The 55,440-nt window shown below is 39.8% G+C and overlaps 3 protein-coding genes across 3 annotated transcripts; 1 reads left to right on the forward strand and 2 right to left on the reverse strand.

Annotated features, from left to right (window-relative positions):
* Positions 1 to 5,327: 5,327 nt before the first annotated feature.
* Positions 5,328 to 6,961, reverse strand: LOC114351471 (trihydrophobin-like). The gene is made up of 2 exons (XM_028302713.1): positions 6,862 to 6,961; positions 5,328 to 6,142 (listed from the first exon to the last, which is right to left on the reverse strand). The coding sequence occupies exons 1-2, from the start codon at positions 6,902 to 6,904 to the stop codon at positions 5,340 to 5,342; spliced, it is 846 nt and encodes a 281-aa protein (XP_028158514.1). The 5' UTR covers positions 6,905 to 6,961; the 3' UTR covers positions 5,328 to 5,339.
* A 6,041-nt stretch (positions 6,962 to 13,002) lies between these two features.
* LOC114351461 (homeobox protein prophet of Pit-1) lies at positions 13,003 to 29,774 on the forward strand. Its single transcript, XM_028302700.1, has 7 exons — positions 13,003 to 13,009; positions 14,481 to 14,653; positions 15,748 to 15,819; positions 17,633 to 17,740; positions 22,604 to 22,771; positions 24,549 to 24,690; positions 29,665 to 29,774. Exons 1-7 carry the CDS (start codon positions 13,003 to 13,005, stop codon positions 29,772 to 29,774), a joined length of 780 nt encoding a protein of 259 aa, XP_028158501.1.
* A 3,857-nt stretch (positions 29,775 to 33,631) lies between these two features.
* LOC114351464 (cilia- and flagella-associated protein 61) lies at positions 33,632 to 49,677 on the reverse strand. Its single transcript, XM_028302703.1, has 26 exons — positions 49,607 to 49,677; positions 49,037 to 49,248; positions 48,656 to 48,747; positions 48,216 to 48,324; positions 47,973 to 48,084; positions 47,757 to 47,833; positions 47,242 to 47,418; positions 46,851 to 46,929; positions 46,653 to 46,778; positions 46,220 to 46,332; positions 45,703 to 45,834; positions 45,352 to 45,546; positions 44,385 to 44,513; positions 44,117 to 44,277; positions 43,620 to 43,804; positions 43,069 to 43,264; positions 42,533 to 42,702; positions 41,230 to 41,336; positions 40,662 to 40,727; positions 40,284 to 40,416; positions 37,643 to 37,816; positions 35,880 to 35,993; positions 35,496 to 35,609; positions 34,920 to 34,991; positions 34,786 to 34,818; positions 33,632 to 34,182 (listed from the first exon to the last, which is right to left on the reverse strand). Exons 1-26 carry the CDS (start codon positions 49,667 to 49,669, stop codon positions 34,027 to 34,029), a joined length of 3,297 nt encoding a protein of 1,098 aa, XP_028158504.1. The 5' UTR covers positions 49,670 to 49,677; the 3' UTR covers positions 33,632 to 34,026.
* Positions 49,678 to 55,440: the final 5,763 nt, after the last annotated feature.

Below are 55,440 nucleotides of genomic sequence, written 5' to 3' on the forward strand. Positions count from 1 at the left end.
ATTGAATAATTGAAATAAAATCGATTAAATTTACCGATTATTGTCTATGACTTACAGCCCCCCTAGACAAAACGCACTTTTTGATCGAATCGAAAATCGAATCCGTCAAAACTCCATACAAAAAAGGGGCTTTTCGACCACTTTTCGACTGGTTTGCGATTATAATTTGCACTTTGTCTAGACCCACAGGTTACAACACTGATGTGTCAGAGACAACATGGAGATAACACATAATTTTAAACTTCAAGTCAATTTGACAAGTCTCACAAATTTTCAACGTCCACATATTTTGCTAAAATAATTTGTTTAAAGATTGATTCCAAACTTGTATAATCGTGAGAATAAAGTTGGTTTCATGGGCTTGTGAAATAATGTGTATGATATTATGAACATGTAAGTGATTATGGTGTTATTGTGTGCACAAGTGTTTGTTTACATTTGAGGAAATTTCTAAAGAATTTAGGTATTATGTACACAGACTGTCAATACAATTAGCTTTCAAAGTCCAATTCAATCTATACTATCTATACTTCTATACTAATATTATAAATGCGAAAGTAACTCTGTCTGTCTGTCTGTCTGTCTTGCTTTCACGCCTAAACCACTGAACTGATTTTGATGAAGTTTCGCATAGAGATCCCCGGGAAAGGACTTATGATAGTTTTTATTTCGGTTTTTGAAACAGGGATGCGCGCGATAAAGTTTTTCTGTGACAGACAAAATTACACGCGGGCGAAGCCGCAGGCGGAAAGCTAGTATTTAATAAACCTTTTTAACTTAGTTTAGATTATTTAGGTAAGCAGTCAAAGAACATTCGCAAAAACTTGTCAGGGCGTAATAAACAAAAGTAATAAAAGATATATACATTTATTTATTTATTTATACTTCAGCACACAAAGTAACAAATGCACTGTGGCGGACTTAATGCCGGATGGCATTCTCTGCCAGTCAACCACGGCATACATAGCAATAGTGCAATTGTTACTAACAAACTAAGTTCTGTGGCCCACTGTACTACATTTTGTTTGCCGCCGTAACGATGATTGATTCGCTTTACACGACAGACAAATTAACAATCCCAAAAATTTTTTCTTTTGTCTATGCCGAGAATAGATTCTGCCCACAGCGCCCAATCAACCAATATTGTAAACCAGAACATATCGCGCGATATTCTACATCAAAATCAACTCTAACACGCACTATCTGGGATATGTGCACGTAATTACAGTCCCAATTAGAGTAATATTGCAAAACAATCGGCCCGGGGCTGACGTCATGAATACGAAATGTCACTAACGACCCGCCCGCCCCGCGCCGCCCGCCCCGGGTCTGAATTTTCAAGCGGTTTCAGAACTAGCTATATCTGTGTGCAAATGGAACAAAGGCTGGCTTGGGTGAATGGATTTGAGGATGTATGGATTCATTTCATGATTGATACTTTTTTAATATGTGAACGTGAAGCTTTTACGTTTGTAAGTTACGTTGAAAATTGATCATGTTACAGCTTTATTTGTTTCTTGAAAACTTATCTTATGTCGACTGATCAGATCTGATCTTTATTTACCTCTTATTGTCGATGTAATTCAACAAAATGTTTTTTTTTACCTAATCTATAGAAGAAACCTACCCAAAACCTACCTAAGTTTCATGATTTCAACCTAGGTACATCGATAACTCTTTGTCTTTTTATATTTACCTATTTGTGTTCTTTTTGCAATAAGATACCCTCATAAGAGATGTAGAGAAATATCTAGTTACATTCCTTGATACATTAGCACCAGCTAATGTAATGGATTCGAAAAGTAGCCATGCGTTATTTAGAGAGTTAATAACTTTAAAACATAAATAAATAAAATGTTTATTGCCAACATAAAACAAAAGCTATAGATATCTATCTATTCCCCCTTTATCTAGATACCTACAGCCAGTGGCGGATTTACAAATTTGCCGCTAGTAGGCCATTCAATTTTTGCCGCCCCTACCTACTGACTTTTGAAATTCAATACGTTAGTTTAATCCCGTTATTAGTATGATTGTGAACTTAATGATATTTCTGTCAGTTACTAGATTATTATTGCAATCCGCTATGTAATGAAGAGTTTAATGTTGACCTAAAAACAAACCAGCTCGTAAGCCTTGATAGGGTTACACTGGTTGAGGCGCTCCTTTTCAAGACTTGGAAGCCTGCGGGTAACGAGCCATTGGACGTGGAGAGGGTCATTAATTATACACATATTTTCTACTTTGCCGAACATTTACACGAGAACGGTTTGTTCAAAACATATGAATTTGAATCTTATTTAATGCAGGATTAAATGCCCTTCAACCGTCAGGAAGACCACTTTTCGATAGGGTAAGTCCTTTACGCGGTATAACCGGAAAACCGAAAAAGCGCTCCTTTCGGGGGCCCCCACCACTTAAGCACAACTCCGTCGAAGTCGAAAACCTAGGAGTCTTTATGGGCAACTAATGAAGCCATTAAAGCACTAAAATCTCTAGTAGGAATTATTTCCGATTTAATTCATTTTTGTGTTTAATTCTACTGGCCTATAAGCTTTTCTTGACTTAAAGTAGATCGTAGATAGTTTTTAAACCGTTTTAAGCAAGAAAAGTTTCTCACCTGAATGTACACAGAGCCATGAGGAGTCTATATCCAGTATAATTAGCTAAGAACTACTGAAAGGTAAACAGTAAGACCAAGGCTTGGTAATACAGGGTGGCCCAGAAGAAAATTAACTTTTGAAAATTCAAGGAAACGAAAACTGTACCTACATTTTTATAGAACTTTAACTATTGCAATTTAAAGAAAATTTAATGCAATTTATTTTTAAATTTACCTTTATTAAATTACATCGCCCAGGAGATGCTGCATGGTTGTTGGATTATAAAAGTATACTCTATTCTTAATGTAACACCACAAAAAATAATTTTCTGGAGTGAGATCAGGGCTTCCTGGTGACCAGGAGATGTCACCCCTGCCTGAAATATTTTTTTGTGGGAACATTTATCTCTTACTTATCTGTGCTCTTACCATCTAAATGCTCTCAGTTGAAGTGTGACACGTAGCCCCATCTTGATGAAACCAAGTGCTCCGATCATAACCTTGCAAATCTTGCAGCTTTGAAATCAAAAAGCTTTTCAGCCTACAAGTATAGCGCTCTCAAAAATTAATCATCCTTTCAATGCAACAAACCAATTAAGCAGGGGTGAAATCTCACTGCCTCTAAAAAGCGCTAATCTCATTCCAGCAGACTTCTTTTTGTGAGGTTACCTTATGAGCAGAGTATACTCTAATAATCCAAAAACTCTGCAGCATTCATCCATCCTGAATCCATTTTGAGGTAACTCTAAGGGCTCCTGCACACGACGCTGCCACCGCGCCGCCGCCGCGCGCCGTCGCCGCGCCGCCGCCGCGCCGCTACACTGTTCATACGCACCGAGTAAAACCGCCGCCGCGCCGCCACCGCGCCAACAAAGCGGCGGCGCTCGGCGGCGCGGCGGCTGCGCGGCAGCGGTGTTCACGCGGCGTCGTGTGCATCAGCGCTTACGAAAGTTTTCCAAAATGTTGATGTATGTTGACCGAATGTTGTAAACGTCAAGGGAATCACATGTACGAAAAAATTTATAAAAGAGTAAATTTTAAAATAAATTGCACTAAATTTCCTTTAAATTGCAATAGCTTAAGTTCTACAAAAATGTACAGTTTTCGTTTCCTTGAATTTTCAAAAGTAAATTTTCTTCTGGGCTACCCTGTAAAACAATATGTACACGAAGTTGTGGAGAGATGGTGCTCGTGCTAGGCTCCGAAGATCCTGTGTTACTTAAGAGTTATTTTTTATTTTCATTGAAACGCTATTGGAATATTTTAAAATTCATGATCACATAAGTACCTAAGTATATGTATATTACAGTGCGTTTATTAATCGTTCATTTATATATGGATTGTGTAGGTATAAGTACGTATAATTTTATTTCTTTTTCCTGTAAAAAAAATTGCTAAATTTGCCGCCCCTCTAAATCTGCCGCCCTAGGCACTGGCCTACTTGGCCTATTGGTAAATCCGCCACTGCCTACAGCAAATATTTCTATGCCGCCTATATGCGCCATTTTCCATGAATATTGCGCAGCTCGGCCGCACGTAGCGTAAAGGTGCGTGCACACTAAGCACGTGCGTGCTAACAACGATGGGACGTGCTCGCTAATGCCCTTGCTGCTGTCTCTTTGTTCAGTGAATATACATGCTGAAATAATAGTAAATCATGTTTAAGCAGCAACAAAAACTAACTTGTCGTAGTTCTGTCTTCTTCAATTGTATGGGTTTCAAGAACTGGGGTCACAAACTTTTTAAATAGATCTTCTATCATGTTATTTAAAGCATTGAGATATATTTCTGGTTGCAATCATTAATTTATATTCAAGCGATCAATATCCAGAAAACAGAAAGCGATAAACCTTAATAAATGTTTTTTCTTTCTTTCTTTCCTTCAAAAGGTAATTTTTTAAAAGTGTGTCTCTCGTGGAAATCAGCCCCGAAACATTGGATCGAATTTTATTAAACTATTCTATCTACATCGCCCTAACTTATGTTGCGACTTTGAATCTGAATAAATTGCATCATAAGAATTTTTGTGCAGTAAGTCCTCCACAAAACGCTAAACTACTTGCTGTCTCAAACTCTTGCTTTAAAAAATCACGTAATATGCAACCACAGGAAGATAGTTCGACGTCATAGACAGAAAACACGTTCATGTTTCCACTATTTTTGCCAAATCCAGTTATTTAAATGCACCGTTCGTCACACGAAGCATAAAGGTGCGTGCACGCTAGCGCCGAACGTGCTCTGCCTTTGTGCTCGCTGCGGTGGACGTGGGCGCTTTGTTCGAACAAACACAGCATTTGCAGCATTTTGAATATTCAGGTTTTCTAGTGACTATTTCCTTAATTACTACTTATTAATTAAGTTAAATGTTGCTGTTGACACTTAGCGTTAATGTCTATCTCCAAATAGCTCAATACTCAATACTCAATCGTTTATTGCATAACCACATTAGCATTCACATTAGGTCTTACAATTTAGGCAGTTATACAATGTGGACCCAGTTAGGGCACAGCCACTTTAGGAAGGAGACAGAACGACTCTTTTTTTAGAATGAGACTGCTCATTCACACGATTTTAATGACAAAATGTGGGCGTGAACTAATTCCGCAAAATGAAATACTAACTAATAATAAAAATACCATAGTTTTTTTTTTATAATTTACATTGTAAAAAAAATATTAAAAATAAGAAGCAAATTGAATAAAGAGAAAATACCAATAAACAGAAATATTAAAATTCTTTAATTCAAAAAATACACCACCTCTGGCTCCTCAACTATCTCATTCTCCGGCCTGACTGGCTTCGCTTGAAAGAAGAATTTCCTCTTCTTCAGCTTGCTCCACTTGCTATTGACAGGAACCTTTGTCTTATCACCATCAGTGTCCTCATCCTTGAAGCTTGTATTACCATTGTCTTTACCGTTGACATTCGGGAAACCACCATTATGATTATTAGCCCCATTATTAAATCCATTATTAATAATGCCATTGCCACCATTATTAAAACCGTTATTATTGGCCCCATTATTAAAACCGTTATTATTGCCACCATTATTAAAACCGTTGTTATTGCCACCATGGTTAAAACCGTTATTATTGGCCCCATTATTAAAACCGTTATTAATACCACCATTATTAAACCCGTTATTAATTCCACCATTATTAAAACCGTTATTAATTCCACCGTTATTAAAGCCGTTATTTCCTTGTTCTCTCATCTTATCCAACTCTTTCTGGCGATTCATCTCCTTGAGTCTATCCAACAACTGCTTAAGAACCGGAAACTTCTCGGCGGCTAACATTTCATCCGGGGACAATTCCGTGCCAAGTCTGAGTTTTCTCTGGATGGTGTCAAAATCGCCTATGCTAGTAGGATCCAAAAACTGAAATTGATTTCCTCCGATATTGTTTCCCCGTCCGTTTCCACCCATGTTATTAAACCCAATATTAGGTCGAAGGCTACGGCCACCATTGTTGATGGGCTCGATCCCAATCGCAGATCCTACAGCGTCAAGTAAGCCAGCATCAGTGCGCCGATAGTTTGCTGGAATTGTTCATTAAATAGATTAATAAATTGTTGAAGTATTATTCTCTGAGGATATTAAATGCTATGCTGACTTAACATTAATTTTGATATTTTTCTTATGTTACAAACATTCAAAATATCTAATTATTACACAGGGTGGCCAGGGTGTTAACGTTCAAAGCTAAAATTTAGATTCCTTACATCAAGGTGTATCTAAATCTCCACCATGTATGTTCTACGATTTTGCTTAGTTTAGGAGATATAGTTAATTTTGTGATTTATCCTTAACTATCACCTATCGTTGGTTTTAATTTTTTTTTCTCACTCTGGAAAACAAACTACAAGAGTGCTCGCCAGAGTGAGAAAATAATTAAAAACCAACCATAGGTGATACTTAAGGTTAAATCACATAATTACCTCTATCTCCTAAACTAAGTAAAATCGTAGAACATACATGGGGGTGATTTAGATACACCTTGATGTAAAAAATCTAAATTTTAGTTTTAAATCTAAATTTTCTGGCCATCCTGTATATTCGAACGTTTTATTAAGCCATACTAAAGGTATTATTCATAAACTACTCTAAAGAACAACAAACAAAACAAACAAATTATTTACTGAAACTTTTTAAAGTATCAAATTAGGTTATGCTAAAGGGTATTACTAGTACCTATATTATTATGTAGCGCATTATGTATTTTTAGAAAACAATATCAGAAAAAGTATATTACACTTACCAAATATAAAGAATAAAAACAGCTCAAAATTGAAACACTTCATTGTTAAACACTGCACACGATCACTGCTTTAGATAATAGACATAATACTACTGAGAAATACAATTCGGATAAACGATTTTGTAATTAAATCACGATAGAAAATCAATTAGTTAATATGTAGCTCTATAGGTAACTGATATTTTTAACTTGCATCAGCGGCTTTATGGTTATTATTTAACTTCTGTGATTAGTTAAATGATTACTTTTTAATAGGGACTTATGTCATTAATGCTGAGCGTTAGATTAAAAAAATAGTTTCAACATTGAGTGCATGGGAGTTTTAAGAAGCAATAAGTGTTTTTATTATCGCTAATCCACCTTGGTTTTCTTCTGAACATTATAACTGGCTGACTTATTGGCACTGCTCAGTTCGACCTGTGTTCTTTCTTCATTTTGTGGTATTAATATAAGTACCTGACCTCGCACATACATTAAAATTTGCTTTGTGATTTCACATTCTAATAACTCTCTCTTCTATATTTCTTCTATTCTTAAAATACTTATGTAAACTTCCTCCAATATGCTACTGTGCGTTCCTTGGATTTGATTACTATTTATCTATTTGGCGTATGACACTACACTAGCCAAGATAAAGTCTCTAGATCCTGACCCTAAATACCAGCAGCTCTATGGCAGATATAACCAGGCTACTGCCACTTCAGCTTACCCTCTTTTAACTAAGATCAACATCAGAGCAAAATGGACGTAACAAATCGCACATTTGATTGACACATTGTAAAATTATAGAGTCAAGGCAAAGGGTTTCATATTAAGTATACATTACATATTCATACCTACACTGCTTACACTACTTGCCTATACGAAGTTCATCTACTAGCACTGCTTATTTTTAAGCCTTAAACCCTATAGCAATCAAAGTTATACAGTTAAACCTGGTGCAACGAATGACTTGACCCACTAAACACCCGTTTAGTACTCGAAGTCCATTCATATCAAATTCAAGCTTCGACAGCTGTTAACTAAACTATTACTTAATAACACTTAACATAGAAATAAGTAACAATAAACCTTTTTCAATTAAAATAAGGTACATCACTGCTTAACTAATAAAACAACCCCGGAAACACCGATACAGTGAAGTAAACCTTTTTATTAAGATTTTAAGGTTTATTTTTAATCATTTAACTAAAGTTGTAGGACTAATGCCCGACGCGTGGCGGTCGCGTGTTCTCACCTGTCCGACAATGTGCCCACCCCTTTAGAATGAAACTGGTGTGTGTAATCCTTTAGATGAATTGTATGGGCATGCAAGTCTAATATGACAGATGGAGTTGAAATATTTTTACGGTTGTCGAATTTTGAGTTTAAAATCAGTTTGTGGGTATTTACCCACGTCGGTAACGGGTCGTAATGTGCTTCAATCATAATACTTACTGAGATAGTTCTACGACTTTAACCTTGCCTATTTTGATTATCGAATCTATTTATTTATTTTAAGGACAACCAACAAAGCATACACTTTATCTAATACATGTATAATGACCTTAATAAATTAAACATTATGGTGTTGCCTTACTTAAAGGCTGCCACGACATGCAAATAAGTGTAATACTAATAGAAGGCATTTTTTTTACACAAATCATGGTTAGAGTCTACAGTTCGTCTGTAAAAGGTAGATAAATATCTGTATGACTTTAGATCTGACACCAGAGTTAGTGACCACAATAATATTATTGTTATCGACACGTACTCGTACGTACACGAGAGAAAACTATAATAACAATTAAAGGTTGAGACTAAGTAATAATAATCCTATTTTCGACTCTACCTGGTCGTTAAGTGCTTTTTACCTCTTCCCATTGATACCAGAACACTGATATTTATGCATAATGTTAAATGGTAAAACTCAGTGCAAAAAAAAAGACGATCAATTAACAGACTCATAAAATTGCATTTCAAAATGTATCATTGTTTTATCTGTCCAATCTAAATCGAATATCTCTACCGAGACCTCATCAAACGATTCAATTCAAAAACTACATGTGTAAATAAAACTCTCCGGCCCATTGTGCGGGGCAATATGCGCATAATCTGTGGAGAGCACTCGACATAATGGAGATGCACGGGTGGCTGCGCTGGTTGCGCGTGCGCAAGGGCTGGCACATCGTTATTTTTGTTTTATTCTTATTTAAAAAATTAATAAAAAAATAAAAAATACTATGTATTAAGATATGAGTCATGACTGTGGGTGTACTAAATGTATGGAATCTAGAAACATCGAAATTTCGTATAGATCCAGTTTATTCTTAATACCGTTCGTGGAGCACTTTCGGGATTAGTAGCCAGTTTTTCGATATCTTGTAGTTTAGAAATAATCGAATGAGATCACTAATTATTGTTTCCACCCTATAAACGTTTATGACCCTTGTAATTTGTTTGGGCTGCATTTTTCAAGACCGTGATATTACACAACTTTTTAATTAAGAGCGTTTACGCGAAGCGCGGCGTTTCAAGAGGCACCATTGGAAATGATTCGCGCGCGGCGTTTTTTAATAGTTTTCAAATGTTCATAGAAAAACAATAACAATGAATTATATATCGTATCAAAGTAAATATTTTAAAGAAGATGTTATTTTATTATATTAACCTATTTTTATGTTGAATTATAGTCCATTCAGCGTAAGATGGTGATTATGACAGTTCTATTTAGTGAGGCGCTCCTTATAAACCTAATCGATATTTTTTAGAATCGAGAATATTTTCTATAGAAATTTAATCGCCTTTATTTGTTTGATTTTTAATCTTGATCAAAATTATATCTATGAATTTGAACTATCTGGAAATGGAATAAACGTGAATATTCTTAGTGGTACAAAATAAATCACAAAGAATTAAATATATGCATTTTATTCAATAAAACATCAAAATAACAATAACAAACAATACGTGGAGAAATCGCATAAAACAAAACCGCCATCAAAGGCAAACGCACACGTACTGACTTAGCTTTGACCTGCCTGAGATAATAATCGTGATTCGATGGTAAGATGACCACCATGCCGATTACTGACTTATTGCGATTGTTTATGTCCCATCCCTATGAGCAAAAGTTCCGACTAACGCAGAAGCAATTCATTTAATATTTTTTCACAATTTTTTCTAAATAATAAACTAATAAATAAATAGAAATTCTTGTTTAGGTTAATTGAGAAAGATTAATAGTGATTGATATTTTGGAAGGATGAAAACACACAAAAGTAATTGATTTTTACAACTCAATATTTTTATTCGTAGAAAGTTAGAATCATAAAACGAAACGTTTTATCTGTCTAAATCACCATCATAAGTTGAATGAACTATAAAGAAGAATAATGGTGTAAAAATCATTTAGATTTTTGGGTATTTCACGTTCTTTGAATTTGTGATTTCTTATTGTAAAATGCTTAAATCTAAGAATTTTCTCAACTAACTATTTGCCTAAGGACCTATGCTATCTATATATATAAAAGAAAGTCGTGTTAGTAGTGGAGTACCACTTATAACTCAAGAACGGCTGAACTGATTTAGCTGAAAATTGTCAGGGAGGTAGTTTAGAGCCAGGAGAAGGACATAGGATACTTTTTATCCCGTTCGAAATAAAAAAAAAGTCTGCTTATTTATTGCCATTAAGGCGGAACAAAGTTCGCCGGGTCAGCTAGTAGGATATAAATGTTTGTTATATCCTTTTCACAGTATATTTATAAAAATTTCAGCTTGTAAACTGACGCTAAAGTGGAAATTTGAAAACCTGTGTGGACTTATCTTGATAGAATTCTTAAATACTATATTAATTGAAATATTTTCTCAACTAACTATTTAGAGGACGAAATTGCCTAATTATGCCTATAACATAACATATTTGTAATGTAACTGGTTAATGATTGTAACGGGTTGAAAAAGTACTGTTTTTGCGCCAAACGGCGTAAACGCTCTTAAATGTAACTTACAATTGCTTCATATTTAGGATTCAGATTGTTATTGCCTACCTACCCCAAAATTAAATACTCATTTTTTTATTGCATTTTTACTTCAATTTTATAAACTTTTCATCTTCCACTGTTCATTTCAATTGGCAACCCTAAGTACGCGGCGCCCGCGCAAGCCGTTAAGCCCATTGCGATTATTCGCGCCACCCCTGCGCGCTCGCACTTGAACAGTGACGAAATGGATTCAAGGGCTTACGGTAAAAATGGTCAAGCTTTAAATAAAAACGAAAATTTACAAGTTTTCTACTAACTACATACGCGCCTTTGGCTCAAATTACTCTTAATTTTGTTTTATTGTTTATATTGCTTTATAATTTTATTGTTTCAGAGTATAATTAAAACATTAGGTAAGGTAACAACAAAAATAAATGCATTTAAAGATATACTTTCGAAATAAAACACAATAAAAGATATTTTTTAACTGACAAACTCTGAGGACACGGTGCATGCTTAAATCATCGTTCTTATTCTTGAAATACTATACAACATTCTGGCGCATTTGTAAAACTATTATGTTTTTTTTAACAAAAAGCGAGTCCTTCCCACTTACTTAAACATCGTACAAAAATACAGTCTATGTAAATACATTTTTAATAAAATATCGCACCTCTAGGTACATAAGAAATCACTCGAGATACCGTCGTGTGGTTATAGAATATTATTTCCGAACCAGTAATCAAAGAGAGATAACAATCAAATGCGGATTTGCGGCATTTGCGCCAGTCCGATTAAGAGCTATAACATATGGACTGGGGTTTGATAGACCCCGGGTGAATAGAAGTGGGGTTCCGAAGACCCCGGGTGCCCAGACGCAGGGTACCTACAGAAGACAGCGGGTGCCGCCGGAGGTGGTCCCATAGTTGAAGGGTCAAAGAATAGTGGGTTTTTGGAAACATTTCGATGACCTTAATTGACTTTAAAATATTTTTTTGATTGGTACTTTGATAGAAGAGCATAGTGGAGCATTTTGCAAAATTAGACAGCAGACTAGAAGATCGGCTGTAGCTTCATTATAAATATTCAGCTTCTTACCATTGGAAAATAAACCAATAGTAGAGTAAACTGAAAACAATAGCATAAGCTAAATCGTGTCCGTTCTTTACTTTTGTCCATCATTCGTGTCGTTTTTGCACAAAAACACTGAACTTGATTCACACCCTCAAATTACAGATATTATTTTGCTATCAAAGATTAAACAAATACTACGTCTTGCTACTTGCATCCCCATTGTAAGTACCCTAGAATCAATTTTCAGGCGTGTTGACAGCTCACCCGACACCTCTCTTCGGCCACAGATGGCGCTTTCATGTCAATCGTCATAATTAGGGGATTACGCCCCTAATGCCTGACTCGCTACACCGCCCCTAGCAAATGTCGCAGTGACTTGTCGCCCCTAGATGGACCGTGGAGATTACGTTTTACTTGAAATCAATTACTGTTGTTGTAATTTGAGATGGCGGGCTAGATAATTTATAGTGGTTGTACAAATAAGTGCAATTTGCACTTACATTCAGAGGCATATCTGATTAATCTTTACAGTTTACGGGGCAGCACTCCTAAAAGTTAAATAGACCAATCCAAATAATATAAAATAAAAAAAACATGGTAATACAACATGATTTAAGTATTCATACTTGACCTCAGAATAAAATCAGAAATAGGTAGGCCTAAGATCTACATAATTCTTCTATCACGAAATGCCTATTGATTCGTTCTTGTATCATAAGGAAAAAATGTTGAATTTGTGTGTAAAAACATGCACAGCTTACCAAAATCAGGGAAATAAACAGGAATCAAATAAAGTTTATAAAAGTTTTCAAGTAGCGCTGAATTCAACGCTACTTTATTTCACAGTAACTACAAACAAACATCAAAATGCACAAGTTATAACGCTCTCCACCTAACATAACATCACAACCGACCAAAAGAGTAAAAGCATCAAAAATCCACTTCTCATAAACGCTACCATTCCCTGCAAACATGAGCTAACCCGCCATCACATATTCTATCTGCGCCGCCATCAACCGTAAAAGCGTGCAAGTCTAAAACACGGCAAACTATGCAAAGCGCTTGAAATCTCCTATCTCTAATGGCTTAATCTCATTTCGGAAAAATGTCAGGTAAAAAGCGTGACCAATATATTCGGTATCAAAGCCTCTAACGTGGGAGAGAGAAAAAAATGCCTTTTAAGCGTTAAAAGGTCCGTTTAACGCGGACGCAAACACTTAGCTCGATGTTAATTAGTAAGTAGCTTGAGCGTTGTCAAAGTCAAAGGGAATACTCGAATGGGACATCCGGCTTTTAAAACCTCCGTAATTCTGGCGGGAGGAGCCAAGTAAAGTGATTATGGCCCGATATGCGAGTTTTTCAGCAAACGACGTCATTTGGCGGTTACACCGAGCGATTGTGATGAACAATTTAACGGTTATTAAATTTTTAACGAGGTCTCGTAAGAATATTTTGCTACTTTTTATATCTTTTCGTAAAATTTTAATACTTTATGCTTCAACGGTATAGGAAAGTGTGATGAGTTGAGTAGGAAACATTATTATTTGTTGTTAACCTGCTGGTTATTACTAATTATATTGATTGTTTGATGCCAAAATGAGAGATAGAGCCATTAAATATTTTTTTAAATAATTATTATTCGCAGAAAAGTCCCAAGAAATACCAAAATAACTTATTTATCAATCTTTCTTTGTAAAATACAATAACTTAAGATAATAAATCTTTCAAACAATAATTCTCTTTCTCTTACTTTTTTACGAATATTTTTTTCTAACCGTTTTCAATAAAATCTTTATTTTCAAGTATAATTCAAAATTTTTTATTACTTACTATCAATTAATAGTCCTTCTAAGAAAATTATACTTCTTTGCCTCTTTTTACGCGCATAACGCATCAAAATCATGAAAACTTCGTCAATAGACGTCTGTTTACACCCCAGATACGGGCACGTGACAAAACAATCGTCCGCCAGCGGCTCCGAGCGGCGCCACCGACAGATGATTAGCTCGTTAACAGCGTTAGTTAGCGCAATTAGAATTAAGCGGGTGAACTTGACCTACGGCAAGGGTCGCTCACACCCGCTATGCAAATAAGAAGCCGGCTTTCTTTGAACGCGAGTGGACCGGGTCCCGCGGCCGTGGCGATCGCAATCGCGCGGTGTAAACGGGCCTTTTAGTTTTGTGGGGCAAGGGTAGTAGAGTTAGTATGTTAGTTTTACGCTTCCACGACTTTTCAGGCAATAATACGCGTGCTCTAGTTTTGAACTTTAATATAACAATATGCTCTTACCAGTTCAGCTTTTTACATTAACTTCAGCAATAAAACCTACACCGATATCGCAGCATAGCAAACGAGATGCAACAATTAAAGAAAACTTGATGTTTTTAATGTAACTTTGAGATATTTAACTTGGCATGTTTTAGTTGATTCTTTTAAATCTCGTTTTGTGATTCATTGGAGATGGAATTAGAGACTAAAGAAACAGATACACTGGTAAATTAGAGAGGATTGTTCTCCTACTGTGGAGAAAATTACCTATGAAGCATATTAGGTTCATTATTATAAGAATATTTTTCTCAACAGCGGAAGGCGCGTTCAAAAAATTAAAACCGGAGCCAGGCGGGAGCAGCACGGGTGCATCAGGAGGTTCTTCCGCGCTGTCACCGTCCCTGGGCCCCCAGCACGCGGGGCACACGCCAACAACAGCCTCGTGCCCCACGCCTGCTCGCCGGAGGCATAGGACGACCTTCACGCAGGTAACTGGAAACCATGAATCAGGGCTAGGATAGATCAGCGCGAGCGCGTCATAAGTTTCGCCCCTGATGCCGTCCTTGGGCCCCTAGCACGCGGGGAACACTCCAACAACAGCCTCGTGCCCCACGCCCGCTCGCCATAGTAACTGGAGACCACCACCAGAGCTAGACGAGAGCTGGCTGGAATAGAGCGGCGCGGGTGCGTCACGAATCTCGTCCCTGGCGCTGGACCTGGCCCCCTAGCATGTAGGGCACACTTCAACAACCGCCTCGTGCCTCACGCCCGCTCGCCGGAGGCATAGGACGACCTTCACGCAGGTAACTATAGACCACGAGACCACGAATGAGGGCTAAGATAGAGCAGCGCGAGCGCGTCATAAGTTTCGTCCCTGATGCCGTCCCTGGGCCTCCAGACCGCGGGGCACACGCCACCAACCGCCAGGCATAGGATGACCTTCACGCAGGTAACTATAGACCACGAGACCACGAATGAGGGCTAAGATAGAGCAGCGCGAGCGCGTCATAAGTTTCGTCCCTGATGCCGTCCCTGGGCCTCCAGACCGCGGGGCACACGCCACCAACCGCCAGGCATAGGATGACCTTCACGCAGGTAACTGGAGCTCACTAACTACGACCACAATTCATGTTCCCTGGCGCCGGCTCTGCCCTCAGCTCGTGGGGCACGCCCGCAATGGCCTCGAACCCCAAACGCGCACGCTAGAAGCACCTTCACGCAGGTAACTGTTGTCACATCACCCTATAGCTGACTCGAATGTCACGAGGAACATGAGTCTTGCAACATGAACCTATAACATACGATTGCGGAGAGCGATCAAGATGTTCTACTAAACAGCACATAAGTTATTACATGGACTCCTATTTTCTTCTGGTTGATTTGGATCGAAAAGGTACACTAAAGGAGACAAATATTTAACATTTAACGAAACCATCGAAAACAAGCTTGCAACTCCAGCATCGCCAGCTAAAACAGGTAAAATCTAACAAATTATATCAATCAACTAGAGTTTTATGAGTGATCCACTTCTGGAGAGAAGACAATGGCTATTTTCTCTATGATCTCATTTTTGGGCCCGCAGTATGGCGAATCTATGCCCAACAGTGGGCAGTCAACTGTGGGGCGCAGACGGCGTAGGATCACAATATCGCAGGTAGTACGTGGGACACTATTTAAGTTGTGAGCCTAACTATGAAAACAAAGTAGTTTATTATTAAAATGGTATTGATTGCGTTTATTGGTATTGTCTTTCATGATTTATGTACTTTTTAATGTGTCCGAAACACTTTTCATAGCATTTTTTCCACTCAGCTTGAGGCACCTCCAAAGCATGGTATTTGACCGCACCGACAGTTGCTTCTGGCTACATAAATGGCTGTTCACGCATTTAATTTTAATATATGGGTACCAAAAGAAGTGCCTAGATTCCAATCAAGAATTTTGTAGCGTTGGACCTGTTTATTTCATATTTTGAGTGTTCAAATAGTCAGTTGTCTGACGAGACGTGTAAAAGCTCACATTTTCGTTACGAATGGCGATTCGACTATGCTGGTCAGTTTCCCTTATTAAACTGAAGACTTTTGGAAAAAAAGTGGCTGTTTACTATTAAGAATTAACCATTCTAAATTTCTCTAGTAACGTTTCTGTCATATAATCGGATATTTCGGAAAAATAGGCGACCGTAAGTTTCAAAGTGTTCCGAGCGCATGGGACTTTTGTTGGAAATGGTTCATCTTAAAACACCTCCATAGTCGATAGCTGTTTATTTTCAGGATCATTATGCATAGATCCTTAATTCGTCAACTGTCACAATTTTAAAAACGGCTTTTAAAGCTTTTTAAACGTATTTATCAAACATTTTCAAGGACTAAACGACTCAAGCGTCCTATTGAGCGTTTGAAAAATTTTGGGACATCCAGCGAGAAAAAAACGTATTAACCATAATATGGTCATACAATATTTTATTACTGCTAGTGGAATTAATGCCTAGGATTATCTCAATCCTACGATACATCACATGACGAGGTTTCTCTTCCATTTTTCTGACAACATCAATGTTTTCCGCCACTATTAGTCATTTTGGACGACTTTCGCAAAGTTCACTGGTGAGCCAATGACATACAATATTATACTTCTTAAACTAGCGTTTTACAATGGTAAAGGACAGATCTTTATCACCAAAAGAGAAATTTAGCTGACCGCTTCAGTTTTGTATTGATTAACCACGTCGAAAGTCATAATAAATCTTCGCGCGAAAATTTCCGCAAGTCAATTCCATGTTTTTGTAGTAAAGATAATTTTCAATTCAATGTTAATAATACAAAACGTGCTCAAATGATAAAAAGTTTTGAATAAGGTTGTAGTCAAAAATGTCAAACTTTTCATTAAAAGTATCAGATGTCGTCTAACAACACGTTATGTTGTCGAGGCTCACAACTTAAATAGTGCCCTAGGTATAAATGAGGTCATTTTCAAGATGAAAAAATACATAGTTACCCAAGAAAATATGTCACTTTGAATGACTTAAGCATCTAGATATGCTAGATATAGAACGTCTGAAGTTACACACATAACTCAATAAGAGTATCGTTTCATATTACATATTACAATATCTAAATATATAAAAGGAGAAACTGACTGACTGACTGACAGATCAACGCACAGCCTAAACGGCTAAACGTAGGCACTTGAAATTTGGAAGGGACGTAGCTTAGGTACCGTAGAGGTGCACTAAGAAAGGAATTCCCGAAATTCCCACGGGAACGGGAATTAGCGGAAAAAACGGGATTCACGCGTACGAAGTCGCGGGCGGTCGCTAGTTGGTAATAAACGGCAGAGTCAAAGCTCTCGCCAATATAAAACACAACCTAAATTATTTAATAGGCCATTGTAGAGCGGTCTTAAAATATAAGCTCTCCATATTTTATTAAGATTTGTTATTAATCGGTAACTTTGTATTGTCGTAGGAACAACTAGCAGAATTAGAGGCGGCGTTCGCGAAGTCCCACTACCCCGACATCTACTGCCGCGAGGAGCTGGCCAGGACCACCAAGCTGAATGAAGCGAGGATACAGGTCAGTGTAGCACCAATGTATACGATTGTCCGATATTCAATGTTGTGTGACGACTTTAAGGCAACCGCCTCTGTGGTCTAGTGGTAAGACCACCTGCTTCAGATGCAGAGGTCCCGGGTTCGATTCCCAGTGAGGGCAGATTTTTCTGTTCGGTTTGGTTGGTGGTAGGGCTTGTTCTAAGTCCGCCTTGCTAGCTACCACCATCTTACCTAAGTCTGTCGCCATAACAACAATGTTAACAGCATTGTTGTGTTCCGACAGTTAGAGTTAAGATAGCCAGTTCCTCCGTGGTTGAGGATTCCGGGTGAAGCTCGCTTCCACCTTCGGCCTGATCATCACTTACCATCTGGTGAGATACAGGCCAAGAGCCGTTGTGGATAAAAAAAGGCCTTTTGAGTAAACACAGCCTCAGGATCGATTATGGTTGCATTTCTAATAGCTCTACATTGAAATTTTCATTTGTTAACACTTTAAACTTGTACATGCAGATGTTAAAAGGATCCAAATGACCACTTTATATACCCACTAAAAATATAATTTACTTGTTTCCCTGACCGAAATACGTTTTCCATAAGAACTGCTAAAAATCAAGATTACGTTATTGTAATTCTTTCGTACCTATCTACATAGTAATACAGACGTAAAGAAAGTCCTTACGCGAACATTACGCTCCCGGCAATAAAATGCCTGTATTATAAGATATTGAAGATGATAGGAAAAATTATAAAAATACAAGCTCAATAACCCATAATCTGATATATTTCTACCGTCATGCATTCGGAGGAATTTGGGGTACAACGGACCACCCGCCGCTACGCTATTACGAATCGAACGAATCACACCCGCGAGCGTGCGTCAGCGAGCGACACGACACAATGCGCGTCGCGGCCTTCGGAATTGTCCAAATATCAGTGATGCGCGAATACTCGCGTAACACAATTTGCAGCGTAGGCCCGAGGCGATTGAATTAAACTGCCATCTGTCGTCCACGGCCGTATGAATACGAAATGCTCGCTGGAACTCGCGAGAGATCTTTATCTCGGTTTTAAAACGCTCAATCCCTCGAGGCTGGCTATTGATTTGTCCCCGGAGCACCTAATTTTGCCTCTAAAATATTCCTTAACATTACTCTACTAAAATTAAACATACACAATTTACCTTCAATGTTAAGCATTCCATTAGAATCTCTGAACCATACCTTTCAGAAAGGTCGCCATTAAAATCCATTTTAAGGAAAATGTCACGTTTTAACAATAAAGATTCTCGCTATTTTATTTTTCGCGCGCACATGCTGGCGATGTTTTATTCATCATCGCTCCATCGTAGACAATTACTCTTTTCTTTCAAGAGCAATGAGTGACAAAGTTCTGCTAAGAAAATGAAAGGTTCCACGAAACGACATTACGGGGACATACATACGTAGCACGGTTAAAAGCTTGTGAAATGCGCGTGGGTGGCGTGTGAGTGTGTGCACGCGCTCCGTGGGAGGCTATTAACGTTTAGGCGACGCTACATAAGAATGTAAACGTTAAAGACGACAGCGTCGGTCCCTCCTTCTAGAGGAAATTTCGATATAAAAATACGAGAGTTGCCGGGCGAGGAGTGGGGCGCGGCCGGGGGTGGGTGGCCCCTGAGGCATTGCAATCCCATCAAATGGATCCGTAACGAAGTTAGCCGCTCATCCTCCCCGCGCGCCCCGACATTGTCTCTGCCCTCAAATGAATTCTACAATTGGAAATAAGAAAATGTTTTGTCGGATCCCCGTGCTTTTTCAGTTTAAAGGCGACCGTTTTCTTCGGATAACTCGACGCGCTCGTTGCAAAATGGTACCTATCGCTTTTGTTGAACAAAACCTTGGAGAGGGATCTTTACTGAATTAAGTTTTATCTCTCTTTAAATTGTTGCTTATGCCGTAAACGGCTTTCATTTAAATATCCACTTTCAGGTTACGTTTGAATATTTTGCAGTAATTGATTTTAGATTAACGTAACAGTAACTGAGTTAGAGCTATTAATTCTTGATCTGCATTAAGACTAAGACTTACGACAGAAATTGCAAAAGTTGTAGTTGGTATTAAATGAAAAGCTGCACATTTTCCCGATCCATCAAATTATTCTCGACAGATTTGGAAAAACTGTTACTGTGTACTCACAAACAACTAAATACTCGTAGATGTAGAAAACAAAGTTTTGTTTTATAAATATTAGTTAATCCCGACACTTTTGAGAGGATGTCTTCGTAGATTTGCCTTTATAAAGTTGAAGTTTTAGACCCAGTTAAGATTTACCCATATATTGTACTATCTAAAATTAATTGATATTCTGAAAAATTAACTATAACATAATACGGCAGATGTTTTATTGGCCTATGTTATTATTGATTTAGACTGATAAATGATTGGTTAATATAGCCCCAGCCTCCTTGCGCAAACGATAACATTGTTTAAAATAATATAACAACTACTCTGTGTAAACATGATGTAAAACATCTCAAGTATGTTTTCAATAAAAAAAAGGAAAATAAACTGCCCGAGCTAAGCACATCTCACTTCCACTGCCTGCGCCCCTCTTGGTGTGGATTCGTATTTAAATGTAGAGTAACGGCATTTTCACGAATCCTTATTCATTTCCACGCTGGCAAGTATACATCGAATCACATTCCTGGACCAGCGCCGATGGGAAATTACTTTTTTCGTAACAACGCCCGCAGCCGGGGCACAGCAAAAAACTAATATCCTCCGAGCGCCGTATGTATGCGTATATTTATAAGTTTAGGGAGGGCTGTTCCTTGCAAACCTCCGACATGCGGTAGTCAGACTTAACAGCCTTTCTTTTAGGGAGGTATGTATCTGTGAAGATAAAATATACGCTTGTGGAACAGCAACCGTATTATATGCTTTAGCATTTTGTTATATACAGGGTGGAAACGTTAAGTGATCTCACTCGATTATTTCTAAACTATACAAGATATTGAAAAACTGGTTACTGATCCTGAAAGTGCTTCATGAGCTCTTTCAAACAGTATCAATAAAAGGTTACAGAATAAACTGGATTTATCTGAAAATTCAATGTTTCCAGCTTCCATACTAAATGTATGCCAGACACACAATATTAGAAGTGTATTTTTTTTATTGAATAATAAACTCTTAAAATAAACTCGTAAATTTTATTCTTCTTTAAAAATATTCATAAAAACATTAGTTTTAGGCTTTACTTGTTATAATATTGTCAAGAGATGAGTATCATGACTGTGGTAGTACTAAATGTATGGAAGAAGGAAACATTTAATTTTTAGATAGATCCCGTTTATTCTGTAACCTAATATTGATACCATTGGATAGAGCTTATGAAGCACTTTTAGAATCAGTAATCAGTTTTACGATATCATGTGTAGTTTTTTTTTTTAAAATAATGTGACTTTACCAAATGTATGGAAGCTGGAAACATTGAATTTTCGGATAGATCCAGTTTATTCTGTAACCTATTATTAATACCATTTGATAGAGCTAATGAAGCACTTTCAGGATCAGTCACTAGTTTTTTGATATCATGTATAGTTTAGAAATAATCGAGTGAGATCACTTATCGTTTCCACCCTGTATAGCAATATAAATCTATGGAATTAATGGTTGACAAACTCTACATAAGTTTGAAATAATAGTAGTACTTAAAAATAGTAACCAATGTCTTTACCAACACTTTAGGGTTATAGCTAAGAGCATAATATCGTTTAAAAGTATCTGATCAATATTTTAATAGATTCTGCAATTTTATAAAATACTTTAGAAAAGTTAAATCGAACATCTTACATCATATTAGACGCAGCAGCTACTAATTTATTTATCTTTACTCGAAAATTAGCTTTCCTCTGTGTAATCCCTTGATTATTTTTGTAAATTCTTAATCAAATTCCTCGTCACACTCTAAGCTTCGGTCATTCTGTATTCAACATCATCCTCAAACCTGTTATTATCTCTGCCAAAAAAAAAACTAGCGCGTTCCCTCCCATATGTGCCTACATTGGCACGCGGTGGGTGTATCGGCTTATTTATACGCAGGGCGGCCCGCCCTCTAATCAGCTGTAATCAGCATATCAAACGGCTCCCTCTGGCGGGGTGATTAGGCACCACCCTATTGTTTTCCGTGATTTTAAAAGCGTGGTGTATTGGGAACGTAATTGGGTTAGTTCTAATCAGATATTGTTGGATTGTGCCTACTTTAGGTTTCAATTTTAATCCTTTAACGAAAGTATTGATAGGTTTTTCAGCAATTTATTCATAAAAGTTCCTGTTGTAGGTATGTACTTAAAAATGTGAAAAATACACACATCTGAAAAAACAACTTTTGTAAATCACACGCTACGTCATATTCACTTGATTTATAAAGCTCGATTTCCTCCTACTTTAACGTTGAACGAGGATATGCGGTACGTCATACATCAATGTATGTAGGTTCAACAATATACGTTCAACAGGAAAAAAAAACAGACGTGTGCGTAAAAAGAGTTCAGGCACAATAAATTAAAGCTTCTAGCAAGTTTTCAATAAAATCCTTCGCTTTATGATAAAGCATTAAAACCTCTAAGTAGAGATTACAACGCTACGTCATATTCACTTGATTTATAAAGCTCGATTTCCTCCTACTTTAACGTTGAACGAGGATATGCGGTACGTCATAAATCAATGTATGTAGGTTCAACAATATACGTTCAACAGGAAAAAAAAACAGACGTGTGCGTAAAAAGAGTTCAGGCACAATAAATTAAAGCTTCTAGCAAGTTTTCAATAAAACCCTTCGCTTTATGATAAAGCATTAAAACCTCTAAGTAGAGATTACAAAGTTAACAATATCAATCTGCAAACAGGTGTGGTTTCAAAACCGGCGAGCCAAATACCGCAAGCAGGAGAAGCAACTACAAAAGGCACTGGCGCCCGCGGTTCTACCGGGCTGTAATGGCATGATGCGAAACATCCAGGGTTACAGGGGTTACCAGCCCTATCCGCATCCCAACACCATCAACCGATACCCACAGGTAAGCTTGGGAAATAATTCTCTTACTTAGGAAAACAAAAAGAATCAAGCGAAATTCGGGTTGTGCAGCCGGGCTGCGGCGACTTGATGCGACATTTAGGGTTACCGGGACTACAACTACTAGAAGTCCTACCCGCTCCCAACACCATGACCAGTATCTACGTAAGTAAGATTCTTAGGAAAAACAATAAATGAAACTTGAAAAAAAAGAACAAACTGTGGTAAAGATTTGAACCTTATTTTAAGGTTTTATTGTCGCAATACAGGACAGGACTTCTAGGAATCATGAATGAAAGATAACTTATTAGTCCTATTACAAACGGAGTATAGAATGCTTCTATGCGCCCAAAAAGCGTAGGTAGAATCGATCATTCCCGTTGCTGGCGGCGCATTCGACCGCAATTCGTCCGCCATTACCGAGCGCTAATCAGCAGCGCTGATTACGCCGTAATGAGATTCGCGGCCGCGCGCTAAATGTTGTAAATACCAGCCGAAACATTATCGACAGGTTTTAATAGTGGATCATTCAAAATACCGCAGTATTTATCTTTGATGAAGATATAATATCATGGACAAAAGATATGGTTGGTTTTAACTTAGCAAATTATGATAGGGAATTAAATGGGTTATTCAGACTTGAAGAGCTACATACAAACTGGAACTGATAGTAAACCCTTACAGTTTTTGGTTGTGTAATGCTAACATCTCCATGAAACAATATAATGGTAAGAGTTTATGAGACTTTCCGAAAGAAAATATAAGTAATTTTATTTTCGGCACCATTTTGCCTATTCCATGCCATTCCAGTCACATACTGACTTTAGCTCATAGGTAGGTACCCCATACCCCATTGGCTGTAACTTCCACCAAATCTTATCGAACGCGTCTTATGATCACACTTTAATTTCTGCCTGGATTCCGTCGCAACAAAATTTAAAATTTGGTTTTTCGCTGTTTTATGGCGTTAACTGCATTCTCGGTACCAAAGGCGAAGGGCGAGCGCGAATAAAACATGACCACCAGCTGCCGGCGAGCATAACGTGATTGCACACCGCGCTATTACGGAGTGTTAATGTGCAACCTCGTTAAGCGATTAAATATATTAATAATGATTACCGATTCAGCCGGTAAAGTACCACAGACCAGCGGAAAGATGTGTGAGTAAAAAGCGACATTTTAATGTGACGCGGCTGTGATACACAGCACCTAATATCTACTGGTACCTCTATCATGGGAGGTGACTTTTCGATGGTAGGTGATATTAATTACCATAATCGCTTTTTGCATATTATTTTGTTCACCGGCAATACCCACATAAGAAGGCTTTACTAACCAAAACCTTTGCTATGAAACTTCGATTATGTATATCCTGAAAACAGTACCTACCTACAAAAGTAGTGTAATCTAGCTCTGTAACAATAATTAAATTATTTTAGCCAGTCCCGCCTCAGTTATCAGCTTTGTCACAGTCCTAACTCAAGGTCCAGTTATCGTCTAGATCACCTAGTTGTAAGAAGTAACCACAGATCACAGAAAGTAAAGGGAGATGTGACAAGGGGGCGGGGCCGGTGTCACAGCAACATGCCCAAAAACAGAACACATTGCTCGTAACAGCAATGATGATAGCAGCGACGTCATAATATAAACAGTTTACATTGCTTGCGTAGTACCTACTAAAGATTATTCGAACGTTGAGTACTGACACCGCAGTGGGTAATGAGCACATCAGCATTTGTTACAACAAGCTGTATGGCTAAACTTGTGATTTTGTCCTACAGCACCACGGCAGCTACGAGGAACTGCAGAAGGACATCTTCTCGCTGTCGCAGATGGGCGGCGGCTCGTACCCCATGCCACAGGGCTTTTCCATGGGCCACGGCGCCAACATGAGCGCCGTCGGCATGCGGCAGGACACCATGAGTGAGTACTGATTAATTACTTACTATAGACTTAGAGTTCAATAACTAGGGACTGAAATTCCTGCCTGCTGATGTCATCCCCGCACTATATTACATGAACATTTTCCAGAAAAGTAGGTAGGTAAGGTATCCGAACAAAACAGGTATGAATAATAGGTACGAATGATCCGGGCCTTTTTATTTGTTTACTTTTTAAGTACACAAATGTACTCTTGACTGTATCAGGTGAGAAAATAAATAACCTACAAGATTATACGAGTTTTTCGGTGCAAATACATAAGTTATGTGACTATCTTTGTTAAATTATGTAACTTGTTGAAATTATGATGATAACAATAATCTAAAATGTAACTAGATCAAACAAGCAAGCAAGTAATTTGAAGGAGTATTCGCGTTCATTTTATGAAACATATTTTACACATTTACGTGAAACTCTATTTGACTTGCAAAATAAATATTTACTTTAATATTCGCAATTTGTTTTACATTAGCGTATAAAAACAAAAACATAATTTTGTTCGTGTACAAGTAAATCCCAACTAGTCCCAACTATATAATATTATAAATGCGAAAGTAACTCTGTCTGTCTGTCTGTCTGTCTGTCTGTTACGCTTTCCCGCTTAAACCTCGCAACCGATTTTGATGAAATTTGGCATAGAGATAGTTTGAGTCCCGGGAAAGAACATAGGATAGTTTTTATCCCGGTTTTTGAAACAGGGACGCGCGCGATAAAGTTTTTCTGTGACAGACAAAATTCCACGCGGGCGAAGCCGCGGGCGGAAAGCTAGTAATTAATAAAAACTTCCAAAAGCGCTCATAAAGGACTGCCGATGCTTAAAATTTGTATTACTAAAATAAATTAACGCGACATGAATATTTTATAAACTGCACGTTGACAAGAACTAAAATGTAAGTTTGATACAAAAAGCAGTAGCGGCAAGCTCGGCCGGCGAGGCAGCTTTCATCAAGTTTCTATTAGGTGCGTCAAGACAATTATAAAGTTGCCGGGAGCGGATGATCGTTTTTATACAAATACCCCATAGGATAATGAGAAAACTTGCTCTGTCGCGGCTAAGGCCCGCAAGATGATATTGAAAAGAGAAAAAGTTAATAAGGACTGTTTCACGCTGGTCTTTAGTTTAAATAAGAAAGAAGGAAAAATTTTCATTGATAACATCTAGATATTTTATTTAAGGATATTTTATCCATTTATAAAGGGGTTTTGCGATGTTTCTATGGTATTTGTTCCCTTTGGTTAGAACATTGCAGTGGCTATGCCAGTTTGAGCCATTTATGGCCTATGGTAGCTCATGAGTCAGCCACTAGGTTATTAGTAATTTCAGTTACACTCACGCAAAAGAAAAAGTGTTTTAGAAACGTTAACTTAGATAAAATAGAATAACTTATTATTACATAGACCAAAAACCATTAGTTATGGACCACTATGTAAACCTAATCAATCCTGAATTTCTGAATGCGGCTGGTGTCTGGCTCCAGTGATCGATTGTGGACAGAACCAAAGCTAGTTAGGTACGTTCGCGCAACTATCGATTACACGAATACAAACAGCGACATAGTCGACGCTCCACTAGTCACGTTGTACGTAATATCGATAGAGCTGACGACAATGCTGTAAGTTTTGTGGACGCTCTACATTTAGGCGTATATTTAAAAGATGCATAATAGTTTACAGTACATGGATTGCTCTCTTTTCAGTAAGAAAATGTTTTATTTAATTCATCAATCTCCAAGCGGTCGCGTAATATAACCGCATAACATTTGATTATCTATTGTGTCTCGATTAGCGGGGATAGAAGAGTTAAATGAACTAAATGAATTACAATTTCAAATTAGAATTAAAATAATTAGTTATAGACATTACTTTCTTGTGTTTTAAACAAACAGTTTGAAATAAATAACCCTTGAGTAATAAATAACCCTGAATATAGTCATGATGACAACTTTATTGATCAAATCGACCTAATTACCTGCACGTAATCAGTATGTAAGCGACGCTACTAAATAATTACCAAGTCGGTAAGTTCCTAACTCCACGCACGCCGGAGATAACCAATCTGAGACATGTTAATATTAACCGCCTGTCAGGAACTTGGCTATGTGAATATTATTATGAAGTCTTAAGGTACGAACTCGCAAACTAGTCATAACATAGTTTAGAATGTAAAATGCTTATTATTTTCTATAAGCGAGACAGATAAATATGTATAAGATTACATAAAAATACTTATTGTATTTGTAAATACTTCAAAGAAACTTGATAGAAGCTATACAGATGTTATAAATGTATCCTAAAAGCTTTCGGCATCACACATAACAAATGAAATATGAAATCAGAAAGCCACAAAATCTATTAACCACGAGAGTAACAAACCCAATCGAATAAACGTCACTTTTACTCACATTACCGAACGCGTATTTCGCTAAAAATCCAAGGCGACGAACCGTGTAAGGCCGCCGGCGCAAGATTCCTGCGTCGCAAAAAACGAGCGAGCCCGAGGCATCGTACCGTAGATATTCTAATAAGAAAATTTCCACTACATTTACTTTGGCAGCGGCCTCGCGGCGTCTCGGCAAATATCTTATTTCCTCTGGCGAGATTGCATCTTGAGAAAACGCAGGGTCGATTCGGTACCTCACTATTCGCTTCCCTACCCCCTGGCTATACTATGTACCGCTACATAGGCGGGCGGGGACACACGCTACGGGGCTACGGAGCTACGCGGCTACGGGGGCGTCGCTGCTACAAGCGTTACGAATTTTCGTAGCTTTATTAGCGGGTTGTAACTCAATTATCTTCTGAGCTATGAATAAATAAATATTCTTGATTACTTTTAATGGTTCTGGTTGTCTTGAATGTAAACATTTATTATTCAACTACATATTCCTATTTACCCGAAAGCCTTTCTTGACAAAATAATAAGTAACGATGGGCGAGGTAAATAAAATTATCTAAAAGAAGCCGACTTTTTTTACCTTTGACTTTCATTAAGTTGTAATATACATTCTTTACTTCAGGCTATAAGAGCCTAGAGTTTCTACACGAGATTTTCAAAAAGGCTTACCTATTGTTGAGAGTTACAGATTATTATTTTTTATCTTAACTTTAAGGCGATTAGAGTCCTCAATGACCTTGAGCGTTTGACCTTCACGCTTCGCACAACACCCGCGCACCCCGCACGAAAACTCCGATTTGACACCGATCAAAAATACACGGGCATAGGTAGGTACAGAATAGAAGCTCTTTCTTCATACATTACTGCCTATTATTTTAAACTTGAATTGATGAACCTTGATTTCGATGTCATTCAACCCAGGCGCAAGTGATCGCCCGAAATGTTCTAAACTAGCGCACCGTATAGTAAGGTATTTATATTTAACAAAAATTACAAATCCATGAACATTTTGTATGGGATAATATTTTTTATTTTATTTTATTTAGCTTACAATGTATGTTGTGTGTAAAGTATGTTTGTTCGGGTGGAATTTTGCAAGCTGAATTAGTTAGACCCATTTCCTGACGACAACCGATTGAGTTAAAATTTCGGATTAGATAATAGCGTCCAAGCATGCCTTAATTCAATCGTATCGTCTGACTGAACGTACTCTATGAACAACTCTGACATAAAATATATTGTCAAACAAAGGCTGGGTTGCACCATCTTATTTTAAATTTGACAAAAGTCAAATATCTGTCAAACTCCATACAAAAAAACACCGGTTATCGCCAAAGCTACGGTCAAAGTTAGGTCACGTCAGGTGGTGCAACTCAGCCAAAGAAAAAAATCATTTTGATCGCTAATGTCAGTTTGCAGCGAGTAACACAACCTCCCCGTCTGAAGGCCAGCGGCCGACTGCCGCCCGCACCCCGCGAAGGCCCCCTCAACAGCAAAACGTTCGGAATTTATCAAAAGTAAAATTTATGAATGAAAGTAATGTTCGATTGAAAAACGCAACGTGTCATTTAAAGATTAAAGAATTCTTAATCTATTCGTGCAAAAATCTTTAAAATTAACATAGCCGTTTGGGAGGAGTAGGGAATTGAAGTAAAAAATCGATGTCCCGTATTTATTTTTTTAATCCACAACAAAGAGACGTAGGAAAAATTCAAACGTGTCAAATGTAGTCCTTGAACTGTTGTATAACATATATTTTTTTCAACTATTTCTGTCCAGCAGTAAAAGAGGAGTAGGCTTTACAAAATGACCATTTTACGCGGATTGAGGACACTAATCGCCTTAATATCCTTTTTTCATCGCCATTGACAGTCAGAACTTATTTTTTTTATTATTATTATTTTAGCGTACTTGTGTGACCAATAAAGAAGCGACACAAAACTTTCTGTGATCTGTGATCAGAAGGCAAGACGAATTTGCGTGAAACGTTCAGGAACACCTTCCCGAATTTTGCTGAGCTAGCTCCTTCCCCGTTCCCAAAATTCACGGCAATTGCACACGACCCTGCACAACCTAGCACGGGTTCTACATAAACCAATCTCCTTCACAATCAACAACGTGCAGATATGGGACAAATGTGAGCTTAGTGGCTATAGCAATAACAACTAAACTACGTTTGACTGGTTAATATACTCGTACATATTTTCCATTGTTAATACTGCTGTTTTTCATGAAATTGTTTATTCAGGGCACTTATGATCGTGCTTCTGTTACGAATGGGTTCACCACAATAATCAAGTGGCGACGGGGTTCGAACCCGCGTTACTCGGATCTCGAGCCAGCCAGTCCGACACCTTCACCGTTCGGTTATTGTAACCAAATTATACTTAGGCCCAGAACACACGGTGAAACGCAATTGCTAGGAAACTGCAACTTCTAGTTTTCAGATGCAACTCAAAAGTAACTAGGAGTTGCAGTTTCGTTGCAATTGCGTTTCACCTAGTGTTCTGTGCCTTAGGGTTATAATTAGAACTCGGTTCAATGCAACTTTTTTCCCGCAGGCATGAGCGCAGAGGACGAGTGGTACAACAAGTCGCTATCCGCACTACGGATGAACAGCGGGCACCACGCCAACCTGGCGGCCGCGCCCATGCTGCAGTACCAGACCTAATCGCTGCTGCACGGCGCCGACTACTCGCCGGCGCCGGCGCACGACTACGCGCCGCCGTAGTCGTCTGCGGAACACTTTACGGCGCCCTAGTTGGTTGCGGAACACTTTACGGCGCCCTGGTTGGTTGCAGAACAATGTATGGCGCCCTAGTCGTCTGCGGAACAATGTATGGCGCCCTAGTTGGTTGCGGAACACTTTACGGCGCCCTAGTTGGTTGCGGAACACTTTACGGCGCCCTAGTTGGTTGCGGAACACTTTACGGCGCCTTAGTTGGTTGCGGAACATTTTACGGCGCCCTAGTTGGTTGCGGAACACTTTACGGCGCCCTAGTTGGTTGCAGAACTATGTATGGCGCCCTAGTCGTCTGCGGAACACTTTACGGCGCCCTAGTTGGATGCAGAACAATGTATGGCACCCTAGTCGTTTGCGGAACAATGTATGACGCCCTAGTCGTCTGCGGAACACTTTACGGCGCCCTAGTTGGTTGCAGAACAATGTATGGCGCCCTAGTCGTTTGCGGAACAAATTATGGCGCCCTAGTTGGTTGCAGAACAATGTATGGCGCCCTAGTCGTCTGCGGAATACTTTAAGGCGCCTTAGTTGGTTGCAGAACAATATATGGCGCCCAAGTCATCTGCGGAACAATGTATGGCGCCCTAGTTGGTTGCAGAACAATGTATGGCGCCCTAGTTGGTTGCAGAACAATGTATGGCGCCCTAGTCGTTTGCGGAACAATGTATGACGCCCTAGTTGGTTGCAGAACAATGTATGGCGCGCTAGTCGTATGCGGAACACTTTACGGCGCCCTAGCTGGTTGCAGAACACTTTATGTGGCCCTAGTCACATGCAGAACAATGGATGGCGCCCTTGTTATCTGCGGAACAGTTTATGGCGCCCTTGTCGTCTGCAGAACACTTTACGGCGCCCTGGTCGTCTGCATAACAATGTATGGTACCCTAGTCATCTGCGGGACACTTTACGGCACCCTAGTTGTTTGCAGAATACTTTACAGCACTCTAGCCGTCATAAAAAATTACATCGTCTGCAAAATATTTGCGCTGCCCTACACATTTGAAGATGACTCATCCCAACTATCGATCGTTAAATGTAAATCACATCGGGATTAAATTAGTAAATTCAGTCATCCGTTGCTGAACGCGCTCTAGAACATTGCACGTTTGATATTTTCTAACATGATACACATATCGAAGTATACATACAGTCATAAAAGTCAGTTTGTATATCTCAATAATGAACAGACAACTTATGACAACATTTTACTTTTATGTCTATTCAACAAAGAATACATAACCTTCACGGACAACAAATCGCATAAGATTGGCACACGATTTTGCCCTAGTATTCAGTTTACGACTATGCGCCGCCCTAGTGGTCTACAGACGACTACGTACCGCCCTAGTGATCATAAGCCGACTAGACTTTGCCCTATTGATCTGCAGACAACTACACGTCATGTTAGTCTCTTGCGAATCTATTTTGGGACGCAGCACGAATCCTACAGACTAGTCAGTGTGTGTTACTATAGTGAATTTTTTATCAAATACAAATACAAATAATTTATTGAATTTAAAACATACATTAACATTTACACTTGTATACCTTAACTAATACAGAAACAAAAAAACAAACGGTGAACATTTTTGCTGACTACCGTCAACACCGACAATATCACTCTATCAATAGTCCGGATATAAAGGACAATGACCAAAAGTGGTCCAAATGTCCACCACTAATGAGACCTATATTGGCTTATAGTCCATTAAATAGAGATTAAATTTCAGTATGGGACGAAAAAAAAATAAGCTGTCAGTAAAAAGTTATGACCGTATGAAAAATTGTAGTAGTTTACACGCTAATCTCAGGAACTACTGCTCTGATTTGAAAAATTATGTTTCTTATGAATAGCCCATTTATCAAGGATGGTTTTAAGTTATATAACATCACCCTACAACCAACAGAGGCGGAGCAGCGACCACCCGACCATAATTCCAATATTGTTGTCTTTCTTCTGAGCTTATTTTTTTCCTTTAGCGAGAATCTAACACGGCACACTAAGCGACATGACATAACATGCATAGATTAATCCAAAATGTGCGATAGATAGAATGATATGAAAAACATTTTTCGGATGAAAAGGTGAAAAACATGACTTTTCATTCAGTCATAACTTTTTACTGACAGCATATTTTTGATTGCGGTTTGGTTATAATGAATCAGTATTTAGTAGACTATTTTATTACATAGGTCTCGTTAGTGGTGGACATTTGGACCACACTCCATACATTTTTGGTCATTGTCCTTTGGGCAGCCTACTCATCACTTATAATAACTATATTTCCAATCCAAATACAGCGTGACTGTTTATGAAATTTTCGATAGTTTCGATGATTCAGATAATAAAATTAATTTACATCAATGCTTTACAGCTTCAATGAGCAAATTATAATATTTTCTTCTATGCAGAGAATCTAATACTTGTCTAATATACAGTGTTTACTGTCATTTAGAGAAATTGAAGAGACATAGATATTATAACTTCTTTAACCCTGAATTTCAAGATCCAAACATCGTGTATTGCAAAACTTTTATACCATTTAAAAAAAACTACCGTACCCGTTAAATATTTCAGCAAAATGGAGCAATTTGTAATATAAATGAAACGACAAACTAAATAATAATATTATTACATTCCAGTACATTACCTTAGTTATCTACCTACATCATAAATTCAATTTTGTACGTAAACTTTTCTTAAGTGTTGTGAAGATTGGTGTGATTTACATTAATTAAATATGAAGAGTCAGGACTACATTCCAATACGCATTTGACCGCATGTGGGTCATGATTTTTACCTTCATTTGTTCAGATGTGAAAAGGTTATATGCCAAAATTGACTCTACATACTTAATTATAAAATCAGAAATGACTTGGATCTCTTATTATGTAAAGCGTTTCAGCGAATTTTCATTTGTTCAAGAAACATTTGTTTCGATATACGTAAATTGTGTATGCTAGTCATATTGTACAGCCACTTTAAAATTTATTAAGTAAACTCGATAAGTAATGTATTTTCTTGATTGTTGTATTGATTGAAATTAATGTAAGTGGGCTCAAAAATTGAATAGCAATAATTTTGGACTATACCTATTTCTTTTATTCTATACTAGTTTTGAATAAACACTTTTGGGTGATGCAATTTTTATGTAAATATTTAAAATAAGTTCCAACTAAAGAAAACAATGAACCTAGTTGTATTTTTTCAATTTGAACTTTGCGAAATTCTCTTTTGAGCCCATATAATTCTTCGCAAAACTGACTAATGTAAATATAAAACGTTTTGCATGATAACATATTTTTAAGGTGTTAACAGCTCAACGATATCGTAAAGTTAATTCTATCGAATAGTCAAATTTAACATAAGAGGCCGTTTTTAAACATTTTAACAGATACCTAAGCCAAAGACGCTAGTCATTCTAATCTCATACATTTATGCAGTTAAATTCATAGTAGTTACATATTTATAACCAAATTGTTTCGGTATTTGTAAAATAAAACCGTATTTATTATCTAACTCCCGTATGTTATAACGTTTTCTCAGAGATTTGGGGTAGAGTCGGGGAAATTTTACATGTACGCAATATTTAAACGATATTTTTTCCTCGGCCCCACCTCCCCTCGAGTAAGGAATCGTGATAGCGTACGGATTAAGACTGTTTTGGTAAATCCATTTTGTCAATGGCCGCATTGTGCATTCCGTGTAAATATAATGTAAGGAACTTGTCTAAATAATGAACATGTGTAAAATGAAATAAATTGTCTAAAATGTATATCGGTGTTTATTTTACTAACTTCAAAATAATTCATTACATCTAAATAAACAAAATAAAGTTATAAAATGTTTGTACGTTAATACAGTTAAGAATATTTACTCTTTTGACCAAATACTGCAGACAAATCTACCTTCAATTGGTCTATTTTATTCACCCCTAATCAGATCTCGTTTCGATTATGACTTTATTTACTACTCTTTATGCAATTACAAGTGCACACTTGGTATCAAGGTGAAGTAGTGAATGACTCTATTAAAAAAACTAAAATCTAAAAAGACCTATAGGTCTTTACCATCTCTATTGTAAGATTGACTGGTTTTAAGCCCTGAGATCTATCGGTATCGGATCTTTTGGTATTACCCCAACACTACTCTCATTAGAATATCATCTTTCACATCACCTCAGTGATATTCATGCTGCGGCCTGGCGTAGTGCGGGTTGGTCACACTATTCCGGTTGAGGTAGCGCGCGATGTGGGCAATCACGATGCTCTCTCCGCCCACCGTCTTCCAGAACGACGCAGCTTCCGAACGGACGAACTCACTCTGACCGCATTCCTGCGAAGGTAACACTTTATTCAAATTCTTTCAGGCAGAACCCATTTAATTGTTAATAGTTCCCGAATGTAGAGACACAAAGGCTCTTGGGAGCCCGCATGTTCCTTAGATGAACTGATGACCTCAAGAAGATAATAGTTATAGGATGAAAAAACTGGCGGATTGGCAGAAATGACGATGCTGAGATACAAGCAAATGTAAGTAATGTCTTCGGGATTACAATCGATTTTCTAACCTTAATGTATGTACTTCATTGTCTGCACAACCACATACTTATACATGTGATGTGAGTTGTTTATTTATGATATGAATCTTTAGCGCTAATAGATAAATAAGAGTAACGGTTGGATAGTTATTTTTTATCTTCTGAAGGTAACTTTTAGTATAATCTTTTTCAGTGAAGCACTATCATTGCTATCACAAGTTTGGCACTAAGTAATGTAAGTAATAAACGAATTGTTTTCTGAAAATGGCAAAGAACTTTCGCAGATATCAGGTCAAACAACGCAGACTAGAGCCTAAGTGATCATGCCCGGGCTAATTCAATGACGGCCGACGGATAGCCTCGAATATCGGTCTGGAAACTACACGGCCAATACTCACCGACGGTATATCCGTCGTGTTCTGGATATGGACCTGAAACAGATTTAATTTTATAGATTTACTATCATTTTCTTGTTATTTCTTATTCAAATAACTATCACGCTCGACCATAATAAATTATTGGATACACTTACGATTTGAGCACTGCTAGTTCTTGCGACGAATTTGTCAATGACAGATCTGAATGTTCCGAGATTTTTTGCGTCCTGATGAATTATAAAAAGCAAATTATTTTATGTGAAAATGGTGTGTTGAGTGTCTATTCGACAAATACGACAGCGCCATCTAGTATACATCAGTGAGAAATAAATAACAGCAGTCTAGAGGAATTATACGCAAATCAGTCAAATTCCGATAGAGGACGCAACGAATCCATATCTTTTGTAGAAATTCCGACTCCTGACGGGGTTATTACTATTTTTTAAGAAATGTTAGAGATCCGGCTCGAAGGACCGCTTTTGAAATCCAACATAGTAGGAGTAGGTACATCTAGCTTTACCGCTCCAATCTTGGATCGGTATTTGTTTCACGACCACTGTGGCAAACGTGTAATTTCCGTCAATCTGAGTTCACGATATAGCCGCAGTCAAGTATGTAATTACATGAGCGATTACTAAAGGTATCAGTTGCGGTTAACAACTACCATTACCGAAGGTAATAGAAGTCACCCTATTGCTATATTCAAGAAAAAATGGTTATATTGTACCTACCTTATACCCCATGTCGCAGGCTGACTCAGTAGCACAGGTGCTCTGCGGCGTGACGACCACAGACCTCGCCTTGCTTTCCGCCATAGAGTACCGGGACTTCACGAGATCGTACACCTATAAGGCACAAAAGATCCATGCTGAATTTAGGACCATACTGGATACTTATCGGATCACCGATCGTCGACATAGAAGCGCAAAATTACGAAACGACATTGTCACAATTCCTGACTCAATGGAATATTTATTTTCACTTCTATTTACGATTACAGGTAATTGCTATTTGATGCAGACAGCATTAGAAAGAGACAAAGTGAAAAGAACTGATTGATATTGTCTAACATTATAAAGATTTAATAGTAAAATAAATGAATGAAAAACACTAACAGTTCCCACGTCCTGCTCGTTGATATCCCTGAGCAGGTCGCTGAAGGTCTCCTGGTAGAGCGCCGCCATCCACGGCTGCGTGAAGAACTCATACAGGTCGTCGATCTCACCCATCTGCATTCATTTTGATTTAAATATAAGGTGAAATGCAATTAAAACTTAGCAATTGAAAGCTTATTGCACAAACATAGCGCTCGTAGTTCTTTCGTAGACGTTTAAAAGCTCTGCTGCATATGCTGCAAATATACATAAGTAGTTTTAGACTGCGGAATGCAAAAAAGCCAAGACACGAACTAGACAACTAACTCTACTGCAAGCTTTTTTTGTTAAAATGCGTTTTCAAGGAGAAGCTTCGTTAAATCTAAACCTGTCATTTTGAAAAGAATGCTCGCCATGCAGTGCAGTGTGTTCAGTAGCAAGTAGGTGCCGCGCTTATTCGTTGTAAGCGAGTGGTCCTGATGAACCCATACCTTGTATCTTGCCAGCAGCTTGTTGAAGAACGCTTCATGCTTGCCATATAGCTGGCGCAGCAGCTCCGGCGAGAAGTGGCTCTTGGAAAGGCACGTGACGCTCACCACGCAGTGCAGCGCGTTCAGTTGCAAGCGGACTTAGTTTGCGCGCTTGTCCGTTACTATCATATGCCTCGATGAACTAATACCTTGTATCTCGCCAACAGCTTGTTGAACAACGCTTCATGCTTGCCATACAGCTGGCTCAGCAGCTCCGGCGAGAAATGCTTCTTGGAGAGGCACGTGACGCTCGCCACGCAGTGCAGCGCGTTCAGTTGCAAGCGTACTTAGTTTGCGCGCTTGTCCGTTACTAGCGTGTGGCTTTCATTAACCATTACCTTGTATCTTGCCAGCAGCTTGTTGAAGAAGGCCTCATGCTTGCCATACAGCTGGCTCAGCAGCTCCGGCGAGAAGTGCCTCTTGGAGAGGCACGTGACGCTTGCCACGCAGTGCAGCGCGTTCAGTTGCAAGCGTACTTAATTTCCGCGCTTGTCCGTTACTATCCTATGCCTCGATGAACTAATACCTTGTATCTAGCCAGCAGCTTGTTGAAGAAGGCCTCGTGCTTGCCATACAGCTGGCTCAGCAGCTCCGGCGAGAAGTGCCTCTTGGAGAGGCACGTGACTCTCGCCACGCAGTGCAGCGCGTTCAGTTGCAAGCGTACTTAGTTTCCGCGCTTGTCCGTTACTATCCTATGCCTCGATGAACTAATACCTTGTATCTAGCCAGCAGCTTGTTGAAGAAGGCTTCATGCTTGCCATACAGCTGGCTCAACAGCTCCGACGAGAAGTGCCTCTTCGAGAGGCACGTGAAGCTCGCCACGCAGTGCAGCGCGTTCAGTTGCAAGCGGAAGTAGTTGCCGCGCTTGTCCCTAACTATCCTGTGCCCTGATGACTAATACCTTGTATCTAGCCAGCAGCTTGTTGAAGAACGCTTCGTGCTTGCCATACAGCTGGCTCAGCAGCTCCGGCGAGAAGTGCCTCTTGGAGAGGCACGTGACGCTCGCCACGCAGTGCAGCGCGTTCAGTTGCAAGCGTACTTAGTTTGCGCGCTTGTCCGTTACTATCCTATGCCTCGATGAACGAATACCTTATATCTTGCCAGCAGCTTGTTGAAGAACGCTTCATGCTTGCCATACAGCTGGCTCAGCAGCTCCGGCGAGAAGTGCCTCTTGGAGAGGCACGTGACAATCGCCACGCAGTGCAGCGCGTTCAGTTGCAAGCGTTACTATCCTATGCCTCGATGAACTAATACCTTGTATCTAGCTAGCAGCTTGTTGAAGAACGCTTCGTGCTTGCCATACAGCTGGCTCAGCAGTTCCGGCGAGAAGTGCCTCTTGGAGAGGCACGTGACGCTCGCCACGCAGTGCAGCGCGTTCAGTTGTAAGCGGAAGTAGTTGCCGCGCTTGTCCGTTACTAGCGTGTGGCCCTGATAAGAGATGGATTGAGAATTCAAAAGTTAATAGATTGTGTTGTCACTGTTACGCTAAGCGGCGGAAAAAAATTAAGTGTTATTTTCTATTTGTTGCGCGTCTTTGTGATTTCGAATCTTTTCCTACTCAGACTTCTAAATACCAAGGAGATCTGTTCTACAACTTGGATCTACTACGCAAGTTGGGATGTATGCTTGTGGTCCTACTAATTTCTCATAACTTACTATTTTTCCATTATTTATTTGTTTGCCGACGGTATGAAGGAAATTATCACTTCACGGGATTTATTGCAACAATATCTATTTTAACGGTAAATTATATTTACCCTCCCGACGTTTCGGCTCGGTTGCACGCTCAGATCATAGAAAGAGAATAGATATGAAGTCGCGCTAAACTACAACGAGAACCAGTGTCCCCACATTTCCCCCACCACAGCTCCCACACACACATTCAACTGTGTAAAAACAAAGCGACTGAGAGTCTACGACAACATGTGCAACCGTCTTAAAAGTGCTGTGATTGGCCAGAAGGCGTGAATTATGGCCAATCAATGGCCGCGTGACGTGACGCACACATAGAAAACGCTAGTGAGAGAACAAAGATAAAATGGAGTCGACAAGATATCGATACTTTAAATCGCTAGGGGCAAGGCTCGAAACTGGTTTCACAAAATACTTATGTCTGAAAACCTTTTTATTATTATACGTTAATAATAGCTACTATCACGCATTTACTTTTTAATTATGGCGATCTGCGTACCGCATATGTTTACCAAAATAATGCCTATATTAGGCTTTCAACTAGCTCTTATAGTAATTACATAGTTGACAGTTACTAATTACTTCTACTGTTATTTTTTTTTTGTAAAATCTTATAATCGCAAGTAACACATCATTTTTTTGGGTGGTAAAGCAAACAGTGACATGTATTCTAGGCTCTGACATGCCAAATCAGCCTGATGTCATTGCACCAGCTGCAAAAAAGACGTACATTTTAGTCCACCTAAATTGAAAACGAAATAATCTTACAGGTGTTACCTATGCATTCCGAAAATGCTTGGCATGCGGTAAAAAAATGTCCTGATTTTGCCTGATGTTTACCCTACATCAATTTTTTTTGTGCATGTAATTTACGTGTCATTTATTTTTATTTTATTCATTATGTTCACTATATTTAGGAAGGAGTATAGTTTTTCTTGCTTTGATTAAAATTTACAAGTTATATAGGTATTATTGAGCTCTAGTGTAATTTCAATGAAATTAAGGGTCAAAAAAGTTTTAGCCATATTTAAATAAAAAATATACATTGATTCCTCGCAAATTATACGTATGTTTATTTGTAATACTATAATGTTCTCAAAAAATATAAAACCAATATACTTTTATACAAAAAAAATATTACTTTTTGAGTAAACAGTATAGCGGTCCCACAGACCGCACGTCGCAGACGGCGTGACAAAAAAATCACGTCGTCGGTTAAAGGTTAAAATTACAAAATGGAAAATTATAATTTACTTCTATTTATCGATAATAGGAAACCGCATTAGAACACGAGCACGGCACTATGTTACGACCGGCACATGCGGCCGTACTGTGTATTTTCACACGACAGTGGATATCGGAAGAAATTAAATACATTGCGCAGTAGTTGAGCACGACATAAAGTGGTTGCTAACTAAATCGTCAATGTACAAGTGTGTTAGAATTTTTATCACCACTGATTTCGATATCGCAGTAACTGTTACGGCACTGAATTCGTTCGTAAAAATGTTTAGTTTTTTTTATTAAGCAAAATACCAATGGATTTGCAATACTTACATGTAGTAAATGACTCCATTGTTCCTGTAGTTCGTTCGTTTCACTTGTTTTATTGCACGTAACGACGCATTATCCAAAATATCGGAGAACATTTCCTTAGTACGACTGAATCGCGACTAACCTAGCTACGCGGCCGATGTTCGTTTCTGGGCATATCGCGGAGACACGCGCCACGCCCCCGTTTCACATCTATTCCCTTCTATGATCTGAGGTTGCACGAGTCATGGTCGCGGGCAGACTGAAGAGATGCGGCGTCGTCTGCTCCGGCGCGATGAGTTTTCTTCACCCACCCGCATTTGCACAATATTTTCGTCAGTGGTACAGTCAGTCCGACAAACTACACTAACAGTGTCCGGGTTTCTCTGAGACGGCCTAGAACGCGATTTGTACTTCGTTATCACCGGATTCCACGCTGATGATAGGTTAAATCCATCTTCTCGATTGAAATTCTTATGCTTTTTAATTTCAATGGCTTCACGTATCAACCTAACATGGTAATGCCTATCAGTTGAGAGGATTTTCGGGTCATGAAATAAATAAATAAATCCCGTGAAGTGATAATTTTATAGTAAAAAATGCAACATAATGGTATGAAGGAAATAAAGAAAACCATTAAAAACACGTAGTTCAACCACTATAGTTTTACCTGATGTGGCAACGAGAGCTGCACCTCCATTGGTATCACAGGCCCCGGCTTCCTAACAGTCAGGTAGTACACCGGCCCCGGTAAAGTCGAGAACTGCACGATTGGCGACTCAAACTTCATCACCGGTTGCCATCTAAAAGTTATTTTGATTTCAATATACCAAACGTGTAATTTTAACGAAAAACCATGCCAAGTTTAAAAAGTATACCTATGCCTCACGAATAAAATGAATGAGTTTTAGAGTCACGATTAAAACACAAACGATTTGACAAATCAAATCCTTTACGAAAAAAGCTAATATAAATATTGTATCAATTACTACATTATGGAGATGGAGTGTTTTAACAATTGTGCAGTTACATAAAAAAGATTTATAACCTTCTTGATGTTACCCCCAGATTGATTTTTGTAGCACTGCTCATACTTGCATGAGAGCCTCTGAAACTGTAAATAGAAACAAACATATTATATCAAATATCTACTCTAGATTTTTAAGCTCAGCACTACAAATCAAAAGCTAATCAATTTACAAAACCAAAGGCTTTTGCTCACAGAGTGGGTAAAGATTAATCAAACTGATTAATAATGAACAAGTATGACCCAGCCGATTTCCCATGAGAAAAGGTTGTTTGACCTTCGTGTTGTGTGGCGTTAGTCAATTTAAGGTCACAACAACGATGAAGTATCTTTGTCTCTTGAGGAATCTAGATGAATTAATAACTATCTTGTCGATAAAATATACCCCATTTCTGTTGCAATGCCTCCAAATATTACGAAGTTTGAAATGCCATTTGTATGTAACATCATTACAATACTATGCTAGAGATCATGAATTATATCCCCGATCCCCGCAAATTACAAGATGGTCAGGGTAATAAGACTTGCATCCAGCAATAGACGCTGCCATTGGCTGAAATGATGATGATGATGATAATCACATACTTACGCCAGCAAGCTGGAGCTGTATCTTGGTAAGAGATCAGTCATCGGTTGATCAACGCCGGGGTCACCCATCACGAACGGATCGAGCTTGTGAAGGAATATCCGCGCCAACTACAATTTATCAAACAACTTATGAAAATTAAAATATTGTTATTAAATTACAAAATATGTACCGCTCTCCTAAATGATTTTAACCTGTGTAAGGAGAGCCAGACTCCTCCTCAACATAGACTAAATGATTGACTCAGACATTTTCTTTTCATGTGTAAGACTCCCCGCAGAGTAGACTGCTGCTGTCTTTCCCGAAGACTATAATCCGGGCCTTTTCAAGACGAGAGTGAATAAGCACTTACAGGGCAGATATGTACCATACTAGACTGCATCCCACTTAACACCAGGTGCGATTGTGGTCAAATACCAGCCTTTTTATGCATAAAAAAAGATCTTTGGTCGGCGCATGATTTGGTCAGACTGACAATTTTGTACCTATAGCAAAAATAAACTGGAACAGAGACCATTGCAGGCTCAAATGATTTCAATATTCTTAACAAGCTCAGTGTCAATGTCAGTTGGACTTTTTATATGCAAGATTGCTAAAGTCTAGTGCGTGAACTGTAAGACTTAGATCCTGATTGAATTAATTTGTTAAAATTAGATAACATCATCTATTATTTGTCCACAAGAAAATAAATTGTATGATACACGCCATCGCGCATAGGTAATTGAGTTTAGCCTTGCACGGAGATCGTCTAATAATACTGTCACCTAGAGAGGTTCTATGCTACAAAAATATTCACAACTAGCCAAAGATCACAAGTGCCTAAGACTTCACATGCATAGACACATTTGATAGAGTAAGTAATCGCAGTAGCATTTTTTTTTTTTCAAACAAAGAAAAATTAAAATTTAACCAAGATGAGCTCTACGAGCTGGGGCAGAAAAGTTCTCGAGTGACGACCACGGGCCGGAAAACCTAGTGTGGGCAGGCCTTCCACTAGGTGGACCAACGATCTAGTGAAGGTCACGGAAGGTACCTGGATGTGAGCATCACAGGACCGGTCGTTATGGAAATCCTTGGGGAGACCTTTGTCCAGCATGAACGTTATTTGGCTCCATATCCCTCTTACGCATCGTTCTGAATTCAGTAGTTATCAAGCTCATCTGTAATTCTGAATTATAAAATTCCATATTATCGTATTTTGGTTTTGTCCTGTCAAAAGTTTTCGAGTCCACACGTAACTAACATATGATAAACATTTAAACTCCTTTAATCCCATGACAGATTTTCTCTGTCGAAAATGACTAACCGCTTCGCCCACGTCTTCGGAACAGTAGTAGTGGTGCGGGACCCTCGCTGCATATAGCCTCCGAGAGTATCTGGTGCAGGGCCCGGCGCCATAGATGTGCGGATCGTTGGTCTCGAACGACGGGCCTACTATCAGGCCTCCGTCGTACACTAGACCGCTTTCGTTTATGGCTAAAAATTTTAATCTGTTTATTTAAGACATTTCTATCCTCTATTAGTGTTCATTTATCGCTGAAAGTTAGGATGTCTTTATTAATGAACGCTTCTAACTTCTATCCTCTAATGGTGAGAAGAGATGTTATGAGAGAGAAAGAGAGATGCATAAACCTACATTGTATCTGAAATTCTGAAACCCAGATAGAACACAGTTATGTTACCTATAGCATTGCAGCTCTGAACTGAACCGAAAAAATGCAGAATATTTATAAGTGTACTTATTTGGTACATTTTGAACCCTCCATTCTTGGACTCTATAACAGCTACAACAACATCCACCCATGATACTACATAAAATACTTTCCCAAATGTAAAGCTCACCTTTAAAAGCATTGATGTCAATAGCTTTCAGGCCGTAGTAAAAGAAGGCAAAACATGGCAGCCTGATGGCATGGAGTGGCGCCATGAGATGGATCTCCTCGATCCTTGCATCAACCTGCCTCCAACCGGCCAAGCAGCACTGCCTCAGAATTCGGAACCCAAGTCTCTCCAGGTTCCCTTGAATTCTTCCGTCCACCTGTCAATTAGATAACCTGGTTGTAGTTCAAAAATAAAATCAAGTCATATATAAATCTTTGAGTTGACCGTTTGCTCTATGCAATGACTCTAAGGCTAAGAACTCATAGTGCGATTTTAACCCGCACCCGCCGCGGTTGCGGGCCCGTAAATCTTATAATAACCGCGCAAATAACCGCTCCCGTGAGTTTTGAAATAAAACCGCAATTCCACAACCGCCGCGGGCGCGGGTGAAAATCGCGCCGTGAGTTCTTAGCCTAACCCTCAGATCATAGAAGGGCTCTAACCTAAACACTCTGGATCTTAAGTAGGCTAGTTTTTGTAGGCGGGATTTTGAAACAAGAATTAAGAATTACCGTCTCATTATTGAAGCAGTTAACCCTCAAGGCAGACGAGTCCTCGGGCGGGAAGGGCTCCACAAAAGCCACCATTTTTGGCACCAATCCCAGCTCCAGAAGAGCGGATAGGCAGTTGTAAGCCTCCACGCACTCCCCGTACACCACTACTTGGTTCTCTTCGCTGAGGCAGTTCTTTGTGTCCTCTGTAATAATGCCAAGCTAGCTACTTACAGCACAACAACGTCAACAACGGTTTTCAAGGCGAGAGTGAATAGGCACTTACAGGGCAGATATGTACCATCCTAGACCGCATCCCACTTAACACCAGGTGCGATTGTGGTCAAATACCTGCCTTGTTATGCATAAAAAAAAAAAAAAAACTAAAGGTATTGACAAGTTTTATCGTTACAACGAATAATGTGATTGATTGACCCCCCAAATGCCCCTTATTCACCTCATAGTCGTACTAAAAGCCATTTAGCATACTTAAACTAGGTATATCTAATCCGTCTTACTTGCATCACTGATCATGCGCATGAGTTTCCTCATGCAGGAGTTCGCTTCGAAGAGAGAGTTGATCAACATCAGATTATCTGGCATTTCTGGAGGCGCAGGGACCCGGTCCGGCTGGTATTCCGGGTTATCCATCAGGATCCTGTCACATGGCTTTCCTTTCCTAATATTTGTAGGTAAGTCAAGTGAGTCATTTGTCTCCCCAGGTACAAACATTACAAAAAAAATCTAATTTTTTATATGTATTAAGAAAACGTTTCGTGTACTAACTCGACCTCTTTCACCAATTCAAGCGATTGGTGTAAGTAATCTGGATGCTGAAATTGTTTGCCACAAGTAAGGACCAGCTCATCATAAAACTTCACACCACCGCTTTTCAGTTGGATACATTTCATTTTCCTGAAAGAATTAAATAACCTGAAATGGTGGACTTTACTTGCCACAAAGAACATTTACTTGTCGATAAATAATACATTATGTACAGTCACGGAATGAAAAGGTTCGTCAGTTTTCAAATTGATTCCTTCAACGAATCGCGAGCACATATTACCTTTTGAAACTATGTTACAGAATAATCTCGAGTTATAGAAAATAATCTTTAACTGTTGCTTGGTAAAGTTCAAAATTAGTCAGATCGAAGTTGTTTGACGATTTATCTTTTCAAGAAGATTATTGATAAACTAAAACCTTCTTGTTGGTTCAACCTGCCATTATCATTTCTATATAAAAAAAAAACTACATTTTGTAACATTGCACTGATGGGATAGAAAAATAAACAAGCAAAACCTTATTCGTTAGCAAACGTCATATTTATTTAAATGTTAGCAGCACTGTGTCTTGCACTATAATGTTGGCAGGTTTGACTCTTACAGTGCAAGCGAAAACCGACACTAAGGTGACGAACCTTTTCATTCCGCGACTGTACAAAGGATGATTCATTCTAAGGACGTTTAGAGCACCAAGTACCTACAATACTTCGATGCAAGAGGAGGATGACCTGTAGGTAAAAATTTGGAGAGCCCGGGAGGAGAGTCACATGTCTAATAAGAGAACGTTAAAGCTTCAACCACACCGTGTGCAGATCACTATCGCCGGCGCGATCAAAGGCCAATGAGAGGTCGCGCAACCCGATGACAGTTCACGCGACCTGTCATTTCCCTATGATCGCGCCATGATCGCGTCGGTGATGGCTATCTGCACGCGTTGGTGTGGTTGAATCATTAAGTTAACTATTCACCTGTCAATATTAACCATGACAGCAGACATGACATCCACATAGTAGTAGAACGGCACGCTCTTGAGATACCGGTCCGAATACCGTCCCTCATGAGAGATGCACGTGTCAGCCGCCTTGAGGCACTCCACCACCGTCGGGAGGCCGTGCTCAGACACCAGGGTCACGTTGCTGAACGTTAGGTACTGTGACGCGGGGCTGTGATAAAAAAAAATTGAACTAAACAAAAGCCAAAGCAGTACGTAGGCACTCTCATAGACATAGAAATAAATATTAGTTGATACACAAAAGTCCTACCTTACAATATAAGTTTCAGCAAAGCAGATTAGATGTAACTAAAATACATAGTCGTACCCCATTATCAAAGACTCCAGAAAAGCCAGTCCAGTCCGACTGGCTCCAACGACCACGATACTGTTGTTGACGAACACCTTGGGAAGGCAGGACAGCGGCCGCTCTAGCACCCATAGAGCGAAAGGCATTGCCCTGAATAAAAGATATTGGAGTAGATAGAATATTTTAAATCATAAATTACTCCTAGCAATAAGCTTCCGAAAGTTAGGAAGCAGTTTCACTACTCTACGTTTCAGCCAATGGCCTTCCGCTGCTAGGCAAGTCGGGCAGTGCTGGACCGGTTTTTGTGGAAAGCCTTTTCCACAAAAACCGGTCCAGCACTGCCCGAAATCAATTGAGTCCCGCGATCTTCTTAGTTCATCGGTCCACCGAGGCTAGAACATTGAAAAACAAAAGTGGTCTATATTCACATTTAAAAAGGTTTTTGACATGTAACATCAAGTTCATCTCTTCATCAGAAGTTTTTTGCCCTTTGAAATCGTCAATCATCAGCCCAAAGTATACCACATTTACTCACATATCCTGGAATATCTTGTCCAGCTCCTTATTCCCGCTGATGTTGGGCACGGCTCGCCGCGGGCGCACCGGTGTCATGTGCCCCGCCAGCGACATCAGGTTGCGGCTCGCGCTCTGATACAAAACTAAACGGTGAACATCTTCATGACCCAGTCAAGATTTTCACTGAGTAATGGTTTAAAAATTTATCGGCAATTTGACTAGCATTGCTGTAAATGTGTGATAACGTCAATTGCTGTGAAAATAATAAAAATGTAAATAAAAAGCGAAGCGATCTGAAAAGCGGATATATTATTTATTTACATGGTTACTAGGTAACGGGTTATAAATATTTTACCAAGTATGATCTAAAGATCCACTGACATGTATTGGCAGGTCAGCCACTTCGATAATGAAATACAGAACAGTTAAGGAGAATGAAACAGGTAACGTACCACATCTCCTTTAGCGAACAGCCTGCAGATCCAAAGGAGAGTCGTGTAGTGCGACTGTCGAAGAATGTCCCGCATGTACCAGCGCCCGTGCGGTTCCAACGCCGGCGACATGACGCCTGCCAACACCTGGTCCAAATAGCTTAGTAACATAGAGGCGATACTGTATTAAATTATTGCAATCAGTACCAAATTGCTTACTGTGCCGTCCGTGCAAGGTCGTCGAGGTTCTGGGTCCAAATCATACTGCGTTCGTATTGCGGTGCCGTCCTCTAGAGGTCTACAAACACAAAAATATGTAAGCTATTTGTATGCTTATTTGCTGTTGAGAAGCCAACTTATTTTAAACCTTAAATCTTTCTTTTTTATGTGACAGGAGGCAAACTAGCAGACGGATCACCTGATGGTAAGTGATTACCGTCGCCCATAGGCACCCGCAGTCCCAGGGTCGTTACAGGTCGTTGCCGGCCTTTAAGGTGAAGATACGCTCTCTTCTTGAAAGCTTGCAGGTCGTATCGGTCTTATCTCAAAGTAGGTATAAAAGCAATCATAAAATTACCACTCGCTGATTATGATAATGAGGGTCACTTACCCAAGTATAACCATGCCGATCGGCTGCTTCTGGCTCAAAAGGATGAAGGAGTACAAAGTGCGGGAATACAGAGTCGAGTCGAAGAGCTCCATCAGAGACTGTCCACGAGGAGTGTGCTCCAAGATGTCATTCAGGTAGACCACGTCGCTGGCTTCTCCCGGACGCACCTGGACGTCTCTGGAAGCAGATTTTTTAAGCCATTCTGGGAGTGGATAGTCAATGCCCTGTACATTCCAACCGTTCAGCGTTTTTTCGCATTGACTACCCACTCCCAGAATGGTTTAAGCTAAGTTGGGACATAGCATGCATGTTTGAACGAACATTTACAGCACGCTTTCAAGTTTGAAAATCATATTAAATCGTCCAATCTAAAAATAGTTTATATTGTTACAGTAAACATTACGTAGCAAGGATCTACAGTTTGAGGGTCAATAAATAAATGACGAACAAGTACCTACCTAAATAGAAGTCCGATAGTAATGTAAGCGATAAGACAGAAATATAAAAATTCTTACCCTCTTACAGAATTAACGTGAGCAACGTAAAGCGTCTCATTTATAAACCGCATCCGAGTTCCATAAGGGGTCACCAGCTGGAAGCGTATTTTACAACCATAAAAAACATAGTTTCCAAAAGATCAAATCTAGCATCAAAAATTTCAAATCCAAAAGAAAATTCCATTCAAACCATTGTGCATTGTCACCACATTCACATAAATTTCTAGAACGTACCGTGAAGTGTTCTAAAAGTGGAAATGAAGGGTGGTTAGATGGGAGGCACATGACACAGTAATCCCTGTCAGGGAACAGCTCATAAGCTGCTTCCAGCATGTCGAATCCATATCTAAAAAAGTAAAGCAGCAAAATAAAAGCCTGGAATGTTAACAAGCAAGCTGACAAGCAATAGAAATAGGTGAGAGTTGAAGAAAATTTTAGGGCAAAGTCCTTACAAAAGCTTTAGAAAAGTTTAAGTACCTTTCATCATAATCCGGGTGCATCGCAAAAAGTTCCAGAAGAAAAGCATTTGGTGGTCCCGAGTAACGGATAGGTTCTGGCTGTCTGTCTGCCACCGCCGTTGTTGAGACTGCCATGCAATATTTTTATTCGAAATATCTAGTTCATATTAATTATAACTTTTATAATACCTCACAGATACCAATAAATATAAAGAGAGACTTTATAACCAACTTACACGAAGTGCTTGTTCTTCTGCTGAACTCGGATTAAGGGCTATATTTCACTGGGACACCATGGCGGCGCAACCAGTCGCCGGCTACCAACAAAATGTATACAGCTCTATAGAGAGTTACTCACCTGGTGTCCGTTTGGTTGCGCAAAGCTGCATACATTTTGTTGGTAGCGTCGACTGGTTGCGCCGCCATGGTGTCCCGGTGAAATATAGCCCTAATACTTACTTTTGAGTTTATCTTTTTTTGCAATTTTTTCGTCGACGGACATTTCTTTTTTGGACTTGTCGTCCAACACTTTCATGATGCTCTCAGCTAATCTGCGAAACAATTGAGGCTATTGACGATCAACTTAAGTCAATCATAAGATAATTTTAAGAGAGTCCACTTTATCTGTTGATTCTGAACACTCATGATCTCCAACACTTCTTTAGAAGTAACTAAACTACTACGCCAAAATGTTATAGTCTGATGTATAAAAGATGGATGATACAATATTATAAATTGTATCCATTGAATACCTATACTACACGTTCAATAATATAAGGGACTATCGATATCACCAATAATCACCATGGTAAAAAAGAATAAAAAAAAACAATGTAGTACCCTCTTTCCATAGTATCATAAGACAGCATCTTCGGCACCCTTAGCAGATCAGTGTCAATGTTGACGATGTCGAACTCCAGTTCCTCCTCCTCGTCTTCCAGAAGATTGAGGATGTCCAGCTGAGTGAGGGGAGGGGTGGGCGCGCGGGATGCCACAGGGAAGGCCTCTGAGCGAAACTCGTTGAATTCGTCGTCGTTGAACAGCCAGGTTACCTAACATTATAATAAACAATGGCGCAAGTACACTATGCGGCAAATTGACCGAGACGAAGCGCTAGATCGCGCACCAAAGTATGGGCACGCACGGTTGTGGATAGGAGAAAGTAACCGAGATGGTGTTCACACTATTACCTCTCGCCCAATATTCCGCATAGTGTACTTGTGCCATAATAAATGTAAGACTTTTTTAAGGCTAGAACAAAGCACACAAGCTATTATAAAGAATTGTTTAAAGCCAGAATGCCCAGAATAGAGCTACGCAAGCTTAAGGGATTACAAGATTACATTGTAGATAAGAATACCTTACAAAAACTACACTTGTAATAAAATAATAATAAAAATTATAACATACCCTGGACTTGGCGCTAGGTCGCGAAAAATCCATTTGGTGTGTAGAAGAAGGTTGCTGCTCCATGTGGTTCAGGCCGCTAGTAGATAAACTGAAAGTGTGACTAATCTATAGGTAATTATACAGGGTGGAATTTTGTAATGCCACCTGGAGGGAAAGTACTCTTAATACTGTAAATAGAAAATTTTACTGAAAGAAAACATTCCTTTATTTTTGAAAAGAAAGAGAAGTGCATTCAAAGATTTTTGAAAATTTTTCGAACATTCACTACCATACCATACAATTTTCTGTAAAGTAACATAATTAAAATAATTTAAGATTTCATGGTTTTCCTTTCATTTTATTTATGAAGTTTGTTAGAGAGATTTCATCCTTTTACTTAACCCTAACGATCGATGTAATAAAAATACAGGGTGTAATTTTTAACAGATTTTAGTTGGCTCGATTCCCGGGTGTGGCAAGCATATTTTTGGAAATCTTTAAATGCAGTTCTATTTCTTTTCAAAAATAAAGGAATGTTTTCTTTGAGAAAAAATTTCTATCTACAATATTAAGAGTACTTTCCCTTCAGGTGGCATTACAAAATTCCACCCTGTATAACCAAATTCACTAGCGTCTACTATCCCGTTCAATAGGCTACCAACCTAACGGAGGCTTCCAGGTCTCTGCTGTACTTATGGGTGTAATAACCTTCCAGGTGTCGAAGTCCGCCGAAAGAGGATAGCTCGAAAGACTCCTCCAGCGCTTCGAGGTTTATCTGCGTATTGAGACACATCACGCCTACTGCTAGTTCCTTGTGCTGGAATTGGACAACTGATCAAGTGAACACTAAGTATTCAAGTAATAAATGAGAGCAGAGATCAGCCAAAATTTTAAACTTCAGTATTACTTAGTTATAGCCTCACCAGGAACATAAAAACCCTCGCCATGTTGCGGAAAACTAATGGTACTAATTTCTTTTAATGGCAACAGTAACTGAAATCTTCATTGACATGTCACCTTGCATGTCAGTCTATTGCTGTCAAAGTGTAAACAAACTTTATTTTAAATGTGCGCAATTGATTTTGTGAATTAAATTGCTAAAATATTTTTATAGTCGTGAAAGAAAAGTGGTTCACAATGTGTTAAAGTATTTTTCGAAGAGAAATACTAAGGGTTCGGACAATATTTTCATTGAATAATGTTTCCGACAAAAGTTGTCAAATTGACTGACATGTTTATCGTATAGTACAGTCCACTATGAAAATTAGCTGCGGTTTGTTTCAACTACCTATTTTAAAGTTTTTTGTCACTTTCTAAGTGTTGAATTTTATGGAATTGGGAAAGTACCGAGTTTGAAGCGTTCATGAGCACACATTGCAGTTGAATATTCAAGTTCTGAATTTGATTATTGACGAATAATAAAATAAATCCTACTAACTCGATACCTATAATAATATTTTTTCGTTAATTTATGAAAATATCAAATTAGCCCGTAATCCAGAATCCTGATACATAAAGTTAGCCTATTAATTTAAGACAGGTACGACTGTACTCAGTGTTGCACTATCAAATGCAATTGACGCGCCTCTATGCCAGGGTTTTTATGTTCCTGGTCAGGCTATAGAGTTTAAGCCGGATATATTTACGAATCATCCCCAAGCAGACTCTGTATTGGAATCCCCAAGGAAAACGTAAACGTGGTCGCCCCAAGCATATTTGGCGGCGCACTGTAGCAAACGAGGCAAAGAAAATCGGCAAGACCTGGAGCGAGATCAAACGCGAAGCTCAAGACCGAACGCGATGGAGGACTGTTGTGGACGCTCTCTGCCCCATCTAGGGGACATAGGACCTTAAGTCAAGTTACGTCACACTAGAGAGTTTTGTGTCGTGTCGTTACGGCTTCTGATGTTTGTATGAAATCGATTCCGTTCTTATGCGTCACGACACAACACGAGAGACAAAATAATATGAACACGTCTTTAGTCCTACCTCGCACACTAACAGCACTCGTTCCGACTCCGGGTGGCGCGAGATGAGCTCGCTCACGTAGAACTCCCCGTACATTTGCTGGAGGCGTGGAGAGTGCCGCTCTATTATGGGAACTATGTCGTCGTTATCTTCTTCACTGAAAAGCAGCCAGTTATTAGTAAACAAATGAAAATAACACAAATAAATTATGGACTGGAAGAGTTAAACAAACTTAGAGCCTTATAGTACCTAAGGTGTGCGTGTGCTGTGCTATGTACATGAAAAACACCCTAGATTTCGACAACGACCGGCATGTTTTGTACCGATCTCAACAGCCGGTTGCAGCAACGCGACTGCGACCAAGTTAGGGTTAGAGTCACCGAGTAAGTACTTACATTTAGCGCCAATGACTGCAATGATCTGCGCGATAGCGACTGTCACAAAAAGATCGCTAATAAACAAACGGTCCTGCGCTGCTCGCATCCTACGTCTACGTCATCAATAGTGTCCACTAACACAGCCCTCCGTATGCGCAGGCGCGGACTGACCTCGGCCCGGTCGGCGATGCACAGCGCCGGCAGCATCTGGCATTCTGGCCGGGCACGCCGGAACGGGCCCGGAGCGGGACTGACCGGGAACTATACGTCATCAATAGTGTGGACTAACACAGCCCTCCGTATGCGCAGGCGCGGGCTGACCTCGGCCCGGTCGGCGATGCACAGCGCCGGCAGCATCTGGCATTCTGGCCGGGCACGCCGCACAGTGTTGCCACGGCCGGACAAAAACCAAATTTTGGAAACTGACCGTAAACGAAAATTGATTAACTATTATTCAAACTGAATATGTGTGTCGTGAAAATGCAAAATATTGAGGATAGATTGCTAACAGAAATGAAAATATGACTGGTCAAAGTAGGGCGTCCGATAACAAGGTTTCCTTGGAACAAAAATATTGCTTTATTCATTTAGGCACTGTTTTGTCAATTGACAATATTTACACGATTAAAAATATGGGTTCTAGAGTTCAAGGTACTGTCTTTTAGAAAATGTATTTGTGTTTATAGAACTTCAGCCTATTTATTTAATAAAAATTAACAAAATCAGTGATTGAAAACGACCTTAAAAATTATACTCACAAGGCTGAAAGTACATACTTTCCATTACTTTCCGTAACGAAATATTGATAGAAATTATCCTCAGATATTATATTTTCATGTTGTAAAAACAAATTTTGCTACGACATACTACCCGCGCTGTTTTTAGCGATTTTCGAAACTAAGAATTTTTCCGAGGCGCTGTTTGAGAATTGGATCAAGTTCCTGTAAACAAGCGGTCAATTACACATGGTAACATACTTAACGTCATTACAAAGGTTCACCAAGAAATACATTTGGATGATATAAGCCTATCGAGCTGTGGAAAGCCACAAACCCTAATCATTAAGCTGAAGTTAGATGATATTTTGCATTAATTTTTGTTCCAAGTTTGTACTAAAATATGTACCAATTTCAAAACTAAAAAATGTATTTTTCTATTAGATATAGTTATATTCTATACAAATCTGACAAAAGGTAGTAAGTTCAGATCGAAAATAATTTTGTCCGTTACCTACTATGAACCGGCAACACTGTGCGCCGGAACGGGCCCGGAGCAGGACTGACCGGGAACTATACGTCATCAGTAGTGTCCACTAACACAGCCCTCCGTATGCGCAGGCGCGGGCTGACCTCGGCCCGGTCGGCGATGCACAGCGCCGGCAGCATCTCGCCGGGCACGCCGCGCTCCATCGCCTGCACCCGCCGGAACGGGCCCGGAGCGGGACTGACCGGGAACTATGCGTCATCAATAGTGTGGACTAACACAGCCCTCCGTATGCGCAGACGCGGGCTGACCTCGGCCCGGTCGGCGATGCACAGCGCCGGCAGCATCTCGCCGGGCACGCCGCGCTCCATCGCCTGCACCCGCCGGAACGGGCCCGGAGCGGGACTGACCGGGAACTATGCGTCATCAATAGTGTGGACTAACACAGCCCTCCGTATGCGCAGACGCGGGCTGACCTCGGCCCGGTCGGCGATGCACAGCGCCGGCAGCAACTCGCCGGGCACGCCGCGCTCCATCGCCTGCACCCGCCGGAACGAAGCCTCGGAGCGGGACTGCCCGGGAACTAGCACTGCAATGTGGAGATTAACCTCATCGTAGCGTAAGATGAAGCCCTTTATTAAAGGGTAGTGCCAGTATAAGTCTTATTAAGAGGCAGGTCATTTTAATTTCGACCACGAGGGTTTCTCCAGCACATAAGATTTTCTATCTTGATTTCCTCTGAGCTAGCTAAATTTTGGATTTGACATCACTAGTTACTGGTTACGGTGCATTTTCTGCACTTACCATGTAGGTAGGTATGTCTCGAAGCTAATTTCGAGCGAGCGTACAAGGAGACAATGTATAAACAAAGACTCTTTTGACGTATACCTATCTGCCAAATATTGGTCAAAATCTTTTCATTGCTGAAGTGTCTGTCTACTCAGAAACCTCATAAGAGCACGAACTAAGACCGAGCCAATGTAACGCACGTGGGTATGACGTCAGCAGCTTGAGCATGGCGACGTGCTGCAGGTAGGGGTCGTGCATGAACATGGACTTGAGCAGGCTGTCCACTAGTTCGCGCGCGTACGCCGGGTTCCAGCACAGCAGGCGGATGTGACGTGTTGCTATAGCGAACAAGTGACATAACGCACGCGGGTATGACGTCAGCGGCTTGAGCATGGCGACGTGCTGCAGGTAGGGGTCGTGCATGAACATGGACTTGAGCAGGCTGTCCACTAGTTCGCGCGCGTACGCCGGGTTCCAGCACAGCAGGCGGATGTGACGTGTTGCTATAGCGAACAAGTGACATAACGCACGCGGGTATGACGTCAGCGGCTTGAGCATGGCGACGTGCTGCAGGTAGGGGTCGTGCATGAACATGGACTTGAGCAGGCTGTCCACTAGTTCGCGCGCGTACGCCGGGTTCCAGCACAGCAGGCGGATGTGACGTGTTGCTATAGCGAACAAGTGACATAACGCACGCGGGTATGACGTCAGCGGCTTGAGCATGGCGACGTGCTGCAGGTAGGGGTCGTGCATGAACATGGACTTGAGCAGGCTGTCCACTAGTTCGCGCGCGTACGCCGGGTTCCAGCACAGCAGGCGGATGTGACGTGTTGCTATAGCGAACAAGTGACATAACGCACGCGGGTATGACGTCAGCGGCTTGAGCATGGCGACGTGCTGCAGGTAGGGGTCGTGCATGAACATGGACTTGAGCAGGCTGTCCACTAGTTCGCGCGCGTACGCCGGGTTCCAGCACAGCAGGCGGATGTGACGTGTTGCTATAGCGAACAAGTGACATAACGCACGCGGGTATGACGTCAGCGGCTTGAGCATGGCGACGTGCTGCAGGTAGGGGTCGTGCATGAACATGGACTTGAGCAGGCTGTCCACTAGTTCGCGCGCGTACGCCGGGTTCCAGCACAGCAGGCGGATGTGACGTGTTGCTAGCGGACAAGTGACATAACGCACGCGGGTATGACGTCAGCGGCTTGAGCATGGCGACGTGCTGCAGGTAGGGGTCGTGCATGAACATGGACTTGAGCAGGCTGTCCACTAGTTCGCGCGCGTACGCCGGGTTCCAGCACAGCAGATGGATGAACAGCGTGTTGCGAGCGTTCAGCTCTATCGACCTGGAATCGTAATCAACTAAGAAGTTCTGCATCAATTAAAACGCATAAAACGGTACCTTAGCTGTCAGATTAACAGGTTAATTTACTGGTCAGGTTTACGTAGCAAATTAAATTGGAGAAGTCGCTAGAAGTCTGTGACCTAGGAACCGAAGTTGAAAAAAAATCCTGC

Source organism: Ostrinia furnacalis, unplaced genomic scaffold, assembly GCF_004193835.3.
Source record: "Ostrinia furnacalis isolate ACB-3 unplaced genomic scaffold, ASM419383v2 OfSCF1145, whole genome shotgun sequence".
Taxonomy (NCBI): Eukaryota; Metazoa; Arthropoda; class Insecta; order Lepidoptera; family Crambidae; genus Ostrinia; species Ostrinia furnacalis.

Excerpts from the sequence above, each read along its gene's own strand:
- LOC114351471 (XM_028302713.1), bottom strand. The coding sequence starts at position 6,904 with ATGAAGTGTTTCAATTTTGAGCTGTTTTTATTCTTTATATTTG. Across the intron at positions 6,143-6,861 it reads GTTTTTATTCTTTATATTTG|CAAACTATCGGCGCACTGAT; the intron begins GTAAGTGTAATA and ends GAACAATTCCAG.
- LOC114351461 (XM_028302700.1), top strand. Across the intron at positions 17,741-22,603 it reads TGAATGAAGCGAGGATACAG|GTGTGGTTTCAAAACCGGCG; the intron begins GTCAGTGTAGCA and ends ATCTGCAAACAG. Across the intron at positions 24,691-29,664 it reads CATGCGGCAGGACACCATGA|GCATGAGCGCAGAGGACGAG; the intron begins GTGAGTACTGAT and ends TTTTTCCCGCAG.
- LOC114351464 (XM_028302703.1), bottom strand. The coding sequence starts at position 49,669 with ATGGAGCAGCAACCTTCTTCTACACACCAAATGGATTTTTCGCGACCT. Across the intron at positions 44,514-45,351 it reads GTCATGGTTAATATTGACAG|GAAAATGAAATGTATCCAAC; the intron begins GTGAATAGTTAA and ends TAATTCTTTCAG. Across the intron at positions 37,817-40,283 it reads AGCTCTCGTTGCCACATCAG|GGCCACACGCTAGTAACGGA; the intron begins GTAAAACTATAG and ends ATCTCTTATCAG.